The sequence below is a fragment of the Halichoeres trimaculatus genome, unplaced genomic scaffold (genome assembly GCF_033239565.1).
Source record: "Halichoeres trimaculatus isolate MK-OKI-2021-1 unplaced genomic scaffold, fHalTri1.1 fHalTri1_scaffold_1, whole genome shotgun sequence".
Lineage (NCBI taxonomy): Eukaryota > Metazoa > Chordata > Actinopteri > Labriformes > Labridae > Halichoeres > Halichoeres trimaculatus.
In genome coordinates, this window is record NW_027437179.1 from 5,368,959 (window position 1) to 5,426,467 (window position 57,509).

The following is a 57,509-nucleotide window of genomic DNA, read 5'->3' on the forward strand; positions in this document are numbered from 1 at the left end:
TAAATCTGGAATATTCTTTGGTGCCCTCTGGTGAACCCTTTTCTTCAGTTCTTTCCACAAATGTTCAATTGGATTTAAGTCAGGTGATTGACTAGGCCATTTTAACAGATTGATTTTCTTTTTTTGAAACCATTTGAGAGTCAACTTTGCCGTGTGCTTTGGATCGTTGTCCTGCTGGAAGGTCCAGCCATGTCTCATCTTCATCATCCTGGTGGATGGCAGCAGATTCATATCAAGAATTTCCCCATACATGGCTACATTCATTGCTCCGTCAATTATATGAAGTTTGAAAATACCATGAGATGAGAAACAACCCCATGCCATGATGCTTCCACCTCCAAACTTCACTGTAGGTGTAGTGTTTTTTGGGTGATGTGCAGTGCCATTTCTCCTCCAAACATGGTCTGTAGTATGACAGCCCAAAAGTTCAGTTTTGGTCTCATCTGACCAGACAACATTTTCCCAGTATTCTACAGGCTTGTCAAGATGCTGTTTAGCAAACTTTAAACAAGCATCAGCATGCCTTTTCTTGAGGAATGGAGTCTTGTGGGCTGAGCGTCCATAGAGGCCATGGTGGTGGAATGCATTGCCTATTGTTTTCTCTGTAACAATTGTACCTGCTGCCTCCAAGTCTTTCTGAAACACTTTCAGGGTGTTCCTTGGCTCGTTGAGTACTCTTCTGACTATCTTTCTGACTCCCTGGTCAAAAATCTTGCAAGGAGCTCCTGTGCGTGGCCTGTTGATGGTAAGGCGGTGCTTCTTCCACTTGCGAATAATGGCCCCAACGGTGCTGACTGGAATATTCAGGTGCTTTGATATAAGTCTGTAACCAGTTCCATTCTGATGCTGAGCAACAATCAGGTTGTGAATGTCTTCAGAGAGCTCTTTGCCTTTACCCATCATGAGGTGTGTCGTATTTAACTGCTTGGTGAAAAAAACACCTTTTTTATAGGACCATCAATTAGCTGTAGCCCAGCTGATGTTGGTTTGCATTAATTGGAAGTTTAAGTAATAATTACTGACAGATTTATGGTGGTATGGTGTATTTCCTTGCCAAAGTATACAGCCTTTCCATGGTGTGTTCATTGAACATTTTTCCTGTGTTATCGTCCACATAATCATTATTTATGGACCTGAACGTTGTGATTTCTTATCATGTGCAGATTATTTGAGTTTATACCAATGTCTGGTAGAAATTTTGTTTGAATTGCAGCTTTGGAAATAAATATAATGAGAAAAAAGTTGACGCGTTCAATACTTAATATCCCCATTGTATCTTCATTTGCCAGTAAACCAACTAACAGGAGCTGGGCATGAACTTAGTATTGAACATTTTCGTTATTCTGCAAAAAATTAAGATGAAGCTGATCCCAGAATGAAGCTTAAGGAAACTGATTTACAGATTCATTGTTTTAATGTGAGGCTGTTTTCATTCCCTCATGTCAGCTCGATGAGAAATCATTTTTTATTTTCATGTTTTAAAACCTGCTGCTGTCGAAGAAGAATTCTCTGGCTCTGCTACATGTTTCACTTTTGTTTTTTATTTGATGTAAACACAAACAGGACACAAGTGGAAGAGGAGGAAGAGGATGATGATGATGATGAAGAATGCAGAGCTAGCTATAAAACAGGAGGAGGGGCTGAAGGTGAAGGAGGAGATGAAGGTGAAGAAGGAGGTGAAGGTGAAGATGGAGGTGAAGGAGGTGAAGAAGGAGGTGAAGGTGAAGATGGAGGTGAAGCAGGAGGTGAAGCAGGAAAAGAGGGAAATGAAGGTGACGGCACCAAAAAGAAAGAGAGAAGCGCCTTCAACAACACCCGCCAAGAGAAGAATTTGGGAGAAAATGATGAACAGGAAGCTGTGATAAATGTTTGATTGGTGGGTTTATTTATGTGTTCATGTTAAACTGCTGCTGATAGCTTTAAGATATTAACAGTTACAGCAGAAAGAAACCCTGAAAGGCTGTGAAACGTCTGGCTAATGAGCGAGGTGGCTAAATGTAGCTTGAAATTGTGCTTTATTTTGTTTTTCTGTTTGAAAATATGCATAAACATACAAGTTAAAGAGGTCAGTCTGCTCTGTTTTGATTTATTGTTTCTATGCGGTACAGCACAATCTTTCTTTTTGTTGATTAAAATCCCAAAATTCTTAATGTGGGCTTTAAGTGACTCCCGAAACCTAAGTATAATTTAATACACTCTATAATCTCTGTTTTACTTCATAAACTTAGAGTGGATTTGTTGGTAATTTAATTTTTTCACTGTTAAATGTTAAAATTAATGGTCTTAATGTTATGATTCTTGTCTCAGCGTCTCGTGTTTCTCCCTGACAGGTGCCTCTTAAACTGGATCACTCATAGCGTAACAAATAGCACATGATGATGGTCAGTCCCAGGTCCTAAAGACGCCATGAAAGCTGTGTGATGTCTTTAAGCAATGAGTTATTTATGGTTCAGGTGAAATTTAGATCAGGAACTTATAGTCCAGGGTTAAAAATTTGACATCAGCTGCTACAGAAGTTAAAAAAAGAAAACAGGAAGAGACAGAAACCATGCAGAGTTTGTAATTTAACAGCTTCAGACATTACAAGTCAATCAATTGTGACAGAATGTTAAATACATCCAATAAATAAGAATCTAACATGGGAATAATAATGAGAAGTATCAGTTCAGTAACCTGTTATATACATGTATGACCACCAGAGGGTGATAGAGCACCAGAATATAAATCCCCACCTTGGTTTCTTTTCTCATGAAACATAAACTTCAGGAAGACTTCAGACAACAAACTACAGCCAGGTCAAAGCTTTCTCTGAACCTCAGAGAAAGTGGCACTCAGACTTTTTCAAGACTTGTATTTAAACATGTATAAACAGATAAAACACACACACACACACACACAAACAATTATATTTATATATCTTAAATAGTTCAGTCTCTTAAAACCCCTGTGAAGAGGTTCTAGGTGGTCTTGAAAAAGTCTTAATTCTAGATATTTGCCTGATCATAATCCCAGCAACAAATTACGTTACTTCTAAAGGCACGGTCACACTGGCCACCCACACCGTGCTGTGCTTAGGCAGGTGGGGAACGGTGCTGCTGGGGGGGCAATCGTGCTTAAACACGGCATGGTTGCCCCCCCGCAGCACCATTCCCCAGCTGGAGAGTACGGCTAGCTGTCACACTACCTCTTTATGAACCAGACTTAAGCGGGTATCACACGGGCACGGCCCTCCTACAACATCATGAAGCGTCTGTTTACATGAAGTGTGATCTCATCAGTCAGCACAATAAGACACAGAGAGCACTGCTACTTTAGAGACTTTTGGACTTACAGTAAGTCATTTTTGCCCGACACAGCCCTCTAACACCCCCGCTTAGTTTAAAATGATTGTCAAGAGATGTGCTCGCGGCGATCATACGTCATGGATTGCATGCGCTATCCGCGTGCTTGTGCATGAAGTAAACTGTGACAAAGCCCACCTCTCTGAGGCGTGCCAAAGCAGAGAAGTGAATCGTGCTTGAGCACGGCATGGTTGCGGTCACACTGGCCATTCAAAACCTGCTTCAGGGCTGAAGCGTGCTTTGGCACGGCACAGTTGGCCAGTGTGACCGTGTCCTAAAAGCGATTACTAAGTTTCCCTGTCCAGATCATCCAGGACTGGATTGATTTACCGCATGAAGAAGTCTCTGACAACACTACGCAAGCCGACATGTCTCAGAGCACCAGGCTGTGAGCACAGCTAACACAGACGGCCACTGAACTATGGGACAAACTGAGTTTACAAAGTTTGCTTGTTGTCACCTTCACACAATAGCTCCCCATATCCATTAATAAACAAGTCACCTTCTCACTTTGCATCCTGGGAAAAGTTCTTGAAAGAAGAGCAGATGTTTTTAACACTACTTTTCTTTGCTTCAAAAATAACTCCCGCCTTGTTGAGAGTCATGTCCTGATAACAGTGGGTGCTACTGCTCATGGGAAATTGAGTCTTCATCCCTGGAAAATTCTAGCTTTTCCAGATAGTTTCACAGCACCTTTAAAGACAACAGCTGAGTTGTCTTGCCGTGTTGTCTTATCACAAGTCCCCACCTCCAATAGTTCCTGGACTTTTGGAAAATGCTACCTCCCAGCAGGACTGTTTCAGTGGGTTGATTTGTTACCCCAGAACTAAGGCCTGAACCACACGTATATGGATATATTCCTAAACATGCATTTTTCTGTCCAATTGGGCCTCTCAACCACACGAACACGGCGATTTCACCCACATAAACGGAGATTTTTAAAAACGGATAAAAAAGTGAAGAAATAAAAAAATATACGGTTGAGTGGATCCGTGTAGCGGTGGTAAACGGAGCTGGTCAAGCGCTTAGCAACAAGTCACTGTGTTTGACTGTGCATGCTCATAACGTTCTTCTTCTATGGTTTTCACATTTTGCTAACCTGCCACTTATCGGCCAGGCATGGCATTGCAGGCTTCAGAGGCGATTGTTTTCAGTTTGGCCTCTTCGTATGGACAGAGATATTTCTGTGGTGTAGACAAGGATTTTTTTTTTAAATGAGGACAAAGATATCTGATCTAAAAAATATCCATATACGTGTGGTTCAGGCCTAAATATATAATCTAGTTCTTACAGTACTTCCTCATCAACTAGTGTGGAGATTCTTATGCGATGACCTCATCATTTCATCAAGTCTTGTCAAGATCATGTGCAGAGTGTTTTGAAAACCCACACACGCTCAGTATGAACATCAAACATTGTTACTTATGTTTAGAATACGGGAAGGCTGGATCCACTCTGTTCAGGCTCTGAAACAGCTGGTACTCCCGTGTTAGCATGCAGAAGTTAGCATTTATCTGTACTTCAGCATGTTTGAAGGTTAAAGTGTTAATTACCTGGATAATAGAGTTCTCATTGTTCAACTCAAAGCCCTCAATCACGTGAGACCTGACGACAGTTTCAGCCATGTTCCCTTCCTGGTTTTATGCTGAGTCGTGATTAGTAAACTCTGATGAACACCTGACCTTATGATTTAGTGTCTATGACTCTCGCTGCTTTTTCCCTTCATTCCTCAGTATCTCTGCATTTCTTCACTGACTTTGACCACAAACATAAAAAAAATTCCCCTCCTGATTGAACCCTTTCACTCCGACCACACGCCGAGTTTCAGATGAAGTACGAAAATTTCTTTTAAAGGTCACTCGGTTGTTTTGAGCTGGTGGCCTTTGGGACTTCCTCACAGTCACAGGTTCATGTCGCTTCATTTTACATCTCTGTGTCATGAGACCTTTTTGAATGTCACTGAGATATGAGAGTATCCCAGTAAATAGAAACCCACGTTTTTCTCGCTGTGGCAGAGCTGCTTCTCTTCTCTTCTTGGTGTTTGCTATTTTTAATTAAAGGTTTTCACCCGGGGGTTTCTTCAGCCGTGTTTTACACAACAAGACAAACAACGAAAGCAGCAAAGACAACAATGTCAGAGAAACAATGAGAGGTGTTATTCAAAGGGTGGAGTAATTAAACCATCATTAATCACGTGTTTATTGACGTACGGTGATTTTCCATCGGCTCTGATGTAACAGCTGTGAATTAGCAGACAGGTGTGTTTGGGTGTTCTTGCACAAAAAGCCTCATTAAGACGTGAACTCCTGAAAATCCCCGCAAGTTTTCAGGTCTCTCGTTCACACGTCCTTTGTCAGCGTGAAGTCTTCTCTGTCAGAATGTGGTGTTAAAAAATGTCTTCACACAGAGTTCACTCGACATCCAAGATGAAGGACAAGCTAAGTCTGATACTGTGATGATGGTTTCTGCATTTCTATTGATGCTACGCTTAATTCTCAGAGGACAAACAAGTATCAATATGCTGGTGAGCATAAGAAAGAATTCACGCCTTTATCCTCCCCTTCTCACACCTTGTAGAATTTCTTAACTTTTACGTTAGCTAAACCTGACATGTTGTAGAAGTTTCTCTAAGGAACAGGAAGGAAGAATCCAGATTAAGTCAGGCTGAACATTTTGGCTGCTTGTGTTGACGCATGCCTCAATGGGACGCTACAATTACCAAAGAGGTTGGGTGTTGGCGCTGGGAGTGACATCATATTAGAGCTGAGCAATTAGCTGCTGCTGTTGTTGTTGTTGTTAGCATTTGCTGCGTTTACATGGAGCATAATAGGCTGGTTATAAACGGTTAAAAAGCCAGCTAGTGTTGCTAGCAAGGGGCAACATCCAGTTAGTAAAAATTAAGCTATGTGGAAGTGCTAAAAGTTGCTGTTCATCGAGGATCCACTTGAGGCTGTCTGCAGAAAGACAGGAAGTCACGTCCACACCCAGCCAAAAGAAAAACAGACTTTTACAGCATCAAAAACATATTTACAGCCTGGTTCAAAACATGGCTCGGGTCTAAAGCGCTGATTTAGTTATCAGGACACACTGTACGGTGGGTGAATTTTTTCTAACTCTGCAGTTAAGAGGATATTAGGTTCTTTTGATTGTCCAATCAGAGACACAGCTCGGCTCACGTGACTGCCAGGCGCCCTGTCGATGTTAAAAAGGAAACTCACAGCCTGTGTCATAACGAGTGTGGCTGCGTCATACACTTTATTAGATTAGATATGAGCCATGTTTAATGACAAGACCTGAAAAAATGTTTTACGTCAAGCTAATACAAGAAGAAAATGATGCCTTGCTCTGAAAACAATCTGCGAATGTGAGACGAAAAATGTATGTGTTTCGTTTCTTGAAATAAAAAATTCTTGTAACACAAGAAATTAAACAACTACTTTTTTTAAAAAATATCTTGAAATAAGACTTTTTTCTGGACTTGTCAGGTGAACGTGCTTCATGTTAAGTCTAAGGGCGTATTCAGACCTTTAAACGGACCAGGGTTCGTTTCCTACGCTGGTCCGGACTTTTCATGCAGGTGTGAATAGACACAAACAAACCCTCGGACTGAGACCCTCTTTTTGAGGTGGTCTCGGTCCGCTTCCAAACGAACTCTGGTGCGGTTCGTGGTTCTCCAGTGCGGGTCTGAATACAAACCAAGGTCCATCCGAACTAACTACAGGATATATGCGCCTTTTGGGCCTATAAAGCCACCGTAACCTAACCGTCTTTGGTTCATACCTGATCCTCCGTCTTCTGTTTAGCCACGTTGTTGCTAGCATGTTGTGGGTCAGGACAAGCAGAGCATAGCGTCTCCTTGCTGCGCGTATTCGTCTTCACTGTTCCAAAATTGTAAACGGTGTTGTTAAGCTGCTTTGAAGGAGCTGCTCTTGAAACTGAAAATGATTTTGCAGCTCTAATAAGAGCACAAACACATGTTTTCCTCCATTTCCAGGTCTGTATTCTGTGTGCCGCCTTTGTCAGTGCTGTCCAATGAGAGCACTGATAGTCACACACGTGGATGTGTTTACAGAGTATAGTCCACTTGAAAAAGTACAATCTGAATACCAACCACACCAAATGAAAAAAAAATAGATTTCGCTTTTGGTCCGGATCAAACAAGTGGACCAAAGGACTTTTCAGGTCTGATTCCAGCCTAAGTCTCTTTTGTGGTGAAGTAATTGTTATCTCCCAGTTTGTTAATTTTTTTTTTTAGATCAGACAACAATCTGATAAAATACTGTTGAGTCTATTAATGCCTCGCTCTTTGTAAGCTAACTGGTTTGTTAGCATTAGCAACTTAGTCCAAAACCCAGGTGATTGCATTATTTCAGACAGATGGTTATCCCAACAAGAAAAGATGTGGAAGTAAGAAAATATTATTTTCTTTTTTTAACTTCAGCCATGATGAATGTAGCTATGATGCTAACGTTACAGCATGAGTGACTCTTAAAGCTAAAATAAGACACCACATTAGTGGTAGATATTGTAGAAATAAGAGTACAACAGAGGAGATCAAAAGGTCAGACCTCTACGGGACTGTATATTTATTACAATAAAAAGAGGTAGAAGTTAAAAAAAACAGTGTATTATTTTTTTTGGCTAACCGTCCATTAGAAAACCACTGAAGTTGACCTCTTTTAACTTCTGCTGTGGCCGTACTTCTGTTATGTCTTGGCATCTGCATTCATATTTCTACTTTGCAATCCATCTGACACCTACCAGCCACCGTAGACCCCAGCTCGGACTACCATCTGCACTATTGGCATGACTGGTTTCATTACAAGGACAAAGCTACGTGACCACTGTTAAGAGTTCAGTTTTTACTGTGGATGCTGAGAGCAGCTGTCTCGGTCTGACTCCAGGGGAACGTTCCAGGTGACATATTTGACTGGCGTTTTTGACTTTCTGACTTCCATCTTTTCCCGATATTGATGGATTAGCTGAGACATTTTAATTCGAAGACCACGTTCTCACTGAAACCCGTCTATGTTCTTGTCTCTTGTCATTACTCGTTCTGTTTTCTCACTCAAACACTGGTTTTATTTACTTAAGCACAGTAGCGTTCACTCAGTGTTAACTCACCTGGCTGTTTACTCATCACCTGAGCAGAGATTTCATCTGTAACCTCGGGGGAATATTACAACACAAACAAACGCATGCACACACACAGGCTCCTGGTTTTTCCTCCTGCTTCAGGGAATTTACCTGCAGCAGCTTGTCTGAGCAGCTGATCATCCAATCAGATTACAGCGCTCAGTCAGCTTCTCCTTCTTTCAGTGGTTGAAGAAAAGAAAATTTCCCTCTGCCTGTATGAAATCTTCCATCAATTTTGTATTATGTTGGTTAAAATCTAAACAGTTAAAACAGAATCGGTCTTTAACGTAGATGACATCAAACTCGATTCCCAGCAGCTTCAGGATGTTTGAACAACATTTAAGTCATAAATACTTCCTTCCACTACCTGAAACACATCACGTCACAGTGAGAAGATCCTCCATATTTCATACACACGCTCAGGTGTGTAATTTCCTCTCATTCACACACTGTGATGTGGGAAAGTCCTCCTTTACCTGAGTAGGTGTAAGCCAGGTAGGGGAACAAAGAGAAGCTGGCAGCTCCGACTTCCTCTTTCTAAAAGCAGAATCAGCCCATCCTTTATTAAATGATGTCAGCAAATATTTCCTGTTGTAGGTGTGTCAGTGATCCTTCAGTTATCGACAGGTAACATTTCAATGTGCTGAAGACTTGTGTCAGAATATTGTTGTATGTTAAAGTCTCTGTGAGGAGTTTGAAAGTGATCTTGAAAAAGTCTCTCTTCTACATATCTGCCTGGTCATAATCCACACTTTAAAATGAGATTATCAGCACCACTAAAACAGGTTACAGTTTATTTTAAAATGCTACTTCTTTGCTTCCCAATCAGGTCAACCAGAACCAGGTGGATGACAGCACGTCTAGGTCTCTATGACAACACCACAGTGGCTGACGAAGTGAAGAACAGAGATCTGTGTTTTTCTCTGCTGAAAACGATTTCTGTGATTAATTTTGTAGTGATGGTGGACACTAAAGTCTAACTGTCAGACAGAAAAGGAAAGAAGAGAAGAAGAAAGATAAACAGGAGAGAGATAGAGCACGAGCTAAAGGCTAACACAGGAGCTAATCTGTTTGTGATAATGTTCATTCATACCAACCCACAGTCAGCAGTTGTTCTGCAGTGGTCTGTTCAAACTTGAGAGTCAATCAATGAAATGAAGAGTGAGGTTACGTTAGCTCTGCTTGGTAGATGACTGACAGGACATAACCAGGATTCACGAACTTTACACATTACAGACACGTCATAGAACACCGGGCTGCCAGCTGTGCTAAATATAAATGGCTACTAAACTACTTGCAAGCTGACACTGTTTACTTGTTGTTGCGTTAGCCTACAGATACGTTGGAGCACAGAGCTGACATTGAGCCGCCTACTCCAAGGTTTGCTTGATGTCACGTTTCAAACCATAGCGTTATGTAACTGTACTGAAAAGTTGTATCCAGTAAAAAGTTGTCTTGATCAAAGAAAATTTGTTTTCAACTGATCTCCATTTAATTCCAAAACAAACACACCCGCCGCTAAAAGTAATTTATGGGGCCCAGATGGCCTAGCGGTCTAGGTAGTAGCACATTAGGTTTACCCTCAAGTGGTTGACCTGGGTTGGAGTCTGGCCTGCGGCCTGTTTCCTGATGTCATTCCCCACTGTCTCTATCCACTGTCCTATCCTCTCCGAGTAAAGGCATGAAACCCCTCCCCCCCACACACACACCAAAAAATATAACTTAAAAGTAATTTATAACAGTGTGCAGAGACGCCGGACCACAAGGTGGTGAGGGAGTGCCATTAAAATAGATCCTCCTCACGGCATCTTTAAGCTTTTTTAAAGAGGACATATGCTGATGCCTGATTTAATACTTACATATGATATAATAAATTTGAAAACAAGACCTTACACCCCCTGAATTTTCAAAAAATGAGATATTGTATTTTTTCGGAAAGAACATTTGACACAACATTTTTTCTCCTATAACGAGATTTGATGCCTCTGAAAATAGGTCATTGCCAGATAGCCACGAGATTTCGACCTTCATGACGACACAAGGATCCTTTCTTCTTATTGGAGTAATCTGATAAAGCAGCTCCTCCTCTGTGAAGTCAGTTAGTCACACAACCGCCACCAAGGGATACACCCACCAAGAGCCGGTATAAATACAGCTCCCTACTAGTTCTAGCTGACTTGACTGAGTGCTGGATGCAGGGACTCTGCTCTGCTGAGCAGCTCGGCTTTACATGGTGAATTAGCAGTTAAAACACTGTAGTTTTAGCAGACGTTGTAATACTTGTAAGACTGTGATATTTGCATGCTTGTTCTGACATGCACTGTGAACCTGGACCACAATAACGCTGTGGTAATAACATAGTGACGAACTGACGGTAGAGGCGATCTTTAGACTACACTTTCAGCATGATGGATAAAACAGACAGAGAAAAGTTAAGGAGCAGGATGGAGCCCTGTTATAGAAATAGTTTATTGGTGAAGTCTATCTATATTTCCACGTATAAACGATACATGTTACAGTACCGCTTTGACTCACCACACTGAAGTGTCCTGAGATGATCTGTGTCGAGGTGGATTTTCTTCCTCCTGAGCTGCAGAACCGTCTGGGTCTGACTCGGGGTCCAATACAAAAGGACATATCCTACACTCTGCCATTTTATTAGTGCTATCAATGCCTTATGGTGAAGTTTTGGCAAACAGCAAACTCGCTCGGTCTGCTCCATCCAGTATGGCGATTTTGTAAATACTGCCATGCTGCAAAAACCGCCCCCTGGCTCTACCCCCTCCGCCCCTCTGATAGAACTGACCAGTCAGAGCACAAAGGGCTGTGACATTGCGAGGTTACTGGAGGTCATTCTCCAAACGGAGCGTTTCAACGAGATCTTCAGAATGGCCTAAACTGAGAATATTGAGAACGCTATTGTGGAGCAATGAAGGAACTAAATGACTTGTACTGAGGGCAGAAATGCTTTACAGGCATCCCAGTCTGGTATAGTGAAAAGGAGAAACAAGCATGATGTGTCTACTTTAAAGCTTTGGTAAGTGATTGGTCTATAACTGTTTAAAGAGGGGGTATTCTGCTTTCTTGAATTGTAAACATGGATATAAAATAACAATCCTGGATGTTCAGACTGAGCATGTGCAGATTTTTTTAAACCTTTTCGTATTCATATGTTATAGAAGTCCCTCGATCTGTTTGTAAACTGATCAAAACAGCACAAAATCTTCACAAGGCCTACCTGAGACCTGCTGAAATGGTGTTGGTTTAGAAAATGTGGGAGGGCTGGGACTCAAACACCAAGGTCTCGCCATTGCTCCACCCCTAACATGTCCCCAAGAGACTGACCAATCGGAGTGAATTGGGTTTGTGAAGCAGGGAGCCTTAAAGAGACAGTGGCTAAAACAAAGCAATCAACAAGGGTTTTTAAAACACCCATGTGAAAACAGGATTTATTAGAGCTGTAAATCAATAAAAGCTGCAATGGGCACCAGAGGGACAGAGTCAAGACTAATCACCCCCCATTTAGTTTCTCCCAGTGAAAATAGTCTCAGGGTTTCAGATATGTCTGTAGTGTCTGTTTTATCTCTGCAGTCCTCTTCATGAAAGCTGTTGTGACCACTCCCTCTTTAGTGTAGAAACAAGCGCTGTAAAGTAGGAGAGATCTGAGAGCTCTTTCCAATACTGCACCATACACACCCCACACACAGCACACACACAAAGCAAACAATACACACAATACACACTGAGCAAATGATACACACAGAGCATCTGTGCAAGATGACGCTCACGTTTATTTTCCTCCCATGTCAGATGAGAATTAATTTTGCATAGTTATGGAAAACAAACACAAAGAGCCATTCAAACACACACACACACACACGCACACACACACACACACACACACACACACACACACACACACACACACACACACACACACTACATGCTTTTGTCTTGGGTTTTTCCAGATTTACCTTATCTTTAATCGGTGTGTTTGGTGTGTGTGATCAGTTTCTATCTCTACAGTGTGTGTGTGTGTGTGTGTGTGTGTGTGTGTGTGGTGTAGTGTAATATGTTACAGACTTTAATGGCACAGTGACAGACAGAGGAAAAATCCCCACGTTTTCATTCTGTTTCAGCAGCTAAGAGGGAAAGTTTGACTGACTTTCAAACTAATATCCTTCTGCCTGAGTTTAGTTTGAAAACTCTATATGTGACAGTCTAAACGTTGTGTGTAGTATTTCAAATCTCTACATGTTCATATGTTGAAGTTATTTCATGAATCTGTCTGTAAACTGATCAAAACAGCTCAAGGTTTCTGTGATATCGTCATGAGATCTTCACTAGACTTGCTGATTTAATGAAGTCATCACATAAGGATCTCTGAACTGGTTCATGACATGTTGAAGGGTTGGGCCTCAAACACCAAGCTTTGCTCATTGCTCTGCCTCTGCCAGTCCTTCAGAGGGCTGGCCAATCAGAGCAAAGGGGTTTGTGAAGGAGGAGTCTTAAACTGATACTCCAGGATGAAACAAGTTGGGTCCTATCACAAGGTTTAGGGCAGAAATTACCCCTACAGCAGGGTTTTTGTGCAGCAGAAGCCCAGAGCGCACACACCAAACACCCCCTCCCTGCTCCTCTGCTGGTTTCCTCTGCACTCAGACGGGGCCATATTTTACTTGACCAAAAACACAAATAAACAGACTCCCACTGAAAAAATCTGATATTGGTCTGCATTCACGCTTTATTTAGAGAATTTTTAGCGTGTCACTTTCACACAAAAACACCGCTAAATAAGACTCTAGTTCTCATCGTGTCTCTTCGTCCTGGCAGACTACCTGCATTTGTTTATATCTGGCACGCCGCGCGCGGACTGATACACTAAGCAGCGAGCGCCTCGTAGCCAGCTGTGGCTCTGCAGCGGAGGTAGCGCCGTTTTACGACATGATGAGAACTAGAGCCTTATTTAGCTGTGTTTTTGTGTGAAAGTACCGCGCTGAAAATTCTCTAAATAAAGCATGAATGCAGACCAATATCAGATTTTTTTGGTGGGAGTCCGTTTATTTGTGTTTTTGGCCAAGTAAAATATGGCCCCGTCTGAGTGCAGAGGAAACCGGCTGACGAGCAGGGAGGGGGTGTTTGGTGCAAGCGTCCTGGGCTTCTGCTGCACAAAAACACTGCTGTAGGGGTAATTTCTGCCCTAAACCTTGTGATAGGACCCAACTTGTTCCTTCCTGGAGAATCACTTTAAAGAGACAGCAGCCAGAATGAAGTTTATCAGACAGAGGCAGAAAAAAGGGATTTCTAAAACACCACTGAGAGAAAACCAGAGATTTATTTGATCCGTAAATCACATAATGCTACAATACAAGCACCAGAGGAACAGAATAAATAGGTGACTCTGGCCAACAGTACCACGCTTAAATACACTTCAACCCTAAAGCCCAGTTTGTTTGGCCAGTGTGACCGCAAGTGTGCCGTGCTTGAGCATAGTTCACTTTATGTACGAACGCAAGTAAGCAGACTTGAGGTATGATCCATGACGTTTGATTGCCGCGACTGCTTCTCTTAACAACCATTTTGAAGAGTAGCGGGGTGTTAGAGAGCTGTGTCTGACCAAAACGACTTACCATCAGTCTAAAAGTCTCAAAAGTCGTAGCAGTGCTCTCAGTGTCTCACTGTGCCGACTCTGATGAGATCAGGCTTCATGTCAACAAATGCTTCACGATGACGTAAGCGGGCCATGTGCCTGCCTTAAGTCTGGTTACTACTGGAGTAGTGTGACTACAGGCTGTTGCTGGGGGTCGCTTGAGTACGGCACCTCAGACTCAAACACTAAGGACCCAAGACTTGACTGTTCAGGGGCTGCAGACTACGAAGGCTGAATTTGAAGACCAGTTACGTCACAGCGGCGTGTCGAAGGCTGTCCCATTTCAAAGGCTCCTCCAAATTGGGCCGACAAATCTGGCCTCCTTTTCAGGTGCCATGAAGGACGGATTCAGTGAATCCTTCGTAGCCTCACGTATCCCAAGATTCATTGCCCATGAACGCCAAAGATGATGGACACGGCCAAACTCCAGAAGGGGTCCTGTTTGAACTAGGTGTGAAGGATTTCTGACAACAACTATGTGATTGTGCTTCTAAAACATTAAAGAATATTTGGTTTTATTGTTTAAAAGTGTGTTTTCAAGTAATTTACTGAGGAAAAACATTTTTTTAAATAAATCTTCTCAATATTAAAAAAAAATATTCATAAATGTAAATTCTCTGGTGAAAAAAAACTTCTTTTTTTTAATGGGTATTTCAAAAAAGACATTAAATCATTTCAGCAGCTTGTTTTTATCTATCATCCCCCCAGCACTTGTTCACATGTCCAAAATGTACGTTATTGCCTTACTCTCATGTAAATGGGGGTTCTATACTCTATCAATAATAATAATAATAATGATAATAATAATAATACTAATAATAATAATGATCATTCTGTTTTAAACGTGAGGTTTTGGTTTAAGTATGTTTAAAAGTAATGTAAGCCTGACAGGTGAGGGCAGGGCCGTGTGACATTGAGGGGGACAGACAGGAAAAACTTCGTAGACCAGACCGTCTAAATTCAGTTTCGGCCTTTGCGGTCTACGCAGGCAACAAAGGCCGGGTCTTCTAAAGGCTACAGCCTACGGAGGCTGCAGCCCCTGAATTGAAACACAGCCTATGGGTGCATCTGAATAGTCCTTTTTTGATAAGGAACCTTCCTTACTGAAGAAATGACCCGGAAGCATTTAAGCATCGGCCATGATAAGTGCTGTTTGAATTCTCCAAAAGTTAAGGAAAGGAGGGTCGTTGCTTCCTTTAATATCTCCTTTAATATCTCCTTTAGCTTAGGAAACACCGGACCATCCTTTCAAAAGGAAAGGAGAAGCAAACGCCCAATAATGCCTTGCGGCACGTGACGTGTGTAAATACGGCTCCTGCCGAAAGTTTATGGAAACTTACGGTGGAGAAGGGACGGAAATTATGTGCGAGGCTGTTGCTTTTCTAACATTTACCATCATGGGTCTGCCTGAATGTGTTTATTGTGTTCACGATGTATGAATGTCAAAAAGATTTATAACCCGAAACGTTTGGTTGCGATTCCGAACTGAAACAATGAATCACTAGTGATAGAGGTAATAACGTTTATTAACATCAATAAAAGAAGGAAAAATAGGGACTTTTACAATACCCCAAATATAATGAATTCAAATGATGTTCATAATGAATGATGTGAATAAAACAGGGGGTGTAGTGTTTCTGACAGTCTGCTGTATTATCCACAGTCCTCTTGTGTTATCAGGCTTCAGACTGTCAACAATTAAAGATGCTCTCACGAACCTCACAGCTGTGAGCAGGAAACACACACTGCATGACCAAAGACAAAACACCATCACAGGTAAATCCTCTGATCATGGATTATTGATGTTAGCCGGTGAAGACACGAAACAACCATGTGAGATAAGGCAGAGGACAAATGCGCTTCTTGTAGTTCATATTCAAACATTGTAGTTCGTCGTGGCTTACCTACGTCACAAGTAATTGTCGTCACATAAATATGATATCAAAGTGAAAGTGTAGTCGAATTCCTCTTTGGCCGCAGTTCTCCTTTCCTCTCATCTTTTCCCCTCCTTCCCTTGACCCTGTGACGTTTTTTATCGGGGTTAAGGTAAAGTGGATAGGAAAGGACTTAGGAAGGACTATTTGGATTCACCCCTTGACTTAAGGTTTGATCACCAGACCCGCTTTTCTTGAAGCTGTGTCGCCCCTCCAGCGCCTCCTACAGACCTGGAGCACTTCTGTTTTCAAACCTTGATTTAAATGACTTTTTTCCCTTCCTCAGTGATTTTGTGTGTTGTGTTGCTTTGCATCATTTTAGTGTTCTGAGAATGTTTCGCTGCATGTTTCCTCATTTGCCGTGTGTTTCCTCTGTTGTGTTTGCTTCTGACATTTGCCTGAGTTTGTAAAGATGCATCATTTCCACATTTTCAGCTTTACTTTACTTTCATTTACTTGGATGAAGATCATCAGTTGGGCTGTTTCATGTTGTTTGCCCATGTTGGCAAACAAATGAGTCATGATCTAATGATGAAAAGTCAAACAGTCACAGGGGACATGGAAGACATGGAAGACATGGAAGACAGAGGATTATGGCCATGCAAAGATATAAATAAATAAATAAATAAATAAATAAATAAATAAATAGAAAGAGCTTTTGTAAAAAAAAAAAAAAAAAAAAGTGTATTCAATCAAATTAATGTAATTGCAGAGAGGTGTTGATTTGTAAAACTATTTTCCATGGATGAGTTCCTGATCAGGGAGAGCTGAATCTATAAATACCTCTCTAACTCTACAGAGGCTCTTGCCAAAGCCACAGTTTCTGAAGGGCCTAAATTAATGAGATTAATCCTGTGGATTAACTTTTTTAAACCTTTTTTAGACTATTTATTTTTTTGTTGCCCTAATCCTTCATCATGGACATTCCTTTTTACTTTTCAATAATTCTACTTTCATACTTATATTTAAAAACATTTAAGAGCAGGACATGTTTAGTAGAGACATACTCCTTGCAACAATTAGAAATCCTTACAAACTCAACCCACATTTTTTAACGTTATAAAGTGTACAAGTTTTCCCCCCCTGGACTTTAAATAAAAAAAAGAAACACTGTTGATGCAACAAGTGGTAAAACCCGCTGAAACTGAAAACAGAAGTTGTTCTTTCCAGGGAAAAGCTCAGGAGAGTGAAATCATGTGTGCATGTGGTTGGAAAGGGAAACACTGCAGAGCTCAGAGACAGACAAAAAAAAAAACAGCATAGGGAGGAACTTTTACCGGAAGATGTCGTCACTGAAGAATTTCCATGAAGCAGCACAGGCCCCGCAGGCAGCCAGCTTCCCTTTTTACTGAAACAGGACACAGAGTGCTGAAAATGAAAGGTAACACCATTCACTCTTCACTGAAGGATTCCCTACAGGGATGAATCTGTTGGTCTTTAAAGTTAGATTTTCCACAGCCTTCACAGTTTAACCCCTCTGAGACTTAATGGGATGAAAACAATTCTTTCCCTGAGGTTGGATTTTTATAATCATGTGATTAAGAAGAAACCCCCAGTGATGTTTAAAGCTGGCATTTAACCTGAGCTTATCTCTTTGTCTGGTGGTAAAACTTACACTGTTTATCAAAGTCTCACAGACGGTCACACTCTGTGGTTGGTGAGATAACGCCCTGCAGCTTCTTGGTAAGAGACCTGATGTAAAGTGAAACGTTATGAGCTTGTTATCATGTTAATGAAGTCAAACCGTAGCATCAAGCCTGCATTTAATCACTGATCCTGTGAGCCAATTCAAGGCCTCCTATTTTCTGTAGTTTAGTATCTTTTGTATAGCACAATATAATATAAAATAAAATAGGTTCTCCTTGTTTCACGTTTTCTTTTTCTTTCTTTTTTTTCTTGGTATACAGAAGTAATATGTGTATGTACAAAGCCAAAAATAAAAATAAGAAATTTGCATAGACTAAAACATTTGTACAAACAGAGTAAGAAGTGAGAAGAGGCAAGGTGACAATTTCACTAATAAATATAAATTATGTGTGTAAATATTTATGAATCATTAAGCGATTGCTATTGCTATTTTGCTATTTTTGGTCATAAAACCTGTCAAAAACTCGTCATTGGAGCCTTATTTAGGAAATATTAGATGACAAAAATAAATAAATTCCAAAACAGTAAAATAAAAACATTTTTAACGTTTAAATGTAACCCATAATTCCGTGAACCTCCCTTTTGTAATCCAAAAACTCATAAATTGTTTGACGTTTAGAGCCGAAAACGAAAAGGCTGCTGTTGCGCATGCTCTTATTTTGAAACGTCACATACGGGTAACATCATGCCCGAGGGGAGCTGGAGCGGGGGGCGGGGCCAACCTGTTGCACATTATGGGCTTTACCGTAAGTTATGAAGAAGGTAGCCCGCTGCTGATTGGTGGAGAGCTGGGGGAGAGTTTGCGCGTCTATCATATAGAGGACGCCAAGCGAAGCAGCTTCAGTACAACGATCAGTCACCGAGGAGAGAAGAACAACAGACCGACAGACACACAGCGAAGGTATAAAGCGGACCACTACTTCACAAACTCTTGGACTATACCGGGACAGAGAAACCTGTGAATTAAGCTCACCTGTGATTTGTAGTCAAATCTGCCAAGCTAACTCTCAGCGCAACTTTCATTTCAAGACTCTTTTAAAAACTTACCTGTAAGGACAACATGCTGAACCTGTGCCTCCTGTTGATTTTATCTGCCTCCGTTTTCTCAGAGTCGGTAAGTAGTTTCATTGATTATTTCTTACACAAAGTCAAAACTGTGTTTTCAGAAGCCAAAATGTTTGTTGATCTGTCTGTTTGCGCCGACTGAAGAAACATTACGGTACTCACTAACATCAAACTTTGCTAAATGATCTGATTTACGTGTTTTCACCGCTGTATGTTCATTCTCTAACTTTTTTTCCGACGCTTGGAGGTGGTTTGGGGTTGTTTGACGGCTTCACAGTGTTGTTAGCCTGCTAGCTTCCCAGATAACGTCTAGTGTGTGTGTGTGCGTGTGTGTCCTCTCCCCCAACTCACACACAGCTCGCTGCCATTATCCCGTATGAGGCCCAGGTGGGGGTAGCTGGAAAAGTCACTTTTCCTGTCTCTGATGGGCAGCCATCAAGACATCCAGGCTGCTTTCTCACAGAAATAACTCCTCTCATCACAAATAAGTAGAAAAAGGAAACCTACACACTCTGATTGAATTCAGCTCTGATTTATTTGCACAGTGTGGCGGTTTAGACTCCTTCAGCTCCACAAAAAGCCCCTTAAAGTTGTTTTATTCTGGCATTTACACCATTTAAATCCACCTGAGGGTATATGGGGACATACCTGAAACGTGTGTGTTGTGAGTAATAAGGGATTACTGCATGCCAAAAGAATTCATACTCTGAGAACAGCCCTCATCTGGAGGAGTTGGTGTAAAAACAGTCAAATAACACTCTTTCAAAGCATTGTGTCAACAACACCTTTGTGCGTACTCATTGGCTCAAGTTCAGGCTTTCTTCTCCTCTTCTTTAACTTAAAGTTTAAGTGATTCAACACAAAACAAGACACACTTCCTCTTTGTGAAAGTACGACAAATTAAGGAACATAAAACAATGAAAATGTAGACGTAGTCTGCTAGAATAATTTCTACCTTTTATTTTGTCTGACATTCTCCAAGAGTCTCAATGAGACAAATGTAAAGATCTTGTTTAATGTACCTCAAGGCTTCAAAACACTGTAAAGATCAACATCACAGGAACCCGTCCGCCACTTTTCGCTCACCTGTCGACTGTTTTTCTGTATATTATTGACACATTTCACCTCCTGCTACCCAACCCAGGCTCTGTCCTTAACTATTCATGAAGCGTTTTTGTTATTCAAACACCTGGGACGTCATGCTCCGACCTGAGTCCTGCTCAGTGAGCCTACACATGTGTAGCCTATGAGTGTTAAAGGGATAAATACCAGAAATATGACTATAATCTTACTTTAAGAAGCAGATAAAGGTTGTGCATGGTCAACAACCTTATTTCAAACCTTTTTCTTGGATCACAAGTGAAATAATTGACGCCACAGTTACAAAACTACGACTTTACAGCTGCTGGATTTGATTATGATACATTCCTGTTGCATTCAAGTGCTACTTGGATGGTAGGATTTCTCTGTTTGGGAGTTTTTACTCCTGCTTGTGGTGTTTTCATGAGCTTTGTTACCATTTAGAAGGATTAAGCAACCAAGAAAACTATTTTCTATTCTTTTAGGTGGATGAACAGGCAGCAGTAGATGTTTTTTGGGTCTCTTGAGCTGTTACTGCACCATTGCGTTCCCCAAAAACGTTTAAACTGACTTGCTATCGGGCTATTATATAACTGATTGAGGATGCCCTGCAGTCTTATGCAACTTAACAAATTGAAAGTGAGTAAAAGTTTCAGACACGAACCAAATATCGTCTTTCAAACCACATTGTGCGATATGTGGTGAAACTGGCATGAAAGTTTGCAAAAATTTTTGAGCAGCATCTACAGAGCGTGCCAGTGTTAACTTCCTAGAAACTCTTCATTTCGTTTCATTGCTGTGGTCACATCTCTTCTATCCTCTGAGTCATACGTTAAGTCACAACAGAGCCGACCAGGATGCTGTTATTTACACTCTGCTTCATGTTTTCTCAGTGTTTTGTTGTGTTTTTCTCTCTGTGCATACTTGAGAGCTGACTGTGTGGATGCCACCCACACACCGACACATGCACCCTGCCCCCCCAGTCAGCCCAGTTGGTCCCTACAAATGGTGTTAATGGGTGACCAGCAGGAGCATGCAGGATTTACCAGTCGCCCCTGCGAGGTTAAAGCTCAGAGGAGCCTCAAAGTGACGTGAGAACGAGCAGAAGTTTAGAGAAACCTCGCCGTCATGTGTGCAGATATTCTCCATGATCCAGAGACTCAGGACTCTGATCCTGGACTCCTCTCCAGTGCTGAGTCCCTGTCCTGATCCAGTGATCCTCTGGTCTTTACAGCCTCTGACATTCCTCAGAGCTTCTGCTTGCTCACTCTGCCTCATCGTGTTGTCACCCCCCGCTGCTCCCTTCTCTCCACGCTCTTCTTCCTCTGCTGCTTTTTTTGATTTCCCCTCTGGAATGTGACCTCTGGGGACCTTGACCGGCCCTCTTGGGGATTTTGCACACTCGGAGGGGTCTCAATAGGACCCAGGGGCCTTTTCATAAGGACACTCCTTTCCTCTAACTCAGCCAAGTGAGGCTACAGCTTCAGCTTTCCCACTGAGCACGCTCTGTAGAGTTTGTTAACCTGAGACGGTTTTCCTTCACTTTAAGACGGGCACAAAACATTTCATCAGGTTTCACCAGTATCAGACCAAAATGATCAGATTACAGGCTCAGATTGTTCCTCCATTCACAGACAGAAACAGCCATTTTTTAATCCCAGGACACAGGAGTTGTTCGTCTGCCACTGCCTGGTTTGTAGATGGGCTGTGAGGATCATTTCTGATTTTTGTTTTGCTTCAACAAACTATTTAATATATGATGCAGTAGACCAAGAACTCCCGTTCAAAATAAGAAAAAAAAACCCAGCAAGTTTGAGTGTGGTGAAAATATAAAAATCTGTTTGGTCTTACTTGTAATTATATATTTTCCCACATCTGGGCCTGAATTTTTTTCACATTTTCTTGAAGTCGAGCTTGTGTTGGTGTCAAATGCTCAATTCTTTGTCACACACATCAACCCCCAAAAAACTATTGGAGTTATATTTAAAGGAGAATTCTGTTGCTGTTGAATGTCTCAGACCTTTTTTCATATTTCAGATCAAACGTTAAGAGCACAGGAGTTGCTGGTCTTCTGCTGCCTTGATCAGTTACTTTGTGGATTTTTGTAGCTTTGAGGTGTTTTTAATGGACGATGTGAATCGCATTCAAAGTTTGAATCACACAGTTGAAGAAAGATTTTAACTGAGTGGTGATGAGCATCTTGAGACAAGCAACTCCTGTGTAACCTGACACGCCATACGGACAGTTTCATACATCTGCCATGGATATATTTCACTAGTCCATCTGGGTAGCAGCTCTTCCGATTTGTTTTCCTTAAAAAAAAATCAGCAGCTGGTGATTGGACGACCGTTCTGATTAACACACCCACCACGGACCAATCCACATCAAGCCACAGTATGTGTGCCACTGCTGAGAAACAATAGACTAACAACTACAGGAACACAAGAAACAGTTGTGATAATGGAGTTAGATGACTGCTGCCATTTTTGTAAAGTGAATTTAAGAATCAAAGGAACGCTGACAAGTACGAAAGTCTGCTGACGTCACGTCTGCTCCCACAGCTCCCTCTCTTCCCTGATTGGGCCGGTCAGAATTTATCCGCGTGAAATCATTGGTCATTGGAGCCTTTCAAGATGGACCTGCAGGATTTCAGAAACTTAGTCAGGCAGGTCCATCTGCTCTGCAAGGTTAACTCCTGTGTGCAGTAAGGGGGTAATTTAAACTGCCCAGAAAAAGGGACTCGAGAGCTCCGGCTGAAGTTCAGAATTGATCAGAGAGTTGGTGGTAGGGGTAGGCACCGAGTACCAATTCATGGAAAACCAAAAGGTACCATGTTTAGATACCTCAACACATCCTTGTCACTATGAGGGAGAGGAAGAATAGGTGATTTTCCATACTGGACATGAACACAACACTGCAAATTTATATATTGAGAAATAAATGTCACATTAAAAAGCTTTGAGATTGTATTATTATTAAACAAATGAAGATTTATCAGCATATAAACACATAAAAGTACCAAAAATTGGAACAGTTGAGTACTGATACTAATTGCCAGGTATTGGGCATTGGTACCATATTGTTTCAACTCTGGAAGGAGTTGCTGATCTACCGCTGCCTTGGCCAGTTGCCTTGTGTTGTTAAGATTAGCCTTTGGCGTTGCTACATCTGTAGCTTTTGACACAAACATAAGAGTTATGACACACACTTAACACAGAAAGCCCATTTTTAATGCCTTGGTAGACCACTAACTCCTGTGCACTGTTAGAGAAATGGTTAATAGTGGCACAAATTTAGGATTTTTTTCACATTTGGAGTGGAACACTGTTTTTATTATGACTTTTGGGTCAAATGTTAAAAATGTGGGAGTTGCTCGTCCTCCTCTGACCTGAGCGGTCCCTGTATCCAGTACGGCCTGTTTCAAACTTTTTCAAACTTTCCAAACCTTTGACGTCACTCGGCCTTAAAGCCTCTGCATCTTCTCTCTCTGTATCTGTGGTCATTCCCCTCCAGCCCTCTGTGACTCTTCCTCCTCTTCTCCTTTTCTCTCCTCACCTCCCTCCCTCCTCCTTCCCTTTGATGGATACTTATCCTCCGAGCTCTGACAATCCTCCGCTCCTCCTCCTCCCTCCAGCTCTTTCTTCTCTCTTCCCACTGAGGTCATTTCTGGTATGTGGGCTTCGCGTTCCCAAGCTAATCGATAACAATGTTCCTTCACCCGACAAAAGAGCACGTTCTGAATGCTAAAGACGTTTTTTTAAGAGCTGCAGGCATGATAGGAATGTTTCCATCAATGGAGGTGATCCAGGACTCATAACTTTCAATCTGGGAAGTTTTTTTTTCCTGCCTCTTATCAGTTTGTCCTGCGCTAAACAAACTTGTTCTTCACGCTTTATTTCCATCAACCTCAGCATTTTCTGCCCCTGGGTGAAACCAGCGTGCTTCCTCTGTGTTGTATAAAAGCTGAAGCACATCTCGAGCTAAACAAGAGGCTGATTGAGTTTTCTAAACTGGACTAAAGTCAGAAGTTTTCGCGGTTTCTCGCTGTAATAATCCGAGCCAAACCACCTCAATTTACCAAATGTGCTCCTGACGCTGACTGCAGCGGTTAATCAGGGTAGAAATCCTCTTTTCCCCCCGGAGTTAATCCATGTTGCTCCACCAAACCTCAGCTTGTTGCCTTTGGAGCCTGGGGAAAGAGTCCATTTGTTATATGTTGTAGGAATGTGACCGGTTTTGCATTGAACCCCTGATGATTTGCACCAGAATGAGGCAGTTTTTTTCTCTTTTTTAGGAAGTTTTTTTTGTCCCTCTTGCATGACGGGGTGCTCTGAAAGCCTGCGTGGTGAAAAGAACAGAGTGCAGGAGGGAGGGGAGGAGGCAGCATGATAAATAGTATCACTAGGATGTAATAATGGTTCCTGCATTGCTGTCCGCTGGTCTATAAAATCCCTTTGGGCTGAGGAATGTTGGCACGGAGAGAGGAGGGTTTTGTCCTTCCTGCCTGTGATGGAGGACAGAATCTGATCCCCCTCCTCTCCCTCCACCCGGTCCGACCGCTACATACTCTGGCACTGCTGACGGGAACTATATGAATGCATTCAGGGCAGGAGTCGGCCGTGACACCTCCTCCTCCTTCTCCTCCTCCTCCTCTCCTGCTTAGATTACACACTTTTGTCTTGTTTCCTTTTTCTGGAGACACTTCCAGTGAAACAGGATGTAACTTTTCACAGCAAGAGAGCAGCTAGAGTTGATCTAGAGAGAGACTGATCTCGAGAAAGACATTTCTATACCTTAGCCCTTGGTTTTATGCGTGTTTTACTGAAGGGGTTTCTCAGTTCTCTGTAAGATCAAGGGGAAAAGCTACACAGTCCTTAAAGCAAAGACAAACCAAGACCTCACTTGACAAATTTCCCATGTTATCCATTTTTTTTCAGCTATCCAATCCTTTGCTACTTCATGTTAATATTAGCCATGTTTTGAATTGTTGGTTTTATTTTGAAATCGCCCGTTATAACGATCTACTTGAGCTATAGCTCGAGCCATAGCTAATAATAGCTACACCAATGTCAGACCAGGTTTAGGGGTTCACAGTGGACGGACTTTGCTGTGGTGGGCAGCAATGGACAGTGAATGAACAGATAAGCTGCATTCAGGAGCTGTAACTGCTACACAAGCTATGCTAAGCTAACGTTACGGTATTTAGAAGTATGGGTACCTTTCACATTTGAAACGATACGGTACTGATACCCGGTACCTGGAAATCAGTACCAATTTTTGGTACTTTTTTGTGTTTATGTGGTAAAAAATATCAATTTGTTATTTAATAAAATATATATTTTATTCAATTTAACATATCTTTTCTTCAATATATAACCTTGAAATGCTGTGTTCATGTCCAGCATGGAAAATCACCTACTCTTCCACTCCTTCATAGTCACAAGGATGCATTTAGGTACCTAAACATGGTACCTTTTGATTCTACGTGAACTGGTACCCGGTACTTTTGACAGAATTCGGTCGGTACTTTTAAAAGTAACTAATTCGGTACCCATCCCTATTCAGAAGGTGCATCATATAGCTTCAGAATACAGTAATGTTAGCTTAATGTTAGCCTTTCATAGCTTAGCTGTTTTGTTGCTCATGTGATGCGGTGCATCACGGTGGTGTCTGTTTGAGTGTGAGTGTGAGTTTGTCACTCTAATCTGACATCAGTTTATCATCAGTTTATCATCAGTTTATCATCAGTTTGTAAAAATGTGTTTGGTTTGGAAGAGAATAAACAGTCGCTGTGCCTACAACAGCCAGTGAGCCTCTGGGGTGATGGCGTAGCAGGAATTGAGTGGAGTCTTGTTTCTAGGAGACTTCTTTTTTTTTACACCTTCCCCTTGGCCCCTAAAACAGAGGACTGAGGGGAAGAGGTGAGAATGATAACTGGAAGTGGCCCTTACTGTAGGGATGTAACAATACACTCAACTCCCAACTTAATGTAATTTAATACGATACTGGGTCACCAAAGTCATTTCTCACAATTTTGAACAGAATGAGCTTTAAGACAAAATATGACTGAAAAAGATTCTAATTATTTTTGCAACTGCTAAACACAAACCCTGCAGTGAATGCGAAATTTAAACACACACACATACATATCAAAATGTATAAAAGCTGCAAAATATATTTTTGTTTATTTTGAATAAATTAAAGATACTCCCTTTTTAATTCTCTGAGTAAGATTAAACAGTGCAAAAGAAAGTTTGTCCTTTTCTTGAAAGTTTAAGTGAAATTATATTTTATCTTGAATAAAAAACAGAATAAAAAATGACTTTTAAATCAATTCTCACATCAAAATAAGAAAATTCATTAAAAAAAACAAAAAAACAAATCTCTTCAAATAAACAATCTCAGGTTTCCATCTTTAAGGAAAAACAGCTCTCGGCTCCTTAAATAGGGCATCAGGATTTATTTTGTTTTATCTCTGTTGCTTTAAATCGTCACATATTTGTATTGATTTTTAACTGTCGTGCGATGCATTGTTATATCCCTAACTTACTCCATTTACAGCTCAAAATTCACCAGCTTCACGGGTTTTCCCCTCCCTGTGATAAATAAAAACATCATCTCCAAATCCCACGCTGATCTGACTTTACTGGAATCACAGAGCCGGGGTGTCGTAGCATTTTGATCTGGGCTCCAGATAAACAGATTTTGCACCAAACTGCAGAGAGAAAGAAGGAGAATTATGCAAAGCATCGCAGGAACGTCTCTTTGTAAACAAATAAACCAGATCAGACCACACAAAATGTGCGCACTCTGCAAAACACCACATCATGAAGCAATTCTTCAGAATAGTTTACGATGTTTGCTGCTCTGCAGACAAGTTTTCAGTCTCACCTGTGTGAACCAACCTCTGAACTCCTCATAAACCAGCCGGACTCTGGTTTAAAGATAACAGGCGGAGATGGTTTGTTTACAGCTGTGGCTTATCAAAATATTCGTTCATTAGTTCATGAAAGTGAAAGCAACACATTCAGCCTTTTCAGTGTTATTACACTAGCCTTAAACACGCCTGTGAGAGTGAAAAAGTTTTCTATTTAACTCTTTTTGTAAAAACTCTGAGACAAAATGTCCCGAGCAGCACATCAGCCTGAGAAACATGCAGCCTCACACAGCAGCTTCCTCCTCCTCCTCCTCCTCGACCCTGAAAAGAAAATGTGTTGTGGCTTTGTGGTGACCAGTGAAATTACAGAGGGCCCCGTCCCAAACATGGAATCTGATCCGGGCTGTGTTTCCATCGGGGAATGTGTGAGCGAGGCTGCAGGGAGGCCGTTTGATGTGCAGCCTCCGCTGTCGCGCTCTGACAGATGGTTGTTCCAGGCCTGAAGCCAGACGGTTAGCGGCTATCAGCGCTAAGCTAACCCCAGCCCCTCCCCTGCTGGGGCGGCTGTATTTGACTGTAAAACGTGAGGGAGGGAACCTGGGACCTGCTCATCAAACGTGCCCTGCCCTCAGGCGAGGTAACTCCCAGATAACCCAGAAATCAAAGCTCGATGCTGCTGGTGTGGTGATATAATACGTGCAGCGTATCAGGAGTCTGACTGATGCTGTGGGAGGACGTTATCGCATTAAATAACAGCTCCAAACAGAACAAAAGTTCAGGAGTTTATTCAACTTTAACTCCTGTGCTCATCTCTGTTTGCAGACTGAAGCTGAATATCCAAACTTTTTGATTTTAGACGTAAACATCTGGCTTTTTTTCTTCCTTCATTATGATTTAAAAACACATTTTGGATCATTAGTTTCTCAAAACCTGCAACTCTGAGACACACCGAGGCATTCCTTTTACAGCAAATTTAAATATGAGTCATCGATTGGTCTTAAGTGATGCTAATAATGGAAACTTCTGGAAAAAAAAACTCAGTTGCATGAAGAAAAATCTAAAATTCCAACAGTTGTTGAAACCTTAAAGGACCTTTCAGAGTAACTTGAGCTCCAAACATCTTGTTTACTGAAACAGAAACCAGTTTCTGTTCTGTTGGGAATTTTTTGAAGGTGATTTTTGCAGCTGTTTCATAGAAAGAAGAAGCACATTTTAAAGAAGTCCCTTCATGTTTTATCTGAAACATCTTTCCAGAAAACAACAGCCGTGTGACCTGATTCCTCCAGGACGTTTCATGTACAGTAAAAACAGGCGAAGAGAAACCGCAGCGGGGGTTTTGTTGGTCTGAGGGTTTCCCCTGATTCAGACGAATATGTCTCAACAGAAGACTTCCTCTTTGATGTGGTGTGTGTGCTGTGTGTCGCTGTATTAGTGTGTGTATGTGTGGGGTCTACCTCTGTGCAGCAGAACACCAGGCGCTCGGTTTGTTACCATGTGGGCAGCACTGACACAGCAGAGGCTGGATCCAGGGTTCAGATCCACGTTAGCCCGGTGTAGCTCCGTGGACTGGATCAGGTTAGTTTTTCTTTGGAGCGTGGTTCAAGCTGCTGTTTCCTATGGAAGCCCGTTTCTGCCAGTGAAAAAAGAAAATAAAAAAAAAGAGATCAAACTTATGAGATAGTTATTATAATTATGAGATAAAAAATCATAATTGAGATACAAAGTCATAATTGTGAGATAAAAAAAAACACAATAATGAGATAATAAAATCATATTTATGTGATAAAAAGTTGAAATTATGAGATTTATGTGCTCCTGCTTGCGTTGTCGTGGCACCTTGCCCAGCCATGTAATCAATATGCATAATTTTGATTTTTTTTTTTTTTGGTATTGTATTATTTTTTTGTCAGAAATGGGCTTCCATAGTTCCCAGACTCCAGGGTGGGTATCTTAAAAAGGACCCAGGAGGATCAGCTGTTTGAATGTTTGTGGTGCTTTTTCAGCCGGCCTCGAGTGGCCACTCATGGAACTGCAGTTTTTGGCACTTCAGCGTTGGTTGCTTTGGGATTTCACATCATTTCTTGAAGCTTCCTCATCCTGTTTGAACCGGCCCCTGCAGACGTTGGCCTCAGAGAATTTCAATCTTTGCCGTCCTGACTTCTTTAAATCAGTCTATTAAAAACAAAGGTTCGTGCTGTGGTCAGGACTGCTGATAATTGGTAAATATCCACTAAATCAGAAATAAGACTCCTTGGGTTCTGGTTTTGGTCCAGACTCTTAGATACTGCGTCCGTGCACTTGCAGCTCATGTCTGAGTCTAAACAAGAGGAATGTGGTGACGGGCTGTGTAACCACTTATCAGACACACACATTCCTGGGCCGCATACATCCTGTCACACACTGCAGCATGCTAATCTGTGTTTATCTCTGTTTTTAAGGGTTTGTTTGACATCTGAGGAAACATTCTGCTTTCCTGCAGAGAGTGAAATGCCAGCACTCCTCCCTCAGATAAAGACGTTTCTAACACTCAGATTTTAGTGTCTTATGAGGTCACGGCAAAGTGTTTTTCTCTTATGCTCCGACAGTTGCACAGATATTACTGATGATATGGGGCTGACGGTGTGGTGTGTTCCTCAGGTGGGTCCAGTCCACAGGAGAACAGATTCTTGTGTGGGTGTGGAAAGTTTAATGAGTCTTGTTTTAGCGCTTGTTACGTTCCTATGAACCCTAAAACTGCTTGATTAGATTTCTTTCAAGGTAATTTCCAATATCTAATTTTCTTTTGACTTTTTGCAGATTACAGGTAAAGATTAAGTGTTTCAAGTTTACAAATTTGGGATTTCTTCAACCAGATCCTACGGAGTCAGGATGGATTGGAGCTGAGCTGCTGAGAGGTAGTTTCATGTCTGAAGTTTGAGAGTTTAAGACAAGTGCAGCCAGTATTTTATTCAAAAACAAAAGGCAAAATCAGCCGATAAGTGTGACTCAAAGCATGCCAACGTCACACGTGGCTGCTTTTGTCAGGCATGAGAGTTGTGATGTTTGATAACCACAGATTCAGTTTCTCGGCACCTACACGAATCCATGAAACTGGAGTTTTCCAAAATCTTCCCTGTGGCTATATTTTTCAGAAAATATCATTTTTGGTGAGGTAAAACTGCGGTTTCGTGTGGATGACAGGCTTAAATGTTTAAAAGTATGAGCAGTTTCCCTGATATCCAGCTACATATGGACATAGCTTTAGTCTTTCCCAGTGGACAAACTTCCTACTGACATGCCAACGTCCTTAACCAGTAGATTAAACATTTCTTACACGATGTCTGGAAGGGCTGAAAGCTGAGCAGCTGGTTGAACGTCCTGCCAGGTTTGGAGTCAACCGACCCTTACATCTCAGGTGTGAGTAAATGACATGAATCAGTGAATCTCTCCTTGTCGCAGGTTTATTTTTGACCGCCTATCGTTCTGTTTGGGTTTCAGTCTTCCATCAGTCATCATATAGGGTCTGAAGTTCACCGCCTCTGCAGACTCATCAGCACCAGAACATTTCACCGAGCTTCTTCGTGTTATTCATAACGTGACCCATCCCGTGTCGTGAGTCAGGCTGGTTCAAGCGTTAATGTTGAAGATTAACCACAAACATAAAGAGTCTCTTTATCCGCTGTGATTAAACATTAGCGCAGAGTTAGTCACTTTCAAAGGGAACGGCCTGAGCTGTAGTTAAACTGAACATGAGACCTGCTCTGGTTGTTTTATAACGTCTCTTTGTATGAAGTACAGTAAACACTGATCAGAGCAACAAAAGCTCAGTTTAACGCCACACCAGACTTATTATGAGCTGGCTTCACATCTGTGAGGGATACAGATTTAAAGGAAGCGTCCTATCTTTGGATGAATCACCGTCTTTGTGATCCACGATGAATGAACAGTTATTTCCATGAAACTCTTCAGAGTTTTAAAAAGTCTGCTTTGGATTCTGAGTGGAGCTCTTTCTGAGTCAATTTGTCTGATTACTTCCTGTTTTCTGCCCTCCTTTTATTTCCTGCCTCGAGCCGATCTGCGGCTGATAACAACTCCTCAGCGGTGACATTCGACTGATGTCTTTGATGTGAGGCAGCGATCTGCTCGCCTGAGGGGCAGGCATCAGAGACATGGACGAATAAGGAAAAGTAAAGAGCATCTGCGGATCTTATTCCAAATCATCCCATCCTGGAGGCAGGAGGAAGTGTCCAATAAAGGTTGTTACGATAAAACTTGGAAGCCCTCCCTCTGTGAGACGCTCATCAGAACTCAATTAGGCCTATCAGAGGAGATTGAATCAGCAGCACGGCCGGCTGCTCTGAACAGACTCTGTCTTATCGCTAATAACCGGAAAACAAGATGTTTAGGACATTATCAGATCAAGTGGAAAATGCTGCTGTGAGCCGTGGTCATGTTTGTGAGGAGGAGGGTGTGGACTAGTTTCAGGGCTGGGCCTTAAGAGGGTCCAGAAATTCAACATCAAGCTTGTGATGCCAGTGTTTGCCCACTACAAACACTTTTTCTTATTGAAGTCCTTCAGCAGGGTCTGAGATTTGATCTTTTGATTCTCTTATAGAAGTTGATTAATCATCAGAGGTCTCCAGATGCCAGAAACACAAACACCTGCTGTCTAAAATCAGTAAGTTGTGTTTTCAATACATGACAGGAGGAGCTGTGAGCTGAGCTGCTCAAAGCATTCAGGGGAAACTTTTCCTTTAATCTTACCATTGACAATCTTTTAGCTGAATTTAGGAACATAACTCACCTGTAAAGTGTGAATTGTCTGAATGTTTTTAATCAACAGTCAGTAAATGTTATCTCTAGTGTAATGCCAGGGGGCTGAGAGCTGAGCTGCTGCTTTCCCATTTACAATCCTTTACTCTGATTTTGGACTTTTCAATGAGCGGAGATGTCTCAAACAAAAGCATCCAGGGTTTCCCCAGCAGGGACCCTTAATGTCAGAAGAGGCTGCAAGCTGAGCTGCTGGTAGCTGGTTCCAGGTCTTAGTTTTGTAGTCTGACAGTGTTTTTAACACTCAAGTCTTTTGGTGCAGCTCTCACTGATGATCTCAGGAAGGGCTGCAGGCTGAGCTGCCAGTTGTTATTTTCTTTTAGGTTAGAGTCTCTCAGTGTTTTATCATTCACTACAGGTCTCCTAACAAAAACAGACTCTGTGTCTGACAGTTAAAAGACTGCGAGCTGAGCTGCTGTTGTGTTGTTCTAGATCCAATCCCCCTCAAATTGATCAACCATGTTTAGAAATCAGAAGTGTAGTTGGTCCAGCTTTCAGATTCTCTTTTTAAAGCTCGTGCTTGGAGCTTTGGGGGCTGCGAGCTGAGCTGCCATTACATTTTCTGACTCGGTCTATTTATAGTTTGTCATAACTCAAGTAAAAGTTTGAAAAATCACAACTGAACTTGAGTAAACTGATTAAAGAGTTTGTAGTTTGTTTTAACTCCACCTGGTGTCTGTAACTGACAGCAAAGCTGAGGTGTGTGTGCGTGTGTGTGTGTGATATGTTCCCCCTGAGTCTCACACGGGGCTGGTAGGTGGAAATCCAGCTATAGATAGAGCGGGCGTAGGAAGGAGGAATCTAGAGCTTGGCTGTCATAGCAAAAGTGCAAAGGTGGTCGTGTGTGTTTGAGTTTGAGCGAGCTCGGCGTTCAGTGTGTTTCTCTGAGGACAAAGAGGCGAAAAACTGAAACACTGAGCCGGTTTCAGGCCTCGAAAAGGATCATATGGAGAAACAGAACCAGATCAGCGTACTCATTTCAACACAGCAATAACCTCAGTACAGATCCCTCCTCATGTGGCCCTTTGGATACCATAAACTCTCCTAAAGAGTGTGTGTGTGTGTGTGTGTGTGTGTGTGTGTGTGTGTGTGTGTGTGTGTGTGTGTGTGTGTGTGTGTGTGTGTGTGTGTGTGTGTGTGTGTGTGTGTGTGTGTGTGTGTGTGTGTGTGTGTGTGTGTGTGTGTGTGTGTGTGTGTGTGTAGGGTTACATCAGGGGTCAGAAGTGCATCTTACAAGAGGATCAGGCAGCACAATACGTGGTGCAAATCCTGCTGGTTCAAGTATCACCCAGCAGCCGGAGAGGGAGGGGAGTGGAAAAACAGGATTGGAAATGGAGGGAGAGAAAAATGTGGAGGAAGGAGGAGAGTTAAGGAGACTTAAATGAAACGGGTGGTTTGTTTCTAAGAGCAGCTGAAACCACTCAAAGAGCGAGGAAAACAACAAAAATGTCTTCTCCCGTAGAGGTCAAGAGACGTTGGACATCACAAAGAATACGGAAGCACATTCCTGCGTGCTGGTGTTTCTTTTCTGTCTCTTTCAGAGCGCGTACCTCCTCCACGCCGCCGTGTGAATGGAGCAGATGCCTCGCTCTGCGTCGGCAGATGGAGGGATTGTTTCCCCACTTTAATGAAGGGAGGCTGCCACAGGCTTAGCCCCGGTTACCTTGGTCATTGATATGCTCTTGAGGAGTCCACCGGCATTGTTTGGCGTCAATGGAAGGGACAGACCCCAAGACTGGGTGGCGGGTGTCTTGACAGACTGCTTTTCAGTGAATGTGGACAATCAGGGGGGACGGGGAAGTTTTTAGGACCTCCATGCCAAGCTGGGCAGGATAAACATGGGACAAAAAGCCCAGACATCAAAAATCCATCATCCACTTTTATGAGCTCTTATCAAGGTTTCCAAATGTAGCATGAACTCCTGGTGGACACAAAATGAACTACAGCTTTAGACATAAATCCTGTACGTTAAAGAGGGGGTACTGTGCTTTTTTTTTTTAAGTCTTTTTTTGTCCCTCTAGTGCCCCTGTAGTAGCTTTACATGAAAACCCATGTTACTCACTTTAGCCTCTGTCTGAAACACTTTAATTTTCGCTGCTGTCTCTTTAAGGCTCCTGCTCCCCAAAACCCCTCCCTCTGATTGGCCAAAGCCACATAAGACGGTTTAAGCCAACCAGAACCCAAAACCTTTCATTTTTCAGACCTTGGTTCAATATTTGAGCATTTATTTGTTCCTCACTGACTGAAGTCTTGAAACCAAACACTCTGCTGTTGAATCTTTTTTACAAAACTGAAGCTAAAACCAGAGATTTTCAGTTTAGCATCACATTTAAAGACATTCAAGGACACTTCTTTGGGTTTTCAGAGCCGTGGTGGGCTTTTGGCCTGCGTTGGTTACACAATAATCAGAAACAGATGATAAATATTGTAAGTTTTGACTCTTTAAGTTTGATATTTGGTGTATCTGGAGCCAGCTTTGTTTGAATTCCACCCCTGTGGTCTCTCTAATCTGTTGACTAAGACCTGTTTTTCGTTTTGTTGTGTCAGATGTGATGATGTCGGCATCACATGCTCGCCTTGCGGTTCTTTTTTGCTTTGACTGAACGCGGCCAAACAAGCTCTGCAATTAAGAGGCTTTTATTAAACAAGGGGAATCTTTGTTTGGCTGAATCCTCGTGGTGGACCCGGAGTCCTGAATGAAAGGTCATCTGAGTGGATAGTGAGTGTTTACGGAGCAGAAATCACAGTGTGGGTTCAGGATTAAAAACAGTGCTCAGAGCTGCAGAGATGTCTGATGAATATTGTCATTGTTGCTGGATGTTTTGGTACAGTACAGATTAAACTGCGTTTGTCACTTCTGGAAAACAAAATATTATTCCCAGACTGGGCTCTGTTCAGTCTGTTTGGATGGTTGGAAATGTTTTGGTTTGGCTGTTATCCTCGTCTGACTTCTAAACATTCAGAATGAATTATGAGACCTTGGATGACTGAATGTTGACCAATCAGTAGTTGACGAATAACTGCGTCGACCAACTTAAGGTCACGAGTTTCAGATCCAATCATCCTGAAAACATAAAAGCATCTTCGCTTTACATATCTAGAGTGTCAGTAAGATGTCAGCTCCACTTTGTCAGCGTGTAGTAAGCATTTTATTTGTTGTTTTCTCTGGTGTTTGTCAGCACTTTGTGGCCTCCTTTCTGAACCACAGAGAGCTCTGTGTGAGGCCGCTGTCAGTCCGTTTAGATTCATGGTCTCTTGGGTTGGTCTGTGACATATCTGGGAATGAAACCATGAAATATTGACACTCTTGAGCATTGTGGTGTCGTGTTTCTTGGGTAATGTCTTGATACCATAAATTTGAGCTGTGCAACTTCATCTTATAGTAATTCAAGAAATGAGGAACAAACTGCTTTTTCAACCCAGAAAATGTGGAAAAAGAAACAACAAATGGATGTGAAAACAATCCTTTGTATCTATCACACCTACAATTTCCTCTTTATTAAACAATAAGTTTGACCTTGGCATTTTTTCAGCCTTCAGTTGTTTTTCTTATTTCATAGATGGTTTCTTTGCAAAGATATGTTTTGCAATGGCTCATTTTGTGTCATACCAGTTCCTGTTGAGAATGAATAAGAAATGTTTCAATCCACCAATATCATTAGCCTTATGCTTAACGATTCTCTTGTCGATTCTTTACACTGTTTCAGAGCTGCCGGACTTGATGTCGACTAGTCTGCTGCAGCTATCTTAGCTTAGCAGTCAGATAACGTTTCCCACATGAGACTCCTATTCAATTCATTCAACATGGTAAAAATCTCCTTACTTGCCAAAAACAATATAAGCAAAATAGTGCTAGCTTGATGCTTATGTATATGGGAAATTGCATTAATTTGCTAGCAGTTGGCATACATTGGTGTAACGGTAGCTCCAGATAAGAATTTCAGCTTTTATCACAGAAACATATCACAGTTACTGTTTGTAAAAACAAATACAGAAAACTCCAAATGTCAAATCACTAACAGGCAAATGAAAGAAAAGTTTCATGCTGGCTCCATAACTACAGCAAGGTTCCAAACAACTCAAACGATTGCTATAAACACTTTGAGACACCAGATGGCGTCTTTCGGGTAATTACATAAAAACAGTGCATCAACATCACATGACATGTCAATTTTACTTAATTCTTTATGTTTATATCCAGAGATATCCACACCCAGTGACCAATTACATATTTATCCACTTATAAACTTAATTTAGTGAAAGCTTCTTTGATTGATAAGGGAATCGAAAGAGAATCAGATGGTTAAGCAGATTTAATAAAGGCATTGATGGAAATGAAATCTTATTATGTCATCATATTATGATGTGTATGGCATATATTGAGTAGTGCTTATTGAATCATGTTATGGGACAAGCTGAGCCTGACTCCCTTTATCTTGACGAGCATTGTGTCAAACTGCATACAGTTTATTTTTGTTCATCATGTATCCTGAAGTTTTTTCACTTCCAGCTCTAGTATCACTTTTTTATTTAACATCGCAGTCTCCCTAAAATTACTGTGTATTTCAAAGAGTTTATTGACATCTGAGTCCAATACAGTGGGAGCAGGCAGCCAGGACTGAATGGATCCTGGTGCACGGACTAACAGAGGCCGTGGTTCAGTCATTGTAGGAGCAGCATGTGAACGCTCGTTTCCATGTAGACTGAGTTACATAACTCCAGTTCAGGCTGTTCCCTGCTCTCTGTTCTGCTCTTTTAATGCAACATGAGGTCAAAATAATGCAAACACTCATTTTTTCAGACTGTTAGGCCAACATTTTTATCTTTCTGTTTCACCCTCTGCTCTGTTTTTCTTTCCGTGCCGTCTCATAACACATTCTTAGACTGAGCTTGTTTTTGTCCAGGCAGACTGGGACTTGGCCTGAGTCCCATCCTGGATTTGCCTCCTGGGATAACATAGTAAAGATGGAATATCCCCAAATCTGATAGCAAACTCCACCGCTGCCATCTTTAGAAAAAAAAAAAAATCTACAGTTTTTGATCTTTATGTTCCTGGTCTGTTGTGCTGAATAAAGCAGCGTGTTGGGACAGGCCTGTGTGAGCCTGTGTGAGACACAGAGAGCTGTTGTTTCAGCAGCAGCAGCAAATGGTGAAGTGTCTTCTCGCACGTCTCCTCAGGACGCTGATGCATGTCCACATTTCACCACAGGGGGGTTAAAGGTCAGGGGCAGGCGGGAGGAAGCAGTTTGTTGACTCTCCAGGGTGCACAGAAATCAGCTTTTCAAAGTGCTGAGCACTCGAAAACGAAGTTTCTGTTTCTGAGCCTGACTGAGCAAGAACTTCTTACAGCTGCTGAAAACTGTTTTATCTGAACTCCAGGAGAAACTACAAAACTCCCTCCCTGTTCTGAACTGGCAGATCATTTCACATCTTTTAACGCTCGGTCCCTCCAGGCACTCGCCCTCGCTGCCTTTAAACCTCAAACAGCAGAGTCAAACACGTCTGAGGCAAAGATATAAAACATTACGTGTCTGGATGGATCTGACTCATGCTGGCAGACTTAATGGAATACGTCTGACTCAGTTAAATCCGTATTATCATCTGAATGAGTGTGATTCCCATAAAGTGACTCAGCGGGCTTGTTCCAGCACGCTTTAGCTGGTAGCAGCAGTCGACTCCCGTCTGAATGGCAGCGAGGAAATGAAGAGCCAGTAGTCACCATTTTAAGGCTTAGGATTAGGTACACACACACACTCACACACACACACACACACACACACACACACACACAGGATCACAGCGCCCCTGTGTCCTTGTAGGGTTTAAATGAGGACATAATGGAGCAGTGGTCAGGGGGTACTTGTATCCTGGGAGTTCCTCCTATGGTCTCCACGGTTACACAAGAAGAATGTGGCGTTCTCAGAAAAGACTGGAACCTTGATGTGATTTAGAAATGCTCAAATGTGTCTGATAAATGAAACAGAAACGTTTTTTTTTTTATCTTTGGGTCTAAACCCCACAAAGTTCTCATGGGCAAATGAGGCAGCACATCCTGACGTTAGCATGAACACAAACCCTCACATTCAGAGTCCATGAAAAGACTATTAAACCTGTAGGATGGGTTAACTTTTTATCATTTTAAAATGATAGAGCTCGCCAACCAAAGTGAATGAACGGTTTGAAAAGTTAACCATAAATGTGTTCGTAAAGATTTGAAACAACTAGATCAGAGTGGGGAGTATAAAGCTTTGAAAGTGGCCAGTATCAAGTCCAGGAAGTGGCGCTAGAAAGTGGCATATTTAGCATTTTAAAAAGTGCTGACGAAAGCTTATGAAACAGTCGGCTTGAAGTTAACGACACAACAATTTCAACAGCTGGAAATGTTAAATGTAACATTTAGATGTGTGAGTTTAAAGTGGCGTTTTGTACCACTAGCTAAAAGTGGTTAATACAATATTACACTTGCCTAGCCAAAACTGCTAAACTAACATTTGGAACGACATTTCTTTAAGGGTAGAAGAAATGGTTAGTTGAATGTGGGGACTCTGTGTTTTACAATTTTTAATTGATGTTTACTTGATGATAGGAAGCCAAGATGGTGGATTAACACTTTGGCTGTGTCTTCAATGGCGTACCTTTGGACTCAGCCTTACTGCTTTCAGCACAGAAGTGTGTTCACTACGGTGGCTTGTGGGTGACAAACGATTTACAAAAGCCACATCCCGAATGATAAAAAAAGCTTCGTAGGGGTCCCCCCCGTGTAAAATCCTTAATGGTACTTATACTTCTTTATTTAGCTTTATGAACAATAACGTTACCATTAGCGCTATATTAGTCATAGCTGAAGGTAACAAAGAAAACAATCATAGACTAAATTTCACTGTCCTCTTAGCTTCCGTTGTCACTGTACTTCCGTTGTGGTGTGACTTTTGCGAAATTGGCTGACACCTACTGGCCACTGTAGTCTCCGCTGACAGTACAGAAAACTGTCAATAAAAACTGTTGAGTATTGAATACCGGACACTTCTCTACCAGTGGTTGTTACCTTGGCTATGGATGACTGTTTTAGTGAATGAAAAACAGAAGAAGAGCTTTGAACGGTTGTGAAAAACAAGTGGAAGTACCAGATTTAAGACACATTGTTGAAGTGATAAACTCCTGTGTTTGAACAGAGGAAATGGTCATCACACAGTAAGGATGTAACGTCTCTAACCTTTTCCTGTAGCATAGCAGTGAAACCTTTGGATCAGTTGAAGCAGAGGTGAACAGCTAGCCTGTTGAGCTAACTGTTTGATGACCAGCAGCTCTGGCTGAAAGTGACAGTTTAAACAGTTTGTTAAAGGCCCAGTAATAAGACTGCAGACTTTAACTTCACTAGGACAGGATGCTGATCTGGTTTGGCTCCAGTCCTGATCAGCCCACTCTGTTCCACTTTGAAAGAAATGGCCGCCCTGTTTGAAGCTGGCGTGTCCATGAACCCCCTCCTCCTCCTCTGTGCTCAGAGTGGATACTCTCAAAGGAAGAGGCAGAGAGGGATTACCTTCAAACACACACATCGTTACTATGCCAAGTATTTGAGAACACACACATAATGCGGGGAGGCCCCGGCAGGCTTAACCACCAGCTAACCCTTCAAATTAAGACTCCTTATGAGACTCAGATGGAAGTCATTATGAGAACTCATGATGTCAACAGAGCGCCGTCTCTCTGCTGGAGAGGGAGGCCGGGGGAGGCAGGGGGGTGCTGTGGGATGCCCGGGCATGTTTCCAGTGTGATTTGTGGTCAGCTTTTGTTCTCTCTTAATGGACGGCTTCATTGAGGCCCAAATAAAAAGTTTATTCCCCCCACGGTCTGCTCTGCGCCCAGACCAAACACAAAGATCAGCGTGTTCGCCATCGCTCTGTTCAGTTTCCGTGCACGTGTTTGATCCCGTTATCAGTCTGCTCTGGTTAATGTTTGTGTTTTATTATGAAGGGCTGAGGCTGGAGATGCTGATTATTTCATTATTTCAGTCAGTGTAAAGAAATCAGCTGATCTAGAGTTTTCCTCTGACAGCTGGTTATTTCTGCTGCTTTGGTTTGAATTTTTTTTTTTCCTTTGAGTTTTTCAGGTTTTTCTTTTATTTTATCTTTTTGCTAGTTTTTTTTCCTTTGTTTTTTTCCCATGTTTTTCCTTTTCTCAGGTTTCTATTTTTTCTTTGTTATTTGCAAATTTGCTACACTTCACTCATTTTCTTCCCTCCTGTCTTGATCATTGATTGTGTTGTGCATAAACTCGCATATCTTCAAAGAAAAACATCTGTTGAACTGTGAAAAAGAATTGTTAATTTTCAGTCTTGGCAGTAAACACGGATTATTCAGGGAATAACTGACAGGAACACAATGTTTTTTATTTTTTCTAAAATTTCATTGAGGATGAAAGACTCCGAAGCTTTTGATGAGTTTTACTTTGAGCTTTTCTCGCCTTGTTTTACCTCCTGGTCCACACTAATGCTGATTAACTCTGTGTGTGTGTGTGACAATTAGGCTGATTGAGGTGTGTGTGTGTGTGTGTGTGTGTGTGTTAATCCCATTCACGCTGCTTACCCAGCAAATGGTCAATGAATCTCAGTGTTAATGTGATTAAGGGATGGGGCTGTGTCTTCATTGTGTTGAGCCTCTCAGTGGTTCCAGTCTCTGCTCTAATCTGTGTCTTCTGTTTCTTTCATTAATCTTCAGACATCATCAAACACACTCTGACATCTTTAAATTCACTAAATCTATCTGAGAAACCCTTCATTAAAACTCTGATAGATTTTTTTTTCTTTTGAGTGTATTTGTTCTTTTTGTTTTTTGACTATTTTTTACATTAGTGTCTCTGTCTTTTATATATATATATATATATATATATATATATATATATATATATATATATATATATATATATATATATATATATATATATATATATATTTTTAGCTTTTTTTCATCTTTGAACTATTTTAACCTCAACTTCAAAAGTTAAATAAATCAGTAAAGGTGGCTATTCACATAAAGCTTAATTATTTGCTTTGAATTTTCTGAACAAAATGATAAAAAAAAATCTTTATGCGAAAAAAAGGTTGAAAACATCCTAAAACTTGTGGAGTTCTTTAATCTGTAAACACTGTTTGAAATGTTTTTTAATCTCTTTAATCTGACGTGTTTCTTTGCCTTTGCCTAATTCCACCTAAAAGTATAAAATGTGCTGGTGAAAAGTTTCAAAAGTTGAGCTCATGGTTTTACATGAACATTAAAGCTCCTGCGAGGATTTTTTTTTTTCTATTTGTGTCGACTCAGACGCACACTGTAAACAAAATAATCCTCCCTCTCTTCTTGACTGATTCAAGTTACATGAATATTCGTAGCTTGTAATTTTTTTTCAGTAATAACAATCCCATCATGTTGTTGTTGTTGTTGTTAAAATGCTAAATGTGTCGCCCGCTCCATGTGGTCTGACTCCTACCCCCCACAGCTGGGACGGGTTTTTTTAAATGACGACAAAGAAGTCGTCAGTTGTTGTTGTGGTTGTTTCGTTGTTGTGTCATTTGCCTGTGAAGGTCGTTTGGAGGTGATGATGCTAATTTCAGTCTGTTTAAGTTGAAGCTAAAATCTCCGCACAGGAGCTTTAATATAAACAGTGATTAGCAAAGCTAACTCAAAAATGAACCTCACTGAGATCATCTCTTGAATGTTTTTTTTTTTTTTGTAGGATTGATGAATTATCTGAAACATGGCACAGTGGTTACTCTGAGTCTGATTTAGCAGCATTAGCTGCTAAGTTTGAGCAGTTCCTTCCTGTTTATGCAGAGAAGTGTTGAGTTCAGTTTTTATTTTCTGGCATTAAAAGGCACGAACGGCAGTTTGAGAGTTATCTTCTCTGTGGTCTCAGCTGCAGGGCGACACGTGGATGTGTGATTATTTAATCCACTAAACACGGTGACTCAGTTTGTCCGCCTGCAGGTTTAAACAGTCGTTACACCAGGAGCTCGGTCTCAGTTTGCTCCATCGACTGATTTCTGCAGAAACCAGGAGTTTGCAGCCGTTATTTATTCTGAAAGTCAAACCAGAAATCAGCGCGGACTCTGAATCGGAGTCTTTGAGTGGTAAAGTGCAGGTTTGACGCTGCAGGAAGTCTCCACTCACGTTAATGGTTGTTTCTTCAGACTTAGCTGCAGGTCAGAGACGAGCTGGAGCTGCTGGTGATGACTGGTTGTCGTACTGGTCCCACTGACCATTAAGTGGAGCAGTGGGCTGTTATCTGGTGTCCCATGGTGGAGTCTGATGACAACTGGAGTCTGGATTCTTATAGACCTGGCTCCTTTTTGTCTCCTGTTACAGTTTTTGATGTAATTCTGCATCCCTCTGACCCCGCTCTGTCTCTGGTGTCCCAGCAGGTGCGGGAGACGGAGACATGGATGCCCATGAAGACCACACAGACCGCCGCCATGTCCACATCGCACCGCCTTGAGGTGGAGGCGTCAGGAGACTCCCCCAACGGCTCAGACTTTGGCTTCACGGACGACGACGAGGACACGGATGATGAGCTTTACGACAGCGACTACCACGATGAGCTCGCCCCTGATAATTACGATGACGGCGTGAGCGAGTACGACTACTACAAAGAGGATGACGAGGACGACGAGGACGACTACGATGAAGAGTTCTCAGGATCTGGAGATGGAGGTCAGTCTTTGAAACTCTTCATGTTTTAAAACAGATGAAACTTTGTTTTCTCTGATTTTATTTAAAGATTAAACTGAAAAATGTTCGTTTGTTCACAGCAACGACAACAGTGTCCCCTCAGAGAGAGACCAAGACGTCAGCCAAGGTGAGAAACGCTTCAGTCTGAGGTTTTAATTTATTAAAGCAGAGCAACAAACTCTTAAACCAAATCACATCTGATCCATCACTCCGGTTTTTCGTCAGTTTTCACTTTAAAAGAATCTTTAAGTCTGCACTCACTGAAATCCTCCTTCTTCTTCTTCTTCTTCTTCCTCAGCCAAATGTGATCGACAACAAGATCCCTGACGTGGAGCGCCCCGTGAGGCCAACTGTCAACGAGGTGGAGATCGTCCAGAACAGCAACGAGATCCCACTGCTGAGGAACCAGGGCGGCGAGGAGCACCCATCCAACGTCCTCATGGCCCACGCCAGCGAAGACAGCATCTTCAACAAGACGGAGGTCCTCGCAGGTCGGTGAACCCTCTGTAACAGAAAGGGTCAGGAAACGTCTCACTCAAAGGACAAAAACAGTCAGAGTTCAAACACGTTGGTCCTGAATCATTAAAACATCATATTAACGCAAGAGGAGCTGTAAAGTTTTCTAAAGAGGAATAAATCAGCCTCTGCAACATTTCTTCCTCAAGGATGAAGTAAAAGAAAACAGAAATTCAAGAAATCAATGAGAAGATCAGAATTTCAAGAAAACAAACTTCATTTTGGATGAAATTAAAACACTTGAAATTTGTACTTCTTTCTCTGAATTCTAACCTTTGCTTTTTTATTGAGTTATCTCTTTAGTGCTGACCTCTTCTTTCAGCTTTGATGAAATACTGAACCCACTCATCAAGCCACTAAACAGCAAAACAAGATAAAGGCTACTCAAACATTTTTCTGTGGAAGTGAGGCCAGGTGAAAAGCAAAAAAAAATCTTTTTTTCAATCCTAACTAAAACAAAAAATGTTCTGAGAAAGAGAGAGTTCTCTTATCATATTTTCCTAAGAAAAAAATCTTAAGGGTCAGGATCCTAAGAAAAAAAATGAATAAATAAAAGGTTTTTTAAGAACAAAGACAAAATTCAGAACTGTTTTCTCAGAATTTTCCCTCTTTTTTCAATTTTTCAAAATCTTTACGAAACTCAAACATCAAAGGAATCAATGAAAAGTTGTTTTTTGAAAATTATTTTTATGTTTCAATTTTTTTTATTTTAAAAAATGAAAAGATACTTTACAAAAACTAGGCAGAAAAAATACAATATCAGAAAAAAATACAGTATCAGTTATCATAATTTTTTAATGTTCAGTGTTGGTCTAGTTTTCGATCTTTGAAACGCCATGAGATGATCGCTCTGTCGTGAATTCAGGACATTAGAGCCCTGTTTCCATCAAGCGGTCTGGATTGGATCAGTATAGTTCAACCTGATCCTGTTTTGTTGCACAGGAGGGGATGATTCTGTCAACCAATCAACGGCCCGCAGTATTTCTAGCTTCACCTGGGGTCAGATCAGTTTGTCTGGCCTCAAAAGAAGGGTACCAAAAAGTGGGACGGTACAGGTCGGTAATTTGGGGACCTGTCCTGGTTTTAGTCAAAGGAAAAACCACAAAATGTTTGCCGTACTAAGACGAATCGAACTGAACTTTGGTCGATAACTGTTATTCTTTTCATTTTCAAACTCTAAAGTCTGACCTCGGTTCTTCTCTGTCTCCTCCAGCTCTGATCGCAGGCGGCGCCGTCGGCCTGATGTTCGCTGTCCTCCTCATTCTCCTCCTCATCTACCGCATGAAGAAGAAGGACGAGGGCAGCTACGACCTGGGCAAGAAACCCATCTACAAGAAAGCCCCGACCACAGAGATCTACGCATAAACTCAGCCCCCCCTCAGACACACACACACACATACACACACACTCAAACACACAAACACACACACCTCACCCCTTAAAAACCCAATCAGTGCCTCATCTTCATCATCATACCTCCTCCTCCTCCTCCTCGAGTTTCTTCAGCGGAGAGAGAGAGAATCGGACCCTGACAACAATCTATTGACTGACTCCGCCTCCCTGATTCCTGCTCATGTTATTGGTGCTCTCTTAACCAATCAGAGGCTTTGTTTGTCTGCTTGTCTCTCACTCGAGTTCAAAGGAGCGACAGGATTGGACGATTTCTGCTGCGGCACACAGCAGACATTTTTTATTTTCTTGTGTTTTTATTTTTGTCCCCATGTCCAGAGAAAACAACAGAACTTTAACTCCTCCTCTTCCTCCTCCTCCTCCTCCTCCTCAGTCTAAAACACTAACACTGTGCAATGGTTCCTCTCCGTATGGTACTCATTAACTGTCCAGTTATTTATTTCCCTTCCTTCACCTGCTCCTGGACTCTCACTTTACTGTAGCAGACGACTTTTATGTGAACATTTTGACCTTTTTTTTAAAGAGCTCCATGTAACGCAGAGAGATTTCAGCTGTTTTCTATTAAAGTTCCCTTCATGGTGCGCCAGAATCTGGGTTTCAAGTCAATTCTGAGGTTAAAAAAGTTCAAACTTTGACATTTCTATCCTCACTGGGCTCATGAAAGTCTCACAAAAAGGGTCAGGGGGTATTTGCAAATGATTTTGTTCTTGTTTTAAGTTTTTTAGACACATTACATCGACCTTAAAGACGTTAAATCTTCAATCTTTCAGTTCTGTTTTTCTATCTCCCTGCGCGGGGAAACTCCCGCCAGTCTGGCACGTAGCACCAGATAAGTAAGCTAAACTAATCCGGAAGAAGAATTTGCAAATACTGTATGACCCAGGTCACACACACTCACACACACACACACACACACACACACACACAGAAACATGCATTTTAAGGTGTCGCCCTCTTGTTGGAGATCTTTCAGATGTTTTTGCTGACCGCTGAACCTCCAGGGTTTGTTTTTCTGTTATTACAGCGAACTCGAGCAGAGTCAAAGCAACACGTTCCTGCAGGGCGACACACCTACATTCCTCACACACACACACACACACACACACACACACACACACACACACACACACACACACACACACACACACACACACACACACACAAACACACACAACGCTCAGTCAGTTACACACACACACACACACAGAGCGACTGAAGCAGCTGACCTGCTTTCACACTTCAAGCTTGAAGGAGTAGTTTGATGTTCAGAGGATGTTTGACCAACAAACATGATGCTAAGCTTAGCTTAGCTTAGCACAAAAGCCTGGAAACAAAAGGAAATTGCTAGCCTTGTCTTGCTGAATGAATCCAAACTGTTTTGAGAGCACAGTCAGCCTAGTGCGAGCTTCAGGGGTTTGATAATGTGACTGTTTTAACTAAACATGGTGTTTGGTTGACAAAACCTTTTTATTTCCAAGGCTGGAAATGTAAAACTTCTAAGTTCAGTTAAACCTACTTTTAGCTCAGTGATGTATCCTTTAATTAAATCTCGTTTAACTTTGTAAAAAAGGGTGAAAAAAAAGTGAAGATAATAAAGTTTTTCTTTTCACTGAGAAAAAGTTTCAAATTTGAGAATTCAAGCTAATGTAAAACAACCAGCTTCACTCAGGCTGTTTCCTCCTGTTCTTGTGCTGCGCTAGGCTAGCTAGCTAGCTTCCAAGAGATGATGCACAGAAGACATTCCCTGAACATCAAACTGTTCCTCCCCCTCTCTGTGAAGCCTCCACGTTAAAAAATGATCCTCAGTAAATCTGCGTCTAACTCTGTGATGTTTTTTTTCCTTTGAGAAGCAGCTGTTAGCTCTGTGATCGGACAAACCGGTAGTTTTTTGGTACTTTTCTGTTGTTGTTTTTTTACGTCATGGGGTTGTTGATTCCTGGATAAGCTACTCCTGTTAGTTTTCACTCTGTGGGGTCTACGAGCGCCGCGTCGAACACGCTGGGACGCTCACATTTCTCAGCTGCAGCACGCAGCGCACACCGGTCTACCAAGGGTTTGTACATAGTCGTTAGATAAAAACCACAAAAACAGACAAAAAAAGTAACTTGGTACTTAGCCACAACCTGGCAACAAAAATATCTACCAAATATTTAAATGCCAAATTGTTTTTCTTTGATCTTTTTTTTTTTCCCTGCAGTAACGTTCATGTGATTTACTGTAAATGTTTTGATACTACCAATGCTAATACTAACCCCTCTCCTCCTCCTCTTCCTCCTCCTCCTCCTCTTCCTCCTCCTTCTCCAGTGTTTTTATTTCCTCCAGTAGATCACCCTGTTCCTTTTTATTTTGTATTAATTTAACTGTCAAATTATTTTATTGCCTTCTTTCAGGTTGGGGTTTCTCCCATTTTTAAGCTGTTGTATATGTGATTTTAAAGTTTTATATACACTAGTTTGAGATTTTCAGAGGCAAATAGTTTTGAAACTTTTTATTTTGTAAGAGTTTCTATTATCTTTTAGACTTTTTTTTTGTTGCTTTTTTTATTTATGTTTTTGTTTGTAGAAGGATTGCTGATGTGGTTTGGTGTTCATCTCGTCGTTCAGGGGATGTGAGCCGCGCTGTCGGCTGCAGACTGGAGCTGATAACCCCACTGGAAATATTTTCATATTCAGATAAAACTGAAACTTTTATTTTTGAAATTCCCCCAGTAGCTGCCTCCCAGTTATAGAAACACGCAGACGCACGGCTTCAAGGCCTTTGAAACAATGGAAACACAGATAGAGGTTTGAACAAAGTATCAGGCGCTGTGGATAATCCTGTCTTCAGGTGTTCATCAGCTCCGGTCTGCTCGCCGAGCGCGGTGTGAGAAACGTTTGTTCTGCTGCTTTTTGTCACAAACACCACATGTGAATCACCAATGGAGTGGAGAAGCCAATGAATCATTGGTTTCTGCAGGTTCTGATTTATTATTGGAAATAAACCTATTTTTATGCACATTAACATTTTAAAACTCGTCTTTGTCTGAGTTCTTTCTGCTTCACACCAAGGCTGCATTAAATATTTTAGTTTTCAAGCATTCAACTGAAAATTCCATTGACTGGTTGAGCACTTGAATAAAACATTTTTTTTTTAAATACTTTTTATGTAGTCCTTTTTTCATTTAACATTGAAAACAAAAACAGAGACATATAAAACACATAGAACATAAAATGTGGGGTACACCTTGGCTTAAACAACTCCAATATTTATGTATCATATCTGGGTCCGTTGTTGAGAAATGAAAATCATGAAGATGTAGCGTCCTTTGTCCCTTGAAGTCTTAAAGAGAAAGTTATCTTTTCCATAGCAAAGACCTCCCTGACTATGTCCGTCCATTCGGAGAGACTTGGGGGTTCAGCGTTACACCACTTCCTTGTTATTGCTTTTTTGCATGCAGCAAGCAGGATTTTACATAGATACCAGTCTTTTTTTGAAATATTATCCACAACAATTAAACCAAGATACAGGACCTTCACATTGTTGGGGATCCTATATCCCAGAATCTTACTTATAGTTTGGCAAACATTCATCCAAAACATCTTTATTTTGGGGCACATCCAAAAAATGTGGGAGTGATTGGCGTCCATGTGCCCACACAGCCTCCAGCATGGCTGGTGTGAATGAGAATGTCGGCTTTTGATGAGAGGTGTTATAAAAAAACGTACTAAGTTTTTCCATCCAAATTCTCTCCATTTTTTAGAGCTGGTGGAAGAGTGCTGTGTGTTCCACATAGAACACCAATCCTCCTCTGATATTTCAATGTTTAATTCTTCTTCCCATTTAGACTTGATGTATCCCGTTTTAGTTCCTTTCTGCCTCTGGAAACCCTGGTACAGCCTGGATATGAGTTTCTTGCTGTTTTGTTGGTATGCTTTAACAAAAACATCCACCACTGAATTAGCCTTTTCTGAAATATTTGGTTTAATCTTTTTTGTGTAATAATCTCTTATTTGTAGATATCTATAAAATTCACAGTTCTGCAGTCCAAACTCCTTTTGTAAATCTCCAAAACTTTTAAATTCTCTGCCCTGAGTTAAGGTGCAGACTGCTGTGATGCCTTTATCCCACCACTGTTTAAAACGAATAAAACATATTTTTGTTTAGTTAAAGAGTTTAGTTTCTGGTAAAGTGAAAAACCGGTGCCTTTAGGTCTGACTAGGATAAGTCCTGTTCTTGATCAGACTTTGAGTCTTTGCAGTGTTGAGACCAAAATGATGATCCCTGCTGTATTGGAGCACATTAGGCATCCAGTGCTACTTCATGTTTTCTCCACCAGTAACCTGTGAGCTAAGCTTGACAACAGCCCAGTTGGCTCTATTATGTTTTTATTTTTCATCTTTTGTATAAAGAGAGGACAGTGTGGCTCCACCTTTCACTATTGTACAGTTTTGAAACCAAAATACCCCGGTCACAGGTGCCGTCATTGTGCAGCCAGTCTGCACAGTACAGACTATAAGGGACTCTGAGAGAATCTGAGTGGAGCCGGGTGACAAATAAAATATATATTTTTCTTTCCAGAGTCGAATATATTCTTGGCTCTCGTATCTTACTATTCCCAAAAAACTACACAAGAATAGCTGCTAAATGTGACGTAAAACCCTGTTTCTAACATCTAATAACTAATAACAACAAAACTTTTTAGATAAAAGAAGACTTGAACACAATGCAGCCCAATAAAATCTTCATATCAACACAGCATATGGATGTGAGAAACATTACTACGAGGTTATTAATTTTTTAAAGTTCGACCACAGCCCATCTGGAATGAACAGGGAGACTAAGTTTTTGACCTATACTGCAGCCAGCCACCAGGGGGAGCAGCGTTTGTGGCGACCTCACATCAAGCTCAAGTGGCAACCGCTGGTCAAAAAATATGAGACAACATGTAAGTGCTCGAGTGTCCACTTGATGCTAGCTCAAGAAGTACGGGAAGTCACCTACACACCAAGCTTACTAACAGCACACACTGTACGGGGGTGAATTTTTCCAACTCGGCAGTTTAGAGGATTTTAAGATCGCAAGCTCAGCCAATCAGAGGTACAGCTCAGGTCAGGTAACTGATGTGTACCCTATAGCTGTGCCGGAAGCCCCCGTCACTTCCAATATGGCCACAATAGCTGATTTGATTCCTAAATTGTTCGTGTACAGTCGATGCTGGAGATCATTGCCCTCTTGTCAGTCTTCAAACTAAAAGCTGCTAGATTTGTTGCTAATCACTTTTTTGAAAAAAAAAAAAAAAAACAATAAACAAAAAACAAAACAGTGCTAAGTTGGCAACACTGTCCCTCCTTTTTCTTCCATAATGTGAATGATATCAGCGCTGTGTGCGACATTAAAAGTAGCTCAGGCCAATGATTGGGGTGAAGGAAATTTCTTGATCATTTTTGAAATCAGGGGACAGCCCTAGTTGATACATGAAGCCTGAGATAAAATTTAGTGGTATGAACTCATGTATAACTGAAGGTTAAAAATACATGTTAACACACTGAGTGCTATAACACACGTAAAGACAGGATTTTGTATTTGAGGTCAGCTTTTAGAAATGTTAACCTATGTTCAGACAGTGCTGAAGATCCATTTTATGTGTTGAACCTCAATCCTCCTCTGGGAACTGAACGTGTTCAAGCTTCAAGTTCATTCATCAGAAGAAGGAAAAGACTTCTGTCATAACCCAGCTCATCATGGGTTTTTACAAAATGGACTGAGACATGAACTTGTGAAGACTAACGATAAATTCATTAAAAAAAAAAAAAACAGATATCTAAACTTTAACAAAAAGTATTAGGTGTGTAAAATCAGTAAAGTCAGTAGTGTACGTGTGAGTGTGTGTAAAGGCATTGTAGTGTAAGCAGTGTTGAAGAGTGCGTTAACAAAATCCAAACTTAAGCAACGGGTAACTCCAGCTCCCAGCCCAGGCAGAACAGAAGAGAAGCAGGAAGGGGAGAAGGACAAGAAATGCCCCCTTTTATGCTGGGTAGAGCTATGAGCCCAGGTGAATCCCCCCAGCACCTCAAAAGACACAGAAACAACTGTTAGTCAAAGACGACCAGCAGTCACACATCACTGCTTAGTTCAGGAGAAGGAGAGGAGAAGGTGTGACATATCATTCAACAATCAACACAGTCTCCTCAAAGTGGTCAGGATGAAGTTCACAGTGACAGGAGGAACAGGGAGGTTTCTGCTGCTTGTGTTGAATCAAAGATGGAAATAAAAACAATAAATGAATGTCTTACTCCCTCACTCACAGGATGTTATAAATAGTTTACATGAAACTAAATTAAACCCACAGTGGAAACTTTGGAGGGCTCCATCAGCCCACATGTCTGGAAACACTTTGACTTTATTTATTTAGTCTGTTTTTAGCCACAACAAATCTTTGACTGGGGTAATTTTGGCCGTGATGACCCCGCCTCCACGCCCCGATGGAAGCGATTCTTTCTTCTAGCTTGGCGAGGAGTTGGTGTCACTCTGAAGCTGCTTTTTTTTGCTTATGGTCAGTGGAAGAGAGCTCTCTGACGACTCTGCATCTCATCAGCCACGGGATGACAGGGGGTACAGAGAACTGATCCAGGACTTTGTCATCTGGTACCAGAGGAATCACCTACAGCTCAACACAGGGAAGACCGAGGAGCTGGTGGTGACTTCAGAAGAAACATCTTCCACCCAGGGAGGGACACTGAGATGTAAAATCTCACAGGTACCTGGGTGTTCACATTAACAACAAACTGGACTGGTCTGATGATCCAAACACTCTTTGCAGGAAGGCACAAAGCAACATTAACCAATCTTATCTAATCTGGAGTTTAAGAGTTCACTGGATGTGATGTATCTCTGGTCAGTTTGGTAACTAACATAGATTGTAAAAAAAAAAAAAAAAAAGGACGTCATCTTGCTCGGCTCCAAGTGAGGTCTCCACAAAAACTGCTCCCCCTGGTGGCTGGCTGCAGTATAAATAAAAAAAAAATCCAGCTCCTCAGTCATTCCAGATGGGCTGTGGTCAACTTAAGAAAATTAATACTCCTTGCAGAAATGTTTCTCACGTCTTCAGTGATATTTTTTTTTACTTTTTTTACTCCTGTGTTTGTCTGGAGATCCTACATGTAACCATGGCTGCATTGTTTACATGTGAAATCAGCTGTTAGCAGCCTGTAGCATGCCAATGCTAACTGGTGCAAGGCCTGATGTTTCCCCACAAGCTGAGGAGAAGGAGGAGAGGACAACGTGCTGGTTCTCAGGTGTGAGCTAAGAAGTGACGACATGGACCTGTCCCTCCATCCATCGTTGTTGGGAACATGAGATCTATCTCCAATAAGATGGACGAGCTAGCTGTGCTAACCCAGCAACAGAGGGAATACCAGAGGGCAGAGTAGCATCAGGCTGTTCACAGACATGGCTAACAGAGCAAACATCAGACACCAACGCCACATTGGAAGAGCTTCACCTGCTGTGAGCAGACAGGATCCAGGAGACAGAGACTGAACAGACTGCTGAAGAAGCTCAGTCCTGGACCCTGTGGAGGTGGAGACAGGATGAACTGGACAATGATGGACAAGCTGTCATCATTTATTTTCTAATAGACCTTTTTGCACATTCTATACACTTTCTTACTTTTGTTTTCTTGATTGCTGCTGTGTCTCCTCCTGAATTTACCCTCAGGGATGAATAAAGTTTCGATTCTATGATTGTATGGTGGTCAATTAATGCCATCAGCCAAGATTACAACATCGACAAAAGCCTGCCTCTAGACGCAATGCAGAGTGAAACTTCAAACAGAGACTGAAGGAAGGCACAGTGTGTGTGTGTGTGTGTGTGTGTGTGTGTGTGTGTGTGTGTGTGTGTGTGTGTGTGTTTGTGTGTTTGTGTGTGTGTGTGTGTGTGTGTGTGTGTGTGTGTGTGTGTGTGTGTGTGTGTGTGTGTGTGTGTGTGTGTGTTTGTGTGTTTGTGTGTTTGTGTGTGTGTGTGTGTGTGTGTGTGTGTGTGTGTGTGTGTGTGTGTGTGTGTGTGTGTGTGTGTTTGTGTGTGTGTGTGTGATGTTTTTGGCTTCCATACAGAGCAAACAGACATGCCTTTACCTGTCAGCCTCAGCAGCAGCGGGAAAAACACACTCACAGGTGACGCCACCAAACACACACATTCCAGCACAATTTACACACACAACCAATCTGGCATATTAATGCACACACACACACACACACACACACACACACACACACACACACACACACACACACACACACACACACACACACACAGAGGAGTGTGTGGGGGCTGACGCTCAGATCAGAGTAATGGAGTTTCTGCAGTCATATGACGTGCTGGCTGCAGGTGTTTCACCTGAGTCATCCTGTTTGTTGGTTTGTTTGAATGTTTCTTTAGCTCTGGATGAATCAGCCGGTCTGAGGTGGAGAGAAGGGAGAACATCACCGTTCATTTGTTCAGTCTCCAAAACAAGCAAAGACGTGGAGCTGTTTTTAAATCCTCACGACTGTGAGTCTTTTCTTTTTTAAACCATGATGATCCTCGTTTGATGAGCTCCACCTGGAAACGTCTGCAAACACTTCAACAGTCAGACAAATCAGAGTGAAACGATGAATAATCTGAGAGCACAACATGACAACATGAAAAAAGTTTTTTGAACTTTTTGCAAATTTATTAAAAATAAAAAGCTGACACATCACATGTACATAAGTATTCACAGCCTTTGCTCAGCACTTTTTTGATGCTCCTCTGGCATCGATTACAGCCTCAAGTATTTTTATCTTTGGACAGTTTGGTCCATTCCTCTTATGCTCCTCTCAGCTCTATCAGGTTGGATGGGGAGCATCAGTGCTCAGCCATTTTTAGATATTTCCAGAGATGTTTGGTCAGATTCAGGTCCCTCCTTTGATATCTTGGTCTTAGGGTCGTTGTCTTGCAGAAAGATGAGCCATCGCCCCTGTCTGAGTATGTACTAGTATGTCTCTGTACATTGCTGCATTCATCTTTCCCTCAATCCTGACTGGTCTCCCAGTTCCTGCTGCTGAAAAACATCCCCACAGCATGATGCTGACACCACCATGCTTCACTGTAGGGATGGTATGGTCCAGGTGATGAGCGGGGCCTGGTTTCCTCCAAACGTGACGCCAAAGAGTACAAACTTTGTCTCATCAGAGCAGAGGATTTTCTTCTTCATGGTCTGAGAGTCCTTTAGGTGGCTTTTAGTGAACTACAGGTGGGCTGAGTCTTTCATTAAAGGGTGGCTTCAGGCACTATTTACACAACTTTTCATCCAAAAACATTAAAAATCAGTGAAAAAAAAATCTGTGTCTGAAAACGCTGTAGTAAGTATGCCAGGCCTGTAGTAGGCGCTATGACTGTCTTGTCCAGAAGCAGCTCTTGGTAGATCTCCTCTGAAGTAGAGTTGAGCCGATCATCTGGTGTATTGGGGAATACTAAGGATGTTTCCCAAAGCCCAGGTACCTTGCCTTGCCTTGGTCTGATGTGGGCTTGGGCAGGTATCCACATCATCAGATGCTGCCTAAGTGCTGTTCTAATGTTCATGTTCTCCGCAGGCATATGTCCTCCGTTTGGTTAGCGTGTGGCTAATTGACCCTTTGGCCAAATTTGCCTTGCCACGGCTATAAATACCCATCATGCAACGCCTGAATCTACAAAAAAGGAAAAAATGGAAGGAAAAGACGCACCAGTGGAGGCGCGTGGTAAATTCAAATTCAAATGTAAGTAACAAAATACACCTCTGAAAATAACAACTTATACCATGTCCACCACTTAGCTCTTTTGTGTGTCACTCACGTAATTATAATTACTGAGAAGCTGCACCTTCAGGGTGTCAATGATGTAACAATAAAAAAGCAAAAAGCATACAAAAGTGGCAAACCATGACAATTTTTTTAGCTGCTTGAGCATACGGTCTACTCCCACGTTTGTATTTAACTTTCCAAGCACTGTCCACAGTGCAACACGTTATGTGAGGCAATGTAACTCCAATTACATAAACATTTGTGACAGGAATCTGATGGTAAAAATATGCTTTTGTAGGCTGTTCCATTAGCATCTCCTTTTGAGCAGAGGCAGGACACTTACCTTGGATTGGAAGGAAGTGGCTTCGAAGGCACTGCCTTCAAAGCAAGGGCGTAGGTTTGCATAGGGACGGTAGGGACATAACACTACCAACTTTTCAGGAGGCACAAATTGTCCCCACCAAATTTTAAGCAACTTTTTGCATAATATAATGAGTTCAGTTATATAGGGAATTTAGATTGTCTTACCATATGTTGTAAGGATAGAATTGACCCTACCGTTATTAAGTGAATTATTTTCATAATGTTCAGACTTAAATTTACCCCTTTTCACTCGCTGAATGTGCCGGTCCATTTTTTTCCTCAAACGCACGTTAGATTGGCTAATGACTCCGCCCCCGACACACACACACACACGCACACGCACACTCACTCACCCCTGACAGAAATACGTGTCGACTTGACAACATGCCGCCTCCTTCGAAGAGGAGGGACATTAAAAGGTTTTTGGGCCAGCAGCAGCCACTGTAAGTAATGTGAAAAGATGTCAATGTTGTGGAGGTGGGGAATACACCACTAAATTTGCTACTGAAAGTCCGACCTGCATCAGAGTTAGCATACTGCGCACGCGCAGTACTCTCTGTAGAGCCGACTCCTTTCTTTGAGAGGCAAGCGTAAACAAAGTCTTCGTCAGTTCAGAGGTCATTACAGCCACACAGCGCTGTCTGGAGTAACACAGACTTCAGCAGACCATTGATATCTAACCCGGAGTGGACTATGATGGAATATTGGTGAAAAACATGAGTTTTTGGACGATTAATGCAGTTTTAGGAGCGGAGCTGTCTATGAGTTTGGCTGTGCTTGTGGACAAAAGCAGTAGGTTTTTACCTGAAGGAAGGCTCCATTTTTATTTATTTTTGTTATTCTCTGACTAAGACGTTTTTTCAGTTATATTTAACTTATTTATAAGACAGACAATGTTGAGTGGTCTTAAGACAAATGTTTTTTTTGTTTTTTTTGCATTCAGTCAAGAGATTATTAACAAGTTTGTATTGTGTATGTTAATATATTTTTAAGTTATGTTCAAATATTGCAATTTAAATTTGCTAATAAAATCCAGACATTTATTCTGGAAGTTTTCAAAAATGTTTCTTTAGTAGTTTTTGAAAATAAAGGTTTGAATCGAAAGGTGTATCAGGTGAACCAATACACATGAAAGTTAGTATAAGTCAATACAGATTTATTTTGCATTGATCATTTAGCCTATCAATTAATTAGGTTCATATTTGTGAGAAATGTAGCCCTGACCCCCGTTCACCCAATCTGTTTGGTCTTATTAATGTTCCGTCCCCAGCAAAAAGTGTTGCATGCAGGTTATGCTGTTATATTGTCCCTACCAATATTGAAACCAAACCTACGCCCTTGCTTCAAAGGCAAGGCAAGGCAAGGTACCTTGGCTTTGGGAAACAGCCCATGAGCAGAAGTGGAGCAATGGATGAACATTTTGTTAAAGACAGTCAGCAGATTCAGCAAATTGCGCAGCACAAGGTCAACATTATAGTCCATGACGATCGTCACAGTGGCACTGTTGGACTGTTGATGGAGCTCCCATGACTTCCATCCTGGCGGCCATTTCCAAAAGTTTGCATTTTAGGTCGGTTAAAACTCTGTTTCCGTGTAAACGCGAGGCCATGTAAACGCAACAATGCTTTTGCATTTCACCCTAAAACCGTTGCCCACTCTACCATACAGGCCTGGTTGGTGGATTTCTGCAGAGATGGTTGTTCTTCTGGAAGGTTCTCCTCTCTCCACAAGGACCATGGAGCTCTAAAAGAGGGACCATCAGGTTCTTGGTCTCCTCCCTGACTAAAGCCCTTCTCCCCTGATCGCTCAGCTTAGGGGCCGTTTACACGTCAACGGTTTTTGGGTGAAACACAAAAGTTTTGTTGCGCTTCAGACTCGGGTTTACACGGAAATGGCGTTCCAGTTGACTTAAAACGCAAACTTTTGAAAACATCCTCCAGGGTGGGATTTTTCTGAAACGCTGCTGACACCGTTGCCGTGTAAACAGTAAGCCAGCGTTTTCAGTAGAAACACTGACGTCACACTCCGTTTCGCAACAGTACCATTGTTACGATCATTTCGAACTACCGTGTTGTGCTTGTGCTGCTCAATCTGCTCAATCTACTGACTGTCTTTATACAAAATGTGCATCTGTTGCTCCACTTCTGCTCTTAGTATTCCCCAATCCACCAGATGATCGGCCCAACTCTACTTCAGTGGAGATCTACCGAAAGCAGCTTCTGGACAAGACAGTTATAGCACCACCTGCAGGCCTGGCATACTTATAACAGCATTCTTAGTCACTTAGTGTTTCCGTGTAAACACAGATTTTTTTTTTTTTACTTCATTTTAGCGTTTTCAGATGAAACGTTGTCATGTAAACGGGGCTTTAGACAGGAGTCCAGCTCTAGGAAGAATCCTGGTTCTAAACTTCTTCCATTGTTCTACTGGACTCTTTGGGACCTTCAAAGCAGCAGAAACGTTTCTGGAGCCTTCCCCAGATTTGTGCCTGAGACCATCCTGTCTCTGAGGTCTACAGACAGTTCCTTGACTTCATGCTTGTTTTGTGCTCTAACATGATCTGTCACATGTGGAACCTTACATAGACAGGTGTGTACCTTTCCAAACCAGGTCCAATCAACTGAGTTTACCACAGGTGGACTCATATTGAGCTTTGGTAACATCTGAAGGAGGATCAGAGGAAACAGGATGAACCTGAGCTCAATTTTCAGCTTGGTAAAGGCTGTGAAGACTCGTATACATTCCACTTCAAAATGAGGCTTTAACATCAAATGTGGAGAAAGTGAAGCACAGTGAAGACTCTCTGGATGCTCTGTTGTAAACACATGTGACTCTGTTGTGGAGATCGCTGCATTAAAACAGACAGGATGTACAGCTAACTGTGTGTGTGTGTGTTTTTGTAAACATTCCTTTCTTATCTTAGTTTATTTGGACCGTACACACACACACTCAGATACACACATCCACTTAAACACACACCTTCACACACACTCCTCTGTGTGTCATTTATGGGAATTCCCTAAACATGTTGCACCAGGCCGGCTGTTATTCCTGAGGATCCATCGTTTCTCCTAAACCCACTGAGTCAGAAACCAGAGATTACAAAAGGTTATTTCAACATCTCTGCATCTGATGTCTTCATCTCTGCGGCTCCTTTTTATAAGGCAACGCATTCTGTTCC

The 57,509-nt window shown here is 41.7% G+C and overlaps 1 protein-coding gene across 2 annotated transcripts; it reads left to right on the forward strand.

Moving 5' to 3' along the window:
- The first annotated feature begins 18,490 nt into the window (after nt 1-18,490).
- sdc4 (syndecan 4) lies at nt 18,491-44,181 on the forward strand. 2 transcript variants are annotated; one of them, XM_074678508.1, is made up of 6 exons: nt 18,491-18,609; nt 18,738-18,822; nt 41,951-42,242; nt 42,341-42,387; nt 42,559-42,751; nt 43,990-44,181. In XM_074678508.1, exons 2-6 carry the CDS (start codon nt 18,769-18,771, stop codon nt 44,139-44,141), a joined length of 738 nt encoding a protein of 245 aa, XP_074534609.1. In that variant the 5' UTR covers nt 18,491-18,609; nt 18,738-18,768; the 3' UTR covers nt 44,142-44,181. The 2 variants fall into 2 exon arrangements, with proteins under 2 accessions (XP_074534609.1, XP_074534620.1); XM_074678519.1 differs by having other exon boundaries at nt 18,494-18,822; nt 41,954-42,242.
- The last annotated feature ends 13,328 nt before the right edge of the window (nt 44,182-57,509 follow it).

Bases quoted from the DNA above. Each gene is read 5' to 3' on its own strand.
- sdc4 (XM_074678508.1), top strand. From the start codon at position 18,769: ATGCTGAACCTGTGCCTCCTGTTGATTTTATCTGCCTCCGTTTTCTCA. The intron at 18,823-41,950 runs GTAAGTAGTTTC...CTGGTGTCCCAG, and splicing joins CCTCCGTTTTCTCAGAGTCG to CAGGTGCGGGAGACGGAGAC. The intron at 42,752-43,989 runs GTCGGTGAACCC...TGTCTCCTCCAG, and splicing joins CAAGACGGAGGTCCTCGCAG to CTCTGATCGCAGGCGGCGCC.